The sequence below is a fragment of the Diadema setosum genome, chromosome 10 (genome assembly GCF_964275005.1).
Source record: "Diadema setosum chromosome 10, eeDiaSeto1, whole genome shotgun sequence".
NCBI lineage: Eukaryota > Metazoa > Echinodermata > Echinoidea > Diadematoida > Diadematidae > Diadema > Diadema setosum.
Window position 1 is genome coordinate 13,551,456 of NC_092694.1, and position 72,089 is coordinate 13,623,544.

General features: G+C 36.6%; 1 protein-coding gene and 1 long non-coding RNA gene across 2 annotated transcripts; both read left to right on the forward strand.

Moving 5' to 3' along the window:
- The first annotated feature begins 21,407 nt into the window (after window positions 1-21,407).
- On the forward strand, window positions 21,408-36,953 carry LOC140234084 (uncharacterized). The gene is made up of 5 exons (XM_072314164.1): window positions 21,408-21,519; window positions 27,439-27,528; window positions 33,422-33,520; window positions 34,332-34,443; window positions 36,614-36,953. Exons 1-5 carry the CDS (start codon window positions 21,408-21,410, stop codon window positions 36,951-36,953), a joined length of 753 nt encoding a protein of 250 aa, XP_072170265.1.
- A 6,009-nt stretch (window positions 36,954-42,962) lies between these two features.
- LOC140234086 (uncharacterized) lies at window positions 42,963-46,519 on the forward strand. The gene is made up of 3 exons (XR_011901572.1): window positions 42,963-43,034; window positions 45,278-45,470; window positions 46,454-46,519. It is a non-coding gene; the product is annotated as an uncharacterized lncRNA (long non-coding RNA).
- The last annotated feature ends 25,570 nt before the right edge of the window (window positions 46,520-72,089 follow it).

A 72,089-nucleotide genomic window follows, 5' to 3' on the forward strand; every position in this document is an offset into this window, starting at 1 on the left:
CTGAAGGTTTCATATATGAATGTAACCTCTTTCCATTCCCCATCTTCTATTATCTGTTTCATTGTAATAACATCTTCCTTTATCTAACTCTGATAACATTTCCTTTATCCAACTCTGAAAACATAACATTCCATTAGTATATTTAATATTACTATTATTCCAAACAACTTCTTTTTTTATACCATTGACGTTAAACATATTTATGTACCTTAACTCAGACCATGAACAGAATAGGTCAATGCAAATTCTGCATATTCCTACTTCTGCTTCTGTGACTATTACTACTACTGCTAGTACTTCTTCTATGCTACTACAACTACTACTACATGATAGCGAGGTCTTATCTTTCATAACATCTAATTTTAGGTAAGGTTATAGATGTATCTGTGTACCAGGATTGATCTTCTTTGAATATCTATTTTGCTTTTTATCGAGTTGTAGAGTAGACTGGTTATATTTCACACCTGTGCCGGCAGCGCTGGAAACAAAGTAAATTATAAAAAAACAAACGAACCAGAAACATAATATTTTGCAGTTTAAACCTGCCGATATCAGCTCTGGCCACAATGCGTAATTATTATGATCGACAATCATGGATTGACAAAGACAGTGGCAAGCAATTGCCACTGTTTTTAATTGTCAAAATACAGATTAGGTGAAACGTTGAAGATGAGAAGAGGAGGATCCCCCTTTGTTTGAGATTAGGAGCCTGCTCCTCTTCTTCAAAAAAAAAAAAAAAAATTCGCGTACCTGCGCGCTCATTTCCCTGCATGCATTTGCGGAGAACGGGGTGGGGATGTGGGCACAGATTGATATTTCTGACTTATTGGATGATATCACACGCTACCTGACTAGAAATAGGGTGATTGATTAAGGCATGTTTCGATATTTGAAGTGACATCTGGTGAATTTTACTCTTTGTGCTTCCTTCTTATACAAAGTGCCAGAGGGCGGTGAGTTGGCTCAGTCGGTAGCGCGTCTGCCTCACGATCACGCGTCCCGGGTTCGAACCCGAGTCTGGACGGAGCAATGTTGTGTGTAAGCATACCGTCCCCTCTAGCAAGAGGCAAAACACTCTGTCCCTCGGATAGGACATAAAATGGAGGTCCCGAGTGTGAGAAAGTAACAACACATGCACGTAAAAAATCCCGCTTCATTCATTCATCGCAAAGAGCAGGTTGTTTAACCCGGTGAAGTGGTCCCAACTCACATCCAACTGGACCCCATGGAAGACCAGCTAAACGTAGCTGAATATGGGTTTATATCCAGCCATCTTCTCAGATGGAAATGAACAAACAAACAAACAAAATAAAAAGGATTGACTGCACCTCAGGTCAGACTACTCCGATTTCACATTTCGTGTACATGTTGCTTGGTAAAAAAAGGTAAATTGTACTAAAATAATTATGATAAGTCAATGCTGCTCTCTGATTGGTCAATTTCCCGATGATGTCATTGGAGTGGATATAGTACCTTTTGAAACCCAACTAAAATGGATGCAGTACCTTTTGAAACCGAATTGATTTTCAAATGTAATTTTTAAACAGTTTCTGGTTGGAAATTCAGCTCTTCGTTAGTATAGGTGTGAGAGGTCCTAAGAATGAGTACATCAAGACCAAAAAGTGGATTTTGATGGAAAAAATGGATGTAGACCTTTTGCGTCTGAGCTCTTCATAATCATATGCCAGTGTTATCTGATATAATCACTTATGTTTTTATTTTAACTATTAAAGATCAAAAGTTTTTTGTAACACGTACTCTTACTACTAGGTAGACAGTCCCATGGTAACGTGTGAAGGAATATACCTATTCTAGTGGTTCGTAACTTTTAACTTGAAGAGCAAATGACTGAATGAGAATGATGTTCCAATGAAAGCATTTTGAGAGTTGATTTACAGCCAGGACGCGTGCACTCGTTGTGCTTTTGTTAATCGAGTTAGTAGTGAAGCGATGGGGAATGATGGTGATAGTGTTAGGACTAATAATCATCACAAGGCAACTTACATGTACATTTTCCTTGGCCCCTCAAGAAAAAAAAAACACACTTGATGAATCTTGTCGTCAAGATTGGGGCAATATTTTGAGAGGCCAAATGTTGAAGATTACTGAAAAAATATACCTGAAAATTATCGTTCTCTCTCTCTATCTCTCTTTGATGTGATTTTATCCAAGCTTGTTATGTGGTGATATTGGTTGGTTGGGGCAGACTGAGCATATATATATATATATATATTATTTATCTGCATAAACGTGATTCTTGAGGAAGGCCCAAGGACAAAATCAAATATAAAATGGGATCATGAATGTTTTTGTTCAGCTTTATCGATCTCTATATCATCAGTCCTGCTAGGAAATAGGCCTTTTCGTGTGCACCACCAATTGACAACTTTGATAGCATATAAATATATTCATATATACCATGAATACTGGAAGAAGGTTTTAATCGAGCATCACATACTACCAGTATTTGATCCCTCGAACCCTTTTAACCTTTCAACAAAAAGATACTATAACTTTCCTTCTTCAGCTAAACATTAATGACGTCATCATCGTCCTTGATGAAAACAAAAATTAATTATCTTTACAGTTTTAAAACTGAGTTACAGTCTCCATAACATACGTTGGTTTGTATTGTGTGTTTGAAATTTGGTATCTTCTGCTGTATTTTTACCGATTGCTAGTGGGAACCTGCAGTGTCATGAACAATGATACTGGAAATCATAGCAATTATTAAGCTTCATAATATTTCACCTTTTCACCTTTGTGTACAAATCGATTGTGTAATATTTTGCAATTATTTGTATCATGTGGATATGGAAACTAATAAATGACATGAATTGAAATGGAAGATGTAGTCATTCACTCCTCTCTCTGTTTTTTTTTTTTCATCTTGAAGTTAAATGATTAATAATTCTATTGCGCATTCAACATTTTGTATTTCGCTCATCAATTTCCCCGAGCATTTAACTTCGAATATTCTGAGTAGAAGCTCAACGAGGAAAATCAAGCACGCCGCACGGTTTCATTTTACCTTAATGATACAGCTTCCTATTTTTTTTTTTTTGCCGAAAATTAGTAGTATCTCGGTATGCGATGCTGATTTGTTTTGAAGTTAAGTAGGCTCTCCTTTGCTTTATGTCGTTACCCTAATGATATTTTCCGAATTTTTTTATTCATTTGATACTCTCGTAAAGTAGCGCTGGACTAGATTAGAGCCATGATACTCTGTTTATGTTCAAGTATTTCCTCTTAAAAAGGGATATTATTCCAACATGAAAGCAGATTTACAGCAACAGTATCTCTGAAAGAGATTGGCATTAGCAGGAGTGATCAAACAGTTGATTATTGAGAGGCAAAACGAGAGTATAATGCATTGCAGATGAATCAAAAGGATGTGAGGAGCCTGGTGGCTTGAAGATGAACAGTTCATGTATAGGCCTATCAAAATGATATCTTGGGAAAGATACAGACGACACACACACACACACACACACACACACACACACACACACACACACACACAGGATCGATATGATATAGGCCTACGAAATAGGATTTTTAAAGTCCCTGGTCGAAAGAACAATCACATGTGTAAGTGAGACTTTCAAAGATGAGAGAGAAGCGAGTAAAACGTATTTTTTGGGCATTGCTATTCGAATACGTCATCTTGTGCGCAACTAATTCACACCAAGTTTGTGAAAAATCATGCCGAAAGGCATTCAGTTGGCCCGGGGCCCGTTTCATAAAACTTGTCATCAGTGACAACTGCCACATTTCTATGACAAATTTGCTCTCAGCCGATTAGATGCAGGATTTCAGTAGCTTGTCACATCTATGACAACTTGTCACTGATGAAGTGTACATCAGGATAGTTCTCACACCGGAAAGTCTATGCTGCCTGGATAAAACATAGCATCTTCACTATGAATTTTGCTTTTTCTGTGTAGTTCAGTTTGAGTCAGACATCACCCCAACACATAAACATACATCATACATGTACACAAACTCGTCACCCTTCAATTCCGCAATCAGGTATATCATAATACTTTCAGGGTTATTTCCTGCTTTTGCATTTCCTCTTTCTCTTGATTCATTGCTGTCTTCCATTTTGCTTGTCATATTTTCCAAACGAAGGCCTACTGCGGTATCTTACCAAGGGTCAATCAATACAAACAAATAAACATTTTAATGTGTATGAGGAAAGAGTCACAGGATTAGAGCTGGCTCTCACTTTCAAAAATGCGATCGTCATGACGGTCTGTGGATAAGCAATTTTATTGAACCCCTATATATTTTTTTTTCTATTTATTAATTTTTTTTTTTTTTTTTTAGCAGCCATTGCTGGGGATTATCAGGACGTGCCGCAGCTGATTATGTTTGTGATTTTTTTTTTGGTCTTTTCCTATGATTTTAATGTCCTCTTTTAGTTTTGGCTCATTTATTGTAACCACAGTGCTGACCTCAAGAAACTACCAGTGCGTAAAAAAAAATGCTCAATGATATTCTCTCTGAGAAGAAACTTTCACGTTTTACCAACTGTGAAGACGATATCCCCACAGTGAACCAGTCGTACAGTGTCTGATGATTGGCACGTAGATCAATGTGCATACTGAAAGTTGGGCGTGAATGATCTCCTCTCTAATACCATCAATTGCTACGATGAATTACTTTAAAGACAGTGGACACCCCCTTTCTGCATTTACTGTTCAAGTAGCCGTAATATTTGTTTTCATCACGTTTCTTTCTGGTGTGAGGAATGTGCCAGTAGACGTTGCCAGTAAGTATAAATAGTCTGTTAAATGTTGTTAGTAAGTTATTTCATTTATTTCCATCCAACAAAGAGTACAACAAAATACAAAAGCATACACTATCAAACAGTAATGTACTCACTCCCACCTGATAGTTCGGGACATACTATATTTCACGTTTTAGTGTCTTCTTTCTAAACTCCCAAGTATACGTATTGTATATATCGGAAATTCTTATAGCTCCTCCTCGAGACCCGATGGATTTAGGCACTTAGAACAGTGGCATGCTTATAACTGATATCAATGGAATAAGTTAATCTGTTATTTCAATCCCAGCGTTATTTATTTCTTTTTTTTTTCAATTAATTTGCTTTTTATTTCAATCTTACATACACACAAATACACACACACACACACACTCACTCATATACGCACACTCAAATATATGCATTATGTACATAGTGAATATTGAATATACCTTAATCTATGTGCATTGTCACCGAAAAAAAAAAAAACAGCTTCAGATCATTCTGCTTTTGCATTTCTTCTTTCTCTATACAATGTATATCGTCGTTCTACTTCAATCTGTTGTCAGTGGTTGTATAGCTGTCAAGGCCACAACTTGGTCAGCGTTGCGTTGTAATGCTAAATTAAGATCATTCCCAATAATATGTCATTCTCAACGCTTCCGATCTTTATCAAAAGCAAAGCACTGCCAGCAGCAGTTTTAGTTGTATTTCATTGACATCCTGAGAAGGTTGCAGTTTGGATTCACAATACTACGTCACAATTAATAGACTCATTTCAGTCCATTAATTTCATTGTTATTTAGGAAAAGGTCACAACTTTATCACGTGCCCATCACAGTAGTGGGCTCTACAAGCCTTCCTTTTTTTTTCCAGATAGTGGTTACTTAGGCTGTTTCGAGCACCAGTCAGACGGCAACCCGCTGAAAGATCCGCGAAAGTATACCCCTGATATGACTATTGACCTCTGTAAAAGCTATTGCCTGACGAAACAATGCAGATACTATGGACTTTTTGCCGGAGACAGATGCAATTGTCAAAATGCCAGCGTCGAACGACGTCAGGTGGACGACAGTTTCTGCCAGGTCAAATGTGGCGGAGATTCTTACTCGAGTTGTGGAGGAACAACTTCTATTGCATTTTTTGAAGGTACCTGTCCAATAAGCTTTTTTTGCGTTCTTAATTTGAGAATGAAAATGCCAACCCCTCCTTCTTAGCAAATTTAAAACAAACTGATCTTATTCGTTTAAATGTTTACTGAAGGTTTTTATACATCTATTCCACTGTCTTGATAGATACTAAATCGTTTCAAAATCTTTGGTCATTTTGGAGTTGATAGGGGAAAAAAGACGATGTACGCTAAACAAGCAAAAATTTTAATCACGTGAGGAGGATCGATGGGTCACTGCATGCTTCAATGTCGACCATTTTCTGCTCTACAGACGGATTAAAAAAAAAAGGTTCTCGGTGCCCAACTGATGTTTGTTAAAAAACGTTCATATATATAAAACTTAATCGCACCTCCGAATTCATACAAACAAAGGATCTGTGGCACAGACGTTTCCACCCGTGTAACGGCCATAGAAATATCAAGAGGTTTCATGATCAGATTAAATAGAATGTTTTGTTTGTAGGCTTTTGGGTATGACTATACTATGATGCAGATTCCATACAGTCAATACTTTCATTTCTTGATGTTTCCAGTGACACAGGAAATTTCATCTCAAAGTTTGATAGTGGGAACGGCATGGGAGGCAACCACTGTGACTACACTCCGCTCGGTAACTTTGACGTCTGAAGGTATGTTTTTTTTTTGCGCTTGTGTTTTCGTGTACATTAGAAGCATATAAAAAAAAAGTAATGCTCTTATAACAATTGCTCTTGCATACAATACCAACGCCATTAACACTTCGTAAGTGCCATTCTCTGTAGGGAGTGAACCAACCCCTAGAGCTGACATGAATGGCATGCCATTAACGGTTGCTGAAGCATCCACCAAGCTTGACCTTGAAGTTACGCCATTCATGACCTCAGTGAATCATACAACGTGGATGCGGCATTTTTCTTTTCTAAGCATGTTTCAAATTTAACTCTGGTTTCCTAATTCACGTGTTCTAGTCGCACAAAAATTAATCATTTTTTACACGTTTTATGTGTTATTCGGTTGAAAGAAAATGGCATAATTCGAGAGGAGAGTTGCCAGAGATTTGATCTACGGTCAGAAGATGACATAATACAAGAATTAAATTCCTTGGCTGAGTATTCAAGAAAAGTTTGCCATCAGATTTATTGATATTACTTTAGTATCATCTTTAAATTCATTTGGGTTTACCTCATTGGCCCTACTCATCCTATGTGCCAATGCTACAAACAGACATGTGATAAGATCAGACAATTCTAGCTACTCTGTCTCTTGTCCTGTGCAGTATGAATAATTCACATAACTGTCCTTTGTCGCATCTTCTTTCCTACCCAATTCGCAGATCTAACATTCATCAAGACTCCAATTATAGTTGGAACTGTAATTTTTGGATTAGTCCTATGCCTTGGAGTAGTTTTGCTTCTTCGACAACGAAGGTAAGTTTTTTTTCTTTTTTTTTTAGCCGTTTGCAGCTAATGGGATTAAATAGATGAAGAGTTCCAATATATTGTATTTATTCCAGCAAGTTCGACACAGATTAAAAAAGTAGAGGGATGTGTACAAAATAATACATAATAGGAGTAAAGGAAAGGAATGCTACTGCTTGTGATAACAATAACCATAACATAGAACGAACATTTCATATAAATCATACGGACATCTCCTGTCTCTAACCTGTCTGCGGAAATGGATAAGAGTTACCGCTGAACGAGAAAACTGCGCTTTCATTTGTATTCTTTTCGTGACATTTTTCTTTAAATGGGGCTTTTACTATATAACTGACTGTTCCTCTTCCCATTCCTTCGTCTCTTTCAGAAAAAGAGAAAGGAATGGCCATACTTGCGACACTGAAGATGTTGCAAGCACATATATCGTGTTGCAAACTTTGTCTGATCCCTCTCCCGTCTACCAGGAACTGAACATAAAATCTGAGTCAAGTTCCGGTGACAATTCAGATGGAATTTACCAGAATCTGGATGTTGTTCCGCATCGAGAGACGAAAGCTGCCCTGAATTTATATCAGAATCAGAGCGTAATGGAGAAAAGAGGAAGAAAGGCGCACCTTCAATCATTAAACACGATGGACTGCGATGATCACGAGTACGAAATTTGTACATAGGTGAATAAGGGAGCGATGGGTATTACTTTAGAAGGATTTTATACCTGGGGCCCGTTTCATAAACTTGTCATTAGTGACAAGTTGTCATAGATGTGACAAGCTACTGAAATCCTTGTATCTGATTGCTTGAGAGCAACCAATAGAAATGTTGCAGTTGTCACTGATGACAAGTTTTATGAAACGGGCCCCTGATCACTGGTGATGAGTATAACATGTCTCCCTGGAGTCCCCGATATTAAAGCAGCAAGATGTTGAACAGAAAGTAGGTTTGGTTGAAGCCCAGATAACCAAAATATCACGTCCTGTTCAGAAAGCTTAATCAAACTGTTGGTGCAATTTTCATGTATTCTTTCTTGAGTCAGTGAGTTGCCCGAATTCCTCTTCTATCATTTTTTAAATCAAATAAACGAGCAGCTGTGATATAAGAAGTACCCAAAACAGACTAAATTAAGACATATTTTAACCATAAATCCGTTGAAATGTAATTGATTTTCTATTTGGCTCTAAGTATAATTACTAGACCGTTTTCTTTGTTACAGTTTCTCCCGCAATAAGTGTGGAAATTCCATGACGATAATACATGAACTTGTAAATGTGTAAAGTCTGTTCTCAGCATTTCTTACTGCAATATATATATATATATATATATATATATATATATATATATATATATACATATATACTGTTTAAAAGCAGTGACCAATCATGACATTGTATAACATATGACAAAATGAAAGGGAAAAAAGAGGAGAGACATTGCATTGTTGTGGACAAAGCATGCTTTCTGAAACAAAACATGAATTCATGGAGCCTGGTTACCTATTCCAAACAGGCACTGATTCTTATTGTAACTAAAACTGTTTTGTTCCACTTTATCCATGATCCACCATCACAATCCTTTTCTTTTATTATGCGGGGTATTTACTGAACTGCTTTATCCTTCAAATTTCCTATTTGCTTTTCATGTGGTTCTTCGTCTTTATTTTGTTGTGCACTAATTAAATGTATTATAATACTTCGTAGTATGTATGTTACGCTTACTGAGAAATGTAGAAGGGCAAAAGTTATTGAAAATGAAATCAATAAAGTTGAAAAGATCGTCAGGTTTGATCTTATAATAAGACAGTCATTGACAGTAGGGATTTGTTTCGTGAATACTGTCAACTAGTGATTTCCTATAGATTTGAAAAACAAACAAACAAATAAACAAACAGGAAAAGTCTCTATACATAGACTCGTGTTAGTAAGATACTGCTAACGAGGACAGCCACGCTGTTCTATGTAGAGTAGTATGTCATTTTTATGTATTATTTCTGTACAGCCCTGGTGAAGGTCTTCAGAAGTTAAAGACCGAAAGCTTGGAAATAAACTACATGTACGTTGAACTAGCTACCACCGTGAATGCCTCATCTTCTCGCACTTTATATATATGAAGACTTTGTTCGCAAAAACCGATAAGTCCATATTTGCCAAATGGCGATATTTGCGATTACAGGCCAAGAAAAATAAAGAGAATAATAAGAAGATTTTTGCTTCTTTTGATCATAACTTCAAAAATGTACCGTTATATGCACTGACCAATATATCATTTAAAAGGTATTATTTTGTACTTTATGACAGAGACCGTACTTCAAAATCTTTAAAAACCGATAAGTCCATTTTTGAAGATTTTGAAGTACGGTCTCTATCATAAAGTACAAAATAATACCTTTTAAATGATATATTGGTCACTACATATAAAGGTACATTTTTGAAGTTATAGTCAAAAGAAGCAAAGATTTTCTTATCATTCTTTTTATTTTTCTTGACCTTTAATCGCAAATATCTTCATTTGGCAAATATGGGCTTATCGGTTTTTGCGAACAAACTCTTCATATATATATATATATATATATGCACATGTATTTAAGTATGTAAATATACTATTCAATCTCTAATAAAGGGTATTTGCTGCATTTCAAATTTGCAGGTATGAAGCTCTTATTTGCATACTTTTTCTTTCGACTGATCTACATTATACAATATCTGCTTCTCCTTATATAACTCTTTTCCACTGCTTATTTATATTTTTATGTTTTGTTCTCAAAAATTGGATATTTTATATTAGGTATATTGTGCCATACTTCATGGGCTTATTTTTTTCAGTTGCTCAAGAACATGAACTGGCGAATGAATATTTTGTACCATGTATATTGTGTTATATTTCTTAACCTGTATTACTTTTGTTTATGGAAATTTATGAAATTGAATTTGATTTAATTGAGTTTCCTATTTATGCCTTCTTCGTCTTCTGATGTGATATTGACATTCAGGTCAAATCTAAAATTCTGTGATGAAGGGCGAAAACTATTAAAGAGCCTTTCACTCAAAACAGTTTTCCAGGCAAAGAGTATGTTGGGACTTCCTTCCACATTTGGTCTGTAGGTCTCCTCCTCCTCCCCCCCCCCCCCCATCACGAACATAAATACACAGAGAAGCCTATTATACACATATTCAAATATTATTGGCAAGCACATACTCGATATTCAAGATATTTAACACACATACAAACAAACACGCAGCCATTGACCTATACATACACATCGTGAAAACGATAGTACAGTTTGCTTGAAATGGGGCTTCAGGGCTTTTTTTCTATTTTTTTTTAAGATAATGAGAACCACTTATGAAATATGAAAAACACCTAATTATAGTTCTACATGGAATTCCAAACTTATTCGATAAAAATTGGTGTTGAAATGGCTGAGATATCCGAAACAAAACAATCCTAATAAAAGGTACGACCCACCTTTTGTTAGGATAGCTTGGTTTTACTTTGTTTTTGAATATCTCAGCCATTTCGAAATCGATTTCTATCAAATAAACTTTGAATTCCTCTTAGAATTGTATGCTCCTAAACATTTCATGCACATGTATATAGTGGTTTCTAAATATCTCGCCAAATGTCAACTGAATCCTCACCGCAACCAATATTATATCATCCCCTTTCAAGGCACATTGTACCAACAGCAGTACTCTTCCTTAATACTTAATTGTTCATCTCCTTGTAGTCTTTTTTAGCCCCGAGTCCCACTTATCGAACGTTATCACACATCAGTAATAGGCTATATTGAAACTTTAAAGGAAAACCCTACGTATACATGCATGCAATGTCGAGATACGTTACCAGTCATTCCGCCAGCTCGACACCCACAAGTCATACATCAGCCGATGAGCTCGATACTATAGGCAAATAAGACCCACGAGACCGACACTAGGTAAATAAGGCCTATACAAGCCCGACGCTATAGGTAACAACAACGACAACAACAAAACAACAACAAAAAAGGCCCAAGAGACTTACACTGCTTATATTAAGTCCCTTTTTCATTTCATTTCATTTCATTTCATTTCATTTCATTTATTTCCATCATTCCACAAGGATAAAAACACACATGACATACAAATCAAAACAACGGTAACACAAGCATTGTTACATTCATATGCTATACAAATCAGCACAAAGTACACAACTGTAATGATGAAAATGGAATGCACACGAGAAAGCCTTTAAATGGCTTGTAAGACTGTGCATACCTAATAATGTATAGAAACAGATATGAATTGAGAAAACAAACAAACAAACAATACAGAAACAAACAAACAAACAAACAAACAATACAGAAACAAACAAACAAATTGGCATGGTCAAAATACATAAGGATATCACCCAAAATCTAAAACCGATACTTTCACATGAAACTTTAGTATAAACTCAGAAGAATCTTTTTATACTGTTTTTTAAAGATTTTATTAAATTCTACATTAAAAACATGGTTCATGTTCAAATCGTTCCACAATACAGGTCCAGTATACCGTAATGAATATTTGGACTTATCGTTTGAGAAAGACCATCGGTGAAACTGATAACATGATCTAATATGATGAGTGTGAACATCATCATTAATCATGAACATATTCATAAAATACGGAGGAAGAGTTTGTGAATGATAACGTTGCGTCAAGGAGGCAATTTGCACCTTATTTATATCTATTAACTTCAGAGTTTTCAATGATTTGAATAATTCTGATGTGGGCGCTTGATATGTAGAGCCAGTGCAGATACGTAGAGCCTTCTTTTGTAAAACTATCAACTTTTGCAAGTGGGAAGAATATGTATTCCCCCAGATAGAATTACACTATGTCAAATGTGATAAAACATAAAAATTATATGAAATAAATAGTATAGGCTTTGGCAATTCATATTTCAACCGGTTTAGAATTCCAACAAACGAGACACTTTTGGGCAAAACGAATTGATATGTTCCTTCCAACTTAGGTGCTAGTCTTGAAAAAAAAAATCCAAAAAAAAAAACGAGACACTTTTTGGCAAACAGAATTAATATGTTCCTTCCAACTTAAGGTGCTAGTCTTGAAAAAATAATGTCCGTCTAGTGAGCCTTTGTTGCCTAGTGTCGAGAACCCGGGCTTATTTGCCCCGAGTGGAGTTCATGGGCCTATTTTGTCAAGTTGTCAAATATCTAGCATGCGGGCTGTTACTCGTTGGCTCTATGACTCATGGGTTGTGAAACTCATGGGCTGTATGACTTGTGGGTCATATTATTCATGGGTGTCAGGATCTCGACGTGAATCTGTGCAATTACAGCAAGAATTTCTTCCCCTCGCATTTTCCGCTCTAACTAACCAATCTTTCCGTATCCATTCCTACCAAGTAATCCGGTGGGCATCACTTGCTCCCCCTACACGTTTGCCAATTTATTGATTCGAGACGTAAATCGAGCAAGATGATATTTGATGGCTCGACATTATCTCACCTAACAACAACAACAACAACAACAACAACAACAACAACAACAACAACAACAACAACAACAAAAATACCAGGGTATTTATTTTATTCAGTTAAGAATATTTACAGTCTTTCCTTGCACTAGAGTTTTTGTTTTAACATTATAGCTTCTGGACCCTGTCTTGCATATGAGATGTGTCTCTATAGAGTATTGTCTGCTGGGAACGTCCTAATCTATTGCTGATGGGAACGTGTAGAGTTACTGAGTGTATAAGGATATCATATCGGATGCACCGGGTCTATCTTTAGGACTTTTCTTCCTATTTTTCATGTTAAACTTACAGGATTTCCATTCGGCGACATTGCATGGCATTACCTGGGTCTTTAATATTTTCTCGGAAAATTATTACATGCTATGAATGCAGTATCATCATATTTCTTAAAGAAATTTTGGCTCCAAGAATTAAGGCTTTTTATATCATATTAAAAGTATTCTAACTGGATATTAACGTGGTAGGCCAATAGAAGTAGAAAAAATACGCGTGAGTGAACACATTTGCCGTTTTCTTCCAAGGCACAAAAGTATAAAAAAATACAAAAATGAACAAGCAGTCATTCATGCATAAGTGCTCTTCCATTATAGCAATTGGATCAAAAGGCAAATTGAATATAATAAAAAACATGAATTAAGTTGCAAAAATAAACCTAACATCTCTATAATGTCTTTGTAGCCATACAAAGATAAGGACCAAGTAATTGTGGATAATGTAAAATCCTTCGTAAGAGCCAAATTTGATTGACATTAGGAAAGAAGCAATATAAACAATAATTGGTAAAAAATTGAATTGAATTATTGAATTATTCATGATTATTTCATTCCATTTTGCAATTATGAAAATTGAAAGCAATATTTCGTTCCTGAATTTATCTCATGAATTCTTACATTCTCATAAAGAAGAATCGTATTATGAAGTTTTGTTCATTTAATCACCTTTGTGGCTTTACTCTCTATGACGTTTGAAGTTAAAATTGACAGAAAATTTGTATTTTCCCCTTTTGTTTCCAACTTTTTCTACTTTTGGGGCTATACATATATATATATATATATATATATATATATATATATATATATGAAGAGTTTGTTTGCAAAAACCGATAAGTCCATTTTTGAAGATTTTGAAGTACAGTCTCTGTCATAAAGTATAAAAATAATACCTTTTAAATGATATATTGGTCATTACATAAAAAGGTACATTTTTGAATTTATGGTCAAAAGAAGCAAAAAATTCCTTATTATTTTCTTTATTTTTCTTGACCTTTAATCGCAAATATCTCCATTTGGCAAATATGGACTTATCGGTTTTTGCGAACAAACACTTCATATATATATATATATATATATATATATATATATGTAAAAGAATGCAAACTTGCTTTTCTATTTTATTCATGTCTCTCATTGCTGAAATTGGTCTTTTGTTACCATTGTCTTCTTTGAGGGCATTAGCAAATGCATGGCAAAATGTCAAGATTTGCATATTTTTACTCTTGAGCCTTAGAGGACAAAAAGGAATGTATTCACTCATGTGTAAATTTTCCCCTTGTATCTTTCTACTATAGTTTGATAGCCAACCAAATTACCTTTATTATACAACGTCCAAGTAGATCCTTGTAATTTGATTGGAGGATTGTTGGTGACGTGATATTCAATAAGTACTCCATTCAACGCGCCGTGCAATTTTGGTTCTATTTTTTGCGTGCAACTTGGTTCGATTTTTTCGTTCCATTCCACGGTTCGAGAAATTGTACGGTACTGCATGTACTGTGTGTTGCATATTGAGGATCGCATGCAGCTAGCGCAGTGTACGTGTGCGGTACATGCATGCGCGTATGTAGGCCTACGTAGTGCTAGTGTACGAGCTCTAGCTGTGACCGACCTGTATCTACACTGATTGCACAAGCCAGAAAGAGAATCCCACATGTAAGTATGGCCATTTTTGCATACATATATAGACTTCTATATAGACTTCTAGGCCTACTTAGACCTACCCAACAATCCTCCAACCAAATAACAAAGATCTACTTGGACGTTGTATAAAACAAATAGTGTATGGCCTTTACTCGTGCAATGGAACGAGATTTCGCACTCGGTGAAAGATGAGGCGCACTATTCAACTCGGCTTCGCCTCGTTGAATAGAGCGCCTCTATCTTTCACCTCGTGCGAAATCTCGTACCATTGCACTCGTGACCATTCACTATTTGTATAATATTGTATGAAATGCATTGATTTGTATCAAAATATTCTATGAAAAATATGAACTGCAAAAAGTGTGCGTCTTCCTTCTTTGCTTATATTTACATCAGGGTAACTTATTCGATGCTTTCTTAAAAGCATCATTTACCATTTTGAGATGAAACAAAAACTCAGTTTTAGTACTCTAAAATAGTTTTAAAATGTCAGTTAGGGATATAAACAACTAGTGTAAAAGTTTCAATCAGTATAATTAATATAAAGTCTTGTTGAATACAAAACGTGAGAAAAAATGTTTGTAATAAGTTGTTTCTAGAATAAACTCTGTACAGTACGTATAGTTTATTGAGAAATGTAGTGATATATCTTTTTATTTTAGGCTTTCTTAGTTGCGAAATTTTATATGGTAGGACGTTTTGTGATGAGAGTGACCTACACGTATGCATCAAATGTGATAATTTGTACATTTCTATCAAATCACTGCTCCCAATGGTTAACAATACCTTTCAAATACTCGGTTTCTGTTTTATTATTTTGCTCTTCAAGAGGATAAAAAAAAACCCAGTAAGGGATGAAATTTCAAAAGTGCAAGAAGGCTTTTAAATTTGGTACAACACCAGTTCTGAAGAAGAGTATCCTGTTATAATGTGTAATCATGGGACGAAATATAGTCAAAATTCAGTTTCTAGGCCAGAATAAATCTGGCCTACGCATACACACACATACACGCACGAACACGCACACACCCACATCTTTATAGGTATAAAGTCCTTGTGAAGTATTTTTCATGAGGAAGTGGCGATATCCTTCCTGACTAGTCTATGCTGCAGTAGCTCACAATGTAATATTACTCTGAAGGAAATGCTACATCATACGAGATATTGTGTCACGTCCAACTGTACATTTCTATTGTTCCTTTCAACAACAGCCGAAACAACAGCTGAAACAACAGCCTAAGATTAACTATTTGGTGTGGGTTTTTTTTCATACACGAAAGACGACGCAGTCTATGTCCCCTTCTACGCGTTTTCCTGGAAGGGAAACGTTTCATGTTTTTTTCTTCGAGGTACTCTTACCACTCAAGGAAACGAAGTAGTTGAATTACTTAACGGTACAGTTTACCATTGGGAGCAGTGATTTAAAAAAGTTAAGGTTATCACATTTGATGCATATGTTTAGGTCAGTTGTATCACAACACATCCTACCATATAAAAATGTTGCAATAAAGCCTAAGATATAAGAAGATATTATCATTTTTCTCAATAAACCATTACTGTAGCAAGCTTTTTTCTAGAAACAATTTCATTACAACCATTGTTCTTGTTTTGTATATTTCACAATGTAACATTGATTATACTTCTAATAATTTTTTACATTGGTTGTTTGTATCCCTAACTCACATTTTAGAACTATTTTTAAGCACTTAAAGCAGGGTTTTTGTTTCATCTGCAAATGGTGAATAATGCCTTTAAAGGTACATTTATATTTCCTGGTTCAAAAAGTTCACTCTCTCAAACCATGATAAGTATTCTATAGCCTGAATCATTTTATGCTTATATGTATGCATGTATATAGAATAGAATATATAGAAAGATCAAGAAATAAATTAGCAATGCATTTTTATTTGCCAATAGGGAATGAGTTTATTGAATATATATATCATTTGTATACATATTTGGTATTACCATATACCATCTAATAATTATTACTATCATCGTCATTATAATAATATGTAAATTATACTATCATAATTCCCTATAGTAAATTATACTATCATAATTCCCTCTTACGCACGATTCTTGCTAAAAATACACTTATTTATATCGGCCCAAATTATTGGAATTCTCTGAATCATGATATAAAAAACGCCCCATCCATACATTCTTTCAAGAGGAGACTGAAGTCCTTTCTATTGCAGTCGTATGACTTTCCAGGACTCAACTAGCCATTTGGCCTTCTCTCTCACATACAGACTTATACTTTTTCCTCTTTGAAGAATAAATTATAATCTTTTGGATGTCTGCTGCTATCTACGCTTTCGCCAAAAGAGTCAAAGACATGAACAATAATGATGAATGTCTGTCTTATTCCTGTTCTCACGTCCCTTCAATTCCTTGCTTTTCTCCTTTCAGACGCTACAATCACTTTTTTCCCCTCCACATCCATTTTCTGTGTCCCTTGATACACTTCTGTCGAAGATCGCTGTCTCTCTTGTGCATTTTCGTTTGCTATTTTGTCTTCTATTTGTTCATCGTTTCCATTCCGTTTTGTCCCGTACAGCCTTTTCTTCAGTAGTTGTTTTGCTGTCTAGTCTTGTTTCATGTTTTTTCGCGTCTGTTAGTCTTGTCCATCCCGTTTTGTCCCGTACAGCCTTTTCTCCAGCAGTTGTTTTGTTGCCTAGTCTTGTCCTATGTTGTTCACGTCTGTAATAGTAAGTGTATTTATCTGTGATTCTAGTTCTCAGTGGGCTTCCAGACTTCTTCCTCTTTTTTTCCCCTCTCTTATAGTATTTATAATGCTTTAATTAATTTTTCCATTGACGTTATTATTCCAGAGGGGCCCACATTCTACAAGCTCTGTCTTTTTAGTGGGTCTCTCCATTTTTCGCACTTTAAGCAAAGTTATACATGTACTATATTTCGATCAAAGTTATACATGTACTATATTTCGATCACTTCTGTTTTTTTTTTTTTTACTATAATGTATAATTACTATGTGGTCCTCCTCAATTGTTTTATATTCTTTTCGATACATAATGTTCTGTTCACCTTATTCTCTGTTGTCAAAGAAGTGTAACTTATATGTTTTGTCGAAAAATGAAATAAACTTTGAATTGAATTGAATTGAATAATTTTAATTAATACACATATATTATACATCTATATATATATATATATATATATATATACATATACATATATATATATATATATATATATATATGTGTGTGTGTGTGTGTGTGTACATACACATACATAAAGTGACTCTGCATCAAAAACGGATTCTCAGTTATAAGGGCAGATTCTGAAAAAGCAAATGTTGAGATTTAACATGATGCACACCTCAATTCAAATGGACTCTTCTAACCTAAAGTATGTATGTAGTAAAGGGGATCTGAAATATAGCTTCCATTCAAGCTCTAATCTTACCAAGTCGTGTCAGCTGTGCAATGAATGGGACAAAAGCACAACGTAAAATACCATTGTAACAAGAAAAGAGGAATTATCATTTTAAACTAAAACCGAGCACACACTATCAACTCGTTCTATCCTTGACTAATACCAACTTTCAAAGCGGTACCATTATCCTTTCAGAAGTTATTAGGACTGAAAGTGAAGAGTCGGTAAAGGATTTTTTGAAAGAGATTTTAAAACACACCTCATCACACCATTCTACAAAAGAAAAAATAAATTTTCAAGAAAACTGCTTAAAGATAATAAAAAGTTTTGGTACCTCAAAAGCTTCCCTGAATTTCATGGTCTTGGTTTGTGTTTCAGGTTAAATTACGTTGTCTGTGAGAATTACTCGCCCCAAAGTGCTCTCATGTCTTAGTAATCATGCAATAATGTTTTCGTACCAGAGCCGACGCTGTACAGCGTCGATAAATATTGTACGAAACCACTGACTGCGACCAGCAGCGTGCAGCCCATTGTACGCATAGCTAACTGCGACCAGCAGCCCCATACGCATAGCGTAATGGGGCTTCGCATTGTAGCATTCAGGATCATGACAGAATTAGTATCGCGGGTAAATGTCAACTTAAAATCCAAAAATTTCTTCGATTTGAAGACTTACCAATTAAGTTAAAGTATTGAAAACAGGCTTCGATCAACGTTTGGTTCTGCCAATAGTCCCTTTCTGTTCGAATTGATGACTGAATATGACTCGGTCGAGAGGACCTTGGGAGAGCTACATACACTGGATACCATGGCCAGCGCATGCGCACACAAACATCTTATCCGTTCATGGATTTGAAATTTGTGTGCATGTGATGTGTTCGCATGCACTGGCTGTAGTATTCGGTGTACTGTATGTAGCTCTCCTAAGGTCCTGTCGACCGAGTCACATTCAGTCATCAATTCGAACAGAAAGGGACTATAGGCAGAGCCAAACGTTGCCCGAAGCCTGTTTTCAATACTTCAACTTAATTGGTAAGTCTTCAAATTGAAGAATTTATGGGATTTTAAGTTGACATTTACCCTGCGATACTAAATCTGTCATGATCCTGAATGCTACAATGCGAAGCCCGATTACGCTATGCGTATGGGACTGCTGGTCGCTATGCGTATGGGGCTGCTGATCGCAGTTAATTGCATGATTACTAAGACATGAGAGCACTTTGGGGCGAGCAAGTCTCACAGTGTTAGTTATATGAAAGGAACTTTAACCTGAAACACAAACTAAGACAAGGAAATTCAAGGACACTTTTGAGGTACCAAAACTTTTTATTATCTTTAAAACACGATTCCATTTTATCATAATAATGAAACTTGATAATAATGTATAAAAAGAATTGCTGTCTTGGAAAATATAAATAACTCAAGATTGACTAGGTTGACCCGTTTCACCAATTTTTAGTCTTTACCTGAAATAAGGGCATGCGACTTCTTCTTTTTTTTTCCTGATGTATGGTCACATAGTATTGATCTAGTCGAACCACGATCAACAAAGTGAGAAATGATATTCCCATAATGCTGTGAACATTTAACATATTAAACCCAGGGGCGGATCCAGGAATTCTATAAAAGGAGGCGCAACTAATATTTCTGTTGCCACTTCCGGGTTTCATTTCATTCTTAACTTTTTGTTCTTTTGCTTTTTAGCGAAAAATAAAGGGGCGTGCGCCGGTTGCGCCACTCCTCCCCCCCCCCTCCCCCTCCCCCCCGTGGATCCGCCACTGAAACTCATATTTTCAGTAATGATTGACCGATCCTAAGCATTTTTTTTTTAATTCAAATTTGTTCAAATTTTGTTTAAATGTGTAGGGAGGGGATGGGGCACAGGGTTTTTGTTCATATTTTCGTATACTCTCTGCTTTCATTGGTTATCGCTGTACATTGTTTTTTATGATTTTGCTCTTTTAAGGTAATCGGTAATAGGTTTTATGCTGCTGTTAATATGGTTTTTCTGGACCGTTCAGTAGAACAGTGTCTTGTAGGCACAGCTGACCAGGGAAATCCAGACGTTTTCCACTATACTATTTCATTATATTTTGGGTATTGTTGTTACGCTGATGATCTTATGTGGAAAATCAATACAATTCAAATAAATATTTCGCACATTTCATGAATTAAAGTTTCCACTCTCGCTCTCCAAAGAAGAGAGGGAGAGAGAGAGGCTGTGAGATAGAGAGAGAGAGAGAGAGAGAGAGAGAGAGAAGTCTCGAGAACCCTCCATGCAGCCTATTCCCTTTGATGATCTCCATTCTTCATCTTTAATCCTCGTTTCAGTTCGGTTTACAATTTAACATCTGTTGCAAGTTTACGAATCCATGTCTACTGACTCAAACAGTGCCAGTGACTAAATGTTCATAACTGATGCCAGAGTGGAGTTATCAGCTGGTTAAGTGTTATATATAATCGAATAATCTACTCATTTCGGTCGCTTGCATTGCTTGCCGTACTCCTCTGGCATATTCTCTTTCTGCTTTTTCATTGTCTTCCCTATACAATTACAGCGATATACATTACCAAGGATGAGTCAAGTTAGACATAACAAGTACATGTAGTTATGTTCTTCTGTAAGGGAAGTGATGTAGAACTATCACAAAGTTTGATGAAGCTTTCACTTTCGTAAACAGGCAGCTTTCATTTCAGGCTATGCGCTGGACATGGCAAATTCACATGTAATTCTATACGCATTGGCAACCTTTGCCCATGATTTACCTAGACGTGTGTGTATGTGTCTGTGTGTGTGTGTCTGCGTGTGTGTGTGTGTGTGAGTGTGTGTGTGTGTGCTGTGTGTGGTTGGGGTATTTCCTCTTACGTTCTTCTGTGACTTCAACTCTCACGATTATGGTCATGCACTTCGGCAATGTTGTTATTTCCTTGTTAAAAGTATGGTGATCCCAAGATACCGATAGTGCATTAGAATAGAGGAGAGATTCCTCGTGAACCAAGCTCCAGCTGTGCAGATGGTATCCAGCGAACTCAGCGCAGTGAACCAATCCTCACTTCAGTGTCTGATGATTGGTGTCCTGTGTCGTTAGATATTGAATGTGTAACAAACATATTGGAAGTTCATTGTTTATAAAGTTACGACAAGACAATAGTAATAATAACTAGGAAAAGTAAGTTTTAGTGATCTCCTGTCTAACGCCATCAATTGCCGCAATGAATGACCGGAGCGAACGCCTAATTGCTACACTACATGGTCAAATCATCTTACTCTTTGTTCTCGTTGCTCTTCCTCCTGGTGTTAGAAATGAGACAGCAGACCCTTCCTGTAAGTATAAAGAGTTTGGTGAATGTTGCTGGTTACATTGTGTTCATGTTAAGTGGCAATCTCATCGGCTTGGAGATGTGGTGGCGACGTGATGGCCACTCGAGACTCTCCCTGGTCGCGGAGAGGTCCCCGCGGCGTCTCCCGGGGACTCTGGTCTCCGAGGAGCTGCGCGATTATCAAACGTGTTCGATTTTTTTCGGAGACCTTTGTTCAGTCTTTGCTCCAGCTGGTTTCGGAGACGTCTCGGAGACGTATCTCAGACAATCCGTTGAAAAGTTATGACGGTTTAAAGTTTTCGTGTTCCCACCGCAGGATGAGAAGACTACAACGGTTCGTGCTGTCACGAGAGATTATGAAGACAGTTTAGCTACATTTCATTTGTTATGAAAAGTGAACATTCCATGTACTTGCTATAATTTCTCCTGCTCTTTGAAGGAGGTAATAATGTCCACTAGTCTTTCATTATGCTAGGAAAGAGGAAATATGTTGAATTTTCTTTCTTTTATCTTTTTATCGTCAGAAATTCGCAACTTTTAATGAATTGTAAAATTTTCGTCTAACTTCGCTGATGTTTAATATCTGGATCTGGTGATCTGGTGAGATACTGCACAAACTCCACATCAGGGATATAAACGTGCAGGCGTGGTCGAGTGAGCGGAGTGTTTATATTTTGTAGTGTGCTTTTTGGATAATTTTCCCCAAGTCAAATGAATGTAACTTCCGTTTGAATGAGTTTAGATTGGGAGCTTCTCTGATATCCGGTGGAAGGAGATTCCATTCAGCACAGGTTCTCGGGAATAAAGAATACTTATAACAATCTTTTGATGTTTTTAACTTTCTGAAGAAAATAGACTATTGTTGCCTTGTCGTCCTGCTGTTTTCCAGAGGGCTTGATTGCAGATGAGACGTGTCCAGAGCATTAAAATTGTAGACCGATTTATAGAGTAATGTCAGTCTAAGGGCAGCCCTACGATGTTCAAGTGGTTTCCACTCAAGGCGTTCAAGCATGTCAGTGACACTGGAGGTTCTCTGGTGGATGTTGAGGACAAATCTGGCAGATCGTCGTTGAATGGCTTCCAGTTGAGTTATATATTCTTTCTGGTGTGGGTCCCAAACTGATGCGCAGTACTCTAGTCTGGGTCGTACGAGGGTTTTGTAGGCGATGGATTTGACTTTTGACGAGCAACTGAAAAGATTTCTTCGCAGGAGGCCAAGGATTTGGTTTCCTTTTGAAGATACACCTCGAATGTGATTTGCCCAGTTCAATTTATTGTTTAATTGGATCCCTAAGTAAGTGTGATCTGTAACAGCCTCCAAGATGGTTTCTCCGATATGATAAGTTGCCTTAATTAGGTTCTTTTTATGTGAAATGTGCATAACGAAGCATTTTGTTTTTTTGAATCTCATCTGCCGTTGTTGTTCCCACGTTCTCAGACGATGAAGATCTGTTTGAAGGGCCTGACTATCTTGTGTAGTGTGGATCTCCTTGTACATAATACAGTCGTCTGCTAATAAACGAATTGTTGAAGAAGAGTCATTAGAGATGTCATTTATGTAGAGAAGAAAGAAGAGCGGTCCGAGAACAGTACCCTGTGGAACTCCGGACAGAACTGGTACTGACGTAGATGCGACGCCTTCGATTATTACTTGTTGGGTTCGTTTTGTGAGGAAATTTCTGATCCATGTCAAGGGGGCACCCCGAATTCCAATGTTGTGGAGCTTGTAGAGGAGTTGTTCATGGGGAACTAAGTCAAATACTTTGCTGAAATCCATAATTATTAAGTCTACTTGCCCTTTGTTGTCTAAAATTTTGGTGAGGTCATCAATAAGAAGAACCAACTGTGTCTCGCAGGAATGCTTCTTCCGAAAACCGTGCTGGTTTTCGTTCAAGATGCCATGGAATTCGATGAAGGACATAATGTTCGTGTGTATTATGTGTTCAAGAACCTTGCACGTTATTGAGGTTAACGAAATGGGACGATAATTACTGACGTCTGAACGATTTCCCTTTTTATACAAGGGTGTAATGTTGGCTTGGATCCAGTCTTCTGGGACATCTCCGGTAGAAAGGGATTTCTGGAAAATTGTTGTTAGGACAGGAGCTACACTGGATGCACATTCTTTCAAAACCCTAGCTGAGATTCCGTCTGGGCCTGAAGATTTCTGGGGGTCCAAGTTTTTCAAGAGCTTTTCAACTCCTTCTACAGTGACTGTGATAGGTGCCATAGCTGGAGAGTCTCCACTATTTGTGGATATTGGAGGAGCATTCATGGTGTCTTCCTTTGTGAAGATAGACTGGAAGTGCTTGTTGAGTAACGAAGCTTTCTCTAAGGCTGTTGTTGCAAATCCATTTACCGTTTTTAAGGGTGCGATGCCTGAAACGTTTTGTCGAGAGTTCTTGATGTAACGCCAGAAAGGTTTTACATTTCCAAGTTCTAAACTATGCCCGATGTCTGACAGAAAATGAGACCTGGATTTGCGAATACTCCTATCTAATTCACTGCGAAAGTTCCTAAATTCTGTATTAGTAACAGTAGTCTGAAACTTTTTAGCTTTGTTGTACAAACGTTGTTTGCGTCTAATCCCTCTGATGTGGGAACGATGAATCCATGGTGCCTGAGAGCATTTCCTAGATAGACCAGTGGGTATATGTTTCTCTATTGAAGAAGAAATTATGTCTTTGAAACAACACCATAATTCATTCACACTGGATTGTTTGATCTTCTGTGAGAGATTCACCAAATAACCTAATATCTTCGTTAATTTTATCAAAGTTACCCTTTTTGTACAGGTATACCTTTCGACGTGGGCATTTCACTTTTTGTCTAGACAACGCGATATCAGTGAGGACGGCGTCGTGGTTACTCAAGCCAGGTATTATAGTAACGTCTTGAATGAAGGAAGGAGTGTTTGTGAATACTAAATCAAGAACATTTCCATCTCTAGTAGGGGACGTAACAACTTGAGTTAGGTTATAATCAAGGGCCATGTCCAGGAGCTTTCTGCTGACCGAGGGACATTTGCCTCCAGGTAAAAAGGTGTTCTTGGACCAGTTAATGTCTGGAAGATTTAGGTCGCCACATAACCAGATGTGACCGTTGCGAGGATTTTTGCTCAGGATTGAATCAAGTTGATCAATACAGTCCATGTCTTTTGTTTTACAACCTGTATCAGGTCTGTAAAACACACCCAGGTACATAGTTTGGTGTCCCTTTATGTGTATACTCGCCCAAACCGATTCACACTGTGCTGTAAGGTGTGGTTCTTCACATGCAATCAGTTCAGATTTAATGGCTAGCAGGACTCCGCCACCTAGTGTGCCTCTGTCTTTTCTGTAGACTTGGTATTCAGTTGAAAAAATTTCATGAGAGAAGACAGAGTCATCAAGCCATGTCTCTGTTCCAAATATTACGTCAGGGTGTTCTTTTTCAATCAGGGCTTGTAGTGTTGCTGCATTACCCCAATCCACATTTCAATTTGAGTTACAATTTCCTTAAAAGGTATAGGCGCCATTCTTTCTCCTGCCATGTCTTGAGAGGTTACAACTCAATGAAATTCTGCTCTGATGTATGCAGTATTTTTTCTTTTTCATATCTACCCCCTTTGTGGTTGTGTATATGAAACTGGACATTTTCCCAAGCCCTGAGCGATATTCATCAAAATGAAACCAAAAAATGGCATGCAGTAGATGGAAAATATCATAATCTCAGCTTTTCACACGTACCGAGTTGTTTAATTCAAAATTTGATTAGAAACTCGTCTGCAATTAAGTTTCAAATCACCGTCCGTTCACAAGCAGGAAGAAGCTTTCCGGATTCTGCAGTTTGAATATTAGAGCAAGGAGAGGAGGTGCGGCTTAGATTCTTTCAAAGTTCCCGTCAATCACTCTTGCAGCCTGTGTAGTTGCTTAGCGCAGGTTTTCCCCGGAAGTGGTTGAAGGACCACGTGAGCTCCTCTCCCAAAACTTGATTTGAGGTCAATCACGTTCACACGATAGTTTCGTTGCGTAATTCTGGCTAAACGTGACTGAATATCACTTTCCCAATTTACACGGCAAATTTGCCTAATTAAAAACTTAAAGGACAATTCCACCTTCATATACATAAGGATTGAGAGAATGCAACAATATTAGTAGAACACATCAGTGAAAGTTTGAGGAAAATTGACCGATCCGTTCAAAAGTTACGAATATTTTAAGTTTACTGCGCAGTCACTGCTGGAAGAGAAGGCTACTACAGTGTATGATGTCACATGCGTACAACTATATAACGAAAATAAAAAGAGAATTTCACAGAACTTTACTTTTTGAGTAAAGTGCACATTTCTTCGACTTGCTACTGACGTATGTTAAGGGTAATATTATTTCCCCTGCCTTCTGAAAGAGAGAAGTCAAGTGTTCTTTTGTTATGGGAGAAAAATGGAAATATGTTGCATTTTCTTTATTTTTTTTTATATCGTTGTACTCATGTGACATCACAAGCTATAGTAGTCTTTTCATCAAGCCGTGACTGAGCAGAAATTTCAAAAATTCATAACTTTTTAACGGATTGTCCGATTTTGCTCAAACTCTCACTGATGTGTTCTACTAATATTGCTGCATTCACTCAACCCACATGTCTATGAAAGTGAACTTGTCCTTTAATTTGAGTTTGCTTAATCACAAAATTCTTTCAAATTAAGCAATATCCGTACGTTTGTCTTCAGATGCATCAACAATTTCATTTTCGTAAGTATTCACTTTCCGCATTGCAATGATCACGGATGGGTCATTCTTGAAGTGTTTTAATTATATGCTATATAGCAGGCCGTTCAGAGTCCTTAATAATCCTTTTGGAAACGCTGATAAAATGCAGCAGCTCGTTTTTTGCTTTTGTCTTTTTTCAAGGAAAACGGCACAGATCTTTCCAGCCATAACTATGGGTGCGTTTACCAACTCCTTTTCTCGGCAGAAACATGTTATCCAAACAGCTTTCAAGGAATTTTTACGAGTTGATAAACGCAAAGCTGTTTTGAAAGCCCTTTAGGAAAGCCTTTACAAAAGGGTGCGTTTATCAACTCTCCTTTCTCGGCAGAAACAGGTTATCCAAACAGCTTTCAAGGAATTTTTACGAGTTGATAAATGCAAAGCTGTTTTGAAAGCCCTTTAGGAAAGCCTTTTCGAAAGCCCCAAATTTGTGGCTATCCAAACAGGTTTCCTAAACAGGTTTTCAGAAACCTGTTTGTAAAAGCCTTTTGGAAGTTGATAAACGCAGAGCTGTTTTGAAACGGCTTTGTAGTCTTGTACTTCAGTACTTGTACTTCTCCTCGGGTCGAATGGCGCAATGCAGCTGTGCAGTGACAGGCCAGTTAAAAAATCGTGTTCGCGAAGAGAGTTGATAAAAGCAACTATTTTGAAAGCCGTTTCTAAAGGGCTTTGGAAAGGGCTATCGAAAGCCGTTTAAACAGAGGAAAGTTGATAAACGCAGCCAAAGTCTCATGCCGCCACTCAGAAATATTTGAAGTATGTGCTAAACTGCCTCACAGATAGGAAGACAATTGATTCATGTGACATTGCATCATGACTCGTCACTCTCAAAGGAAGATATGTCTTTATGATGGTAATTGCTTTTCGCCGTCCCTTCTTAGAAAACAAGCGGCACATTAATAGTACAGACAGTCAGGGCTTTGGAAAGGGCTCTCGAAAGGGCTATGGAAAGGGCTTTCGAAAGGGCTATCGAAAGGGCTATCGAAAGCCGTTTAAACAGGGGAAAGTTGATAAACGCAGCCTATGACGGGTATGAAATAAAGATAATGTGTTTGCTTGATCATAAAGGGAAAAGATATTTTTTGCATTGTATGCGATCTCTTTTCAATAGTACTGTATTATATCTTTATATATATCTTCATTCAATACTTTCCTTTCTTGATATTAATTTTTAGTGCCGCCGGAAATGTCTTCTGTAAGTTCAAGCGCGGAAACAACACGACACCCAGCCAGTACTGTCAACGTGGTAACATTGGCGCCTGAAGGTATGTTGCTTAGTCTGTCCCTGTATAGATGCAAAGATAGATCGGACAAATAGCTTTTGAATACCGTCTGGTCATGTAAACATAACCAACGCCATTCAAACGATGTACGTCACCGTCTCTGCAGAAAGAGACGTATTTACCAGCAGAACTCTATAAGATTCTGAGAAAGCTCTGTCTGTTGGAAGACGGCCAGTCCACGATTGGAATGCATACATATACTATATACGTTTTTATAGGAAACTTGCTGAAAACGGATAATTGGGAAAACGTTTCGAACATTTGTGTGTCTGCTATCCTTTGTTTTCATTTCCCGACTTCAAACCTGAAATAATGTGACCAAAATCCCTAAATGCACTTAAGCATACAAACTGCTAGCTACAGTATTTGGGTATCTCTTTCACAATGTCAAGAGTACCGGTAGTCAATAAAGACGTAAATTTACTTATAAACAGAACAGGTGGAAGTGTCAACCAAATCAAACACGTCATAAGCAAACACGTCATAAGAGGGTTAAAGACATTGACAATTTCTCATTGCTCAAACTCTAAGAGCTGAAGATGCCATAACCACACAATTTACGTGTATCATTGGTTTGTACACAAAAGTATAAATAAACCAGAAACGAAGGAAAGAAAAAAGATATTTTATTGATGCAGCGTCATTGAAAACAAAGTTATTAGTTGTAATTGGGTAATACGTGGTTTCTATGTTATGTAATAACGGTTGTATTTACTATTTGAACAAAAAATCTGATCAATGAAGTATCAAACTGCACTTTTTTACAACGTAATATCTGCACAAGGTGTTACGGTAAATAGTCCAAGAGCATTAGATTAAAAAAGGCTTAAACCTGGACATTTTTGGTAACAAGCTGATTTTTCCGGATAGGTCCAGAAAAGTGTCTAGAATAACATACCAAAAGTCCTCATAAATTCTCTTTGAGCGTTTTCCGCAATCCAAGATGGCGTCCAAAATGGCCGCCATTTCCAGAAATTCTTATAACTTTTCAACTAGAGAACCCAAATACAAAATTTAACGTCTAAATGTATGTTTTGAAGCATGATTCATATCAAGATATTTTGACGCAGGCATGTACTGATTTAACGGCTCAAGCTCTTTCTAAAATGCAAAATGGCGTGTAATATGGCCGGCAGTCACAATTTTTTTCTCACAATTATGTAGATAAATGTCAGTATAGTTTATAAGAAACTTTTTATTTAACAAGATAGTTCTTATGTGTAAAGTATAGAAATAAAAACATTTCGATGTTACACTCAAGGAGTGTGTCCTTGCTACGAGAGAAACATTTCACCATCAGATATGCTGGTAAACAGAGAGCCTAGTAGAAGGCAATATCTTTTTACCACATTGTCTATTTTCGACACCTCAAGCACTATGAGATAAAAAAAAATAGTGCTACCCCTTTTTATTATCAACGCATTTGATGTCTACCATGAGGTGAGTTCCAGTTGAAACTGTCACTTATCACTTGAGATAATCACTTGATATCTGTGCTACATAAATGTTCGAAATTAGTGTGTGCATGTGCTACAAAATAATGTGTAATTCATCACATGACAGTGAATTGCTTTGGTGCAGTATATTGCTCCACCTAAACCTCTACAGGGCGTATCAAAAAAAAAAGTTACACTTTTTGAAAAAATTGCAAAAGAGCAATTTGTTTGAATGAGAACACTTATTTGGACTGCTAGCTGAATTTTCCATCTTCTTTCAATTTGGCGCAAGTCATTTTTCACACTCTGGACAAACAGCGTCAGTGTTCAGCCAAGCGTGAACAAAAAAAAAATTGTTTTGTTGATTACACTTGATAGATGAGACTATTGGGCATCCATAAATATGAAAAAAAAATCAAAATATTTTGAAATGTAATTAAGACAATTTTTTTTTCACAAGTGTAACGGTTTTTTTTATACGCCCTGTAGTGTCTAAATTATCTTATCCATTTCGTGTAGATTAGGTAAAAATTATATAATAGATAGAAATCAGAGAATATTATATGACACTCATAGCTATTGGTACATGGAGGAGAGGTACTCCTCTCCCACACGAGGGATTTTTTTTTCTCGAAAGTGAAACATATAGTGCTAACGTTTGGTAAGATATTGAATTATTCCCATCATAGAGTAGGAAATCTATAAAGTAGTATTCAGGGAAATGGGCAATATATGGGAGGGTGCGGAAGGGGGATCCCCTCCCCCTCCCCCAAACATGAGGGAGATTTTGCATTTTCAGACCTGATATTCAGACACATAATGCACCTATTGGTGGAGTATTAGATTTTTGTTTCCAACAAAAAAGGAGCAAAAAGATATATAATCATGGAAGTGCGCGGTCATAGGGTTGCCCGCTCCCACACGAGGGAAAATTTTGTTTTTTCAGACTTGAAATTCACAGAGCTGTTGCACCAATTTGGTGAAATATCCGATATTTGTGTTCTATTTGAAAACGTTAGTAAGAATATATATATATATATATATATATATATATATATATATTCAGGAAAGTGTGAATAGAGAATACTCCTTCCCATGCTGTGGACATTTTGACATTTTCCAAAAAAATTGAAATTTAGAGATTTAGCTACCATTTTGGCGAAATATCTGAGATTTGTTTTTGTCCTTAAAGAAAGAAAATATACATTTGTGGAAATATGCGGGGGATGTGTATGAGGTGATGCAACTTCTCACAAAGTGGAGATTTTTTTTCAGGTTGCGGTTTTATGGTGCGCTCTGGTGATGAAATGCTAGATTTTTGTTTGTATTAAAAAGTGTAAGTAGAATAAAGACTAGTATGTTCAAGGCAACGAGGTAGTAGAGGATGGGGGGGGGGGGGAGGGATCACTTTCGACTGGAGGGATTTTTGTATGATCGAGAGGCCTAGTGCACCCTTGGTGTTATATTGATTGTCCATTCTCAAAGAGTAGATAATTCATAGTCTCACTATCTCCACCCCCTAGAACACAAGGGAGCTTTTACACTTGAATTGAAATGAAAATAATTATATCATTTACACACATTTGATGGAATATTTGGGAATTGTTAATCAAAGGGGTATTTAATTCATATTGGAAGTGAGCGTTGGAAGGGTTAGGAAGGGCAAATTACACTCCAATATGAGGGAACTAACTTTTGCATTTTGTAAGTGAAAGATGTAGTGCACACTTTTTGATGACAGACTCGGAAATTTGTTCATCTCAGAAGTGTACAAAGTCTATGGAAAGGGGCCGAGCGAGGGACGTTTAGCATTTTTTATGATTGCAATTCAATGACAAAGTGCAAATACTTCAGGTTGAATATTTGGAAAATAATGATTGTGCAGGCCACCCCCTTCCTCAAGGAGAGGGGGGGGGGGGGGATGCATCCAACCCAACCTATACCCGTGTTGTGCACATTTCCCAAGGGAAATATTCTACTGGACCTTCTGAGTTGTTGAATCTCGAACATTATGTTGAATTTCTTTGTCTCTTGATACAGCTAAAAACAGCAATTTTTGATAAACAGTTGGCGGCCATTTGGGGCAACATTTGGTTTTCCCGAAGAATTCACATGGTTTCATTTGTACTTACGTGCTTCATGATCTCTGAATAAGTATTTTGTTGGGTTCGTTATGTCTAAAAATATGTTTTTATACATTTTAGCGTGTATCGTCGTTACCTAGTTGCAGGGTTATGAGAAAAACAAGAAATGGCAGCCACTTTGGACACCATTTTTGATTTCTGAAAGTGCTTAAGTGCTTTATTGGTGTTTCAAAATATCTGAATAAGTATTATATTTGGTTCCTTGTATTCAAACTCAAAACATATATTTCGACATTCATTCCAAGTGTGTACAGTTGAAATCTACTTGCAAAATTATGAGAAAGAAAAATCAGGATATGGCGGCCATTTAGGACGCCATCTTGGATTACGGTACTTGTGTGCTTCAACAACTCTTAATATATATTTTATTGAGTTCGTCATCCTTAAAAACATGTATCTAGACATTTAAATTTTGTATTCAGGCTACCTGGCTGAAAAGTTATAAGAATTTCAGAAAATGGCGGCCATTTTGGACGCCATCTTGGATTTCGGTACTTGCGTGCATCAACATCTCTAAATATGCGTTTAATTGAGTTCTTCATGCTTCAAAACATATATTTAGACATTAAAATTTTTTATTTGGGTTCTCTGGTTGAAAAGTTATAAGAATTTCTGGAAATGGCGGCCATTTTGGACGCCATCTTGGATTGCGGAAAACGCTCAAAAAGGATTTATGAGGACGTTTAGTATGTCATTCTAGACATTTTGCTGCACCTATCGTGAAAAAATCAGTTTGTTACCAAAAATGTCCAGGTTAAAACTAATACTCTTGGACTAAAATCTCTATTTGCGTAAGGACACCTTCATAAAAAAGTATAGTTATTATGAGCTTCCGTTTAATGCTACAGTGAAGGTAATGTAGCGGACCGTCAATAAAAGATTCCTGATCAATCTTGTTGAAAGTGTTTACATAAAACTCATCAAAGATGTTGCCAGATCTAACTATGGTGGTCATGAAAATATGCACTGCTTCCATAATCATGGCGTATTACATAATTATTGATTTTTCAGGCGATTTCTTTTGAATGAACTGTATTGTCTTAAAGGACAAGTCCACCTTCATATACATGTGAATTGAGTGAATGCATCAATATTATTCGAACACATTAGTAAAAGTTTGGTTAAAATCGGACAACCCGTTCAAAAGTTATGAATTTTTGAATAATCTGTGCAGTCACTGCTGTATGAGGAGACTACTACCGTGTATGATGTCCCATGCGTACAACGATACAAGGAAAATATAAAGAGAATTTCACAAAGTTTAATTTTTTTGACAAAAGAGCACATTTCCTCAACCTGTCACTGATGTACTCGTATGTTAAAGGTAATAATTCCTCCTGCCTTCTTAAAGAGGCAAGTCAAGCGGTCTTTTATTTTGCGAGGAAAGTGAAAATATGTTGAATTTTTCAATTCAATTCAATTCAATAAAGGTTTTATTCAGTCATGTATCGCAGCCAGTGACTGAACTGCACATGTTTACAAAGATAAAAGATACAGTCATGATTATTAATTCATATAAAACAGCAATAAAATCGAGTCTCCTACAAAATACACTTAATTAAAACTGAAAATATTAACTTAAACTTAAACATTGAAAAGCTTAAAATATACCAAAAATTATTGTTAGATTAATTATCACTGTTAATGATAAACAATAAAAAAATAATGTTAACCTAATTCAATAATCAAATTAGAAATTACTAATTACATTTCTATCTATATACTCCCTAGTTCAACAATTTAAAACTTAAAAAGACACTTATATGGCTGATTGCATACAAATTGTAATTTCACATATTTCTATAATAAACATCAATGGAATCACTATTGAAAAGGGCAATATCAATGTGCGTGTGTGTTGGGGTGGGTGGATGTGCGTGTGTGCATATCCACAATCAATGAATCAAAGTTATATGATAAACTGTATCAAAATAAGAGCAATGGAAACATTGTCATAATCACCTGAAATATGTAAAGTACACAATCTTTAAATCTTGTGCATTGTATCAAAATAAATTGCAAATCCATTAATACGCTATAATGTATGATTCTGTATGATTCCTTTATATCATTGTACACATGTGACATCACAACCTGTAGTAGTCTTCTCATCCAGCAGTGACTGAGCAGAAACTTTAAACATTCATAACTTAAGAACGGGTTGTCCAAATTTCCTCAAACTCTCACTGATGTGCTCTACTAATATTACTGCATTTACTCAATCCACACGTTTATGAAGGTGGATTTGTCCTTTAAAGATCTCTTCATTCAAGATTTCTTTCCTTAATATCTTAGTGCCGCCGGGAATTCCTTCTCAAAGTTCAAGCGCGGAAACAACACGACACCCAACTAGTACTGACACTACTCTTAACGTGTTACCATCAACATCTGCAGGTGTGTTGCTGAGATTGTCCCTGTATGACCCTGTTAGAATACAGTTTGTTTGTGCAACCATTATACCAACGCCATTCAAACGATGGAAGTCACTGTCATTGCGGTACCAGAGAAGCTGTATTTGTCCTGCAGAGATCGTTAGATTTTCACAAAACCTCTGTCGGAAAATAACGCATTCAGGACTCGACTGTATAAATACCCTCAGAGTAAAACTTATTGAGAACAAGTTTATACCACCGTGTGTCTTAGTATACCTTTTTATCGTTTCTCGACATTGAAGATGAAAATGTGACAAACATTCCTAAATGGAGGTCAGCAGGTTCAGATTAACAAAAAAGATCTGGCTGTAGTATATAGTGATCTGGTATCATGATGTGCACAATAACGGTAGTCAGTCTAAACGTTAACAAACAGAGCAAGTGGAAGTGTAAACCAAATTGAATCTCCAATAAGAAAGTTATGGAAATTGACAGATGAGAGCTGAAGATGTCATCACCTCACAATTTTTGCATCTTACGGATTTGTTCATACACAAAGGCATAACTACAACCAGAAACAGGATTTCCCAAATAATTGCACGAATTGAGTGCCAGGAATACACCTTTCTTTTATTCATATCAGGATAAAAAAAAACCCGGCATTTCGAGACAACGTTTTGTACGGTTCACTAGGAGATTTACGTGGACTACTGGTACTGACATGCACTTCATACAGCCTTGAAATTTGACGTTTGTAAATCAATTATTGTAGTGCAGTGTAAACAGTGAGTAAAGCCGTGACGCCTGACAATTCTTTCCTTTCTGATTCGCAGTTCCAACTTTAGTCAAGACGCCAATGTGTGTCGGAGCTATAACTTTGGGGGTCGCGCTCATAGCATGCATTACGGTTGTTTTGTCAATGATCATATTTCTCCTTAATCGAAGGTAAGGATTTTTTTGTTTGTTTTCATGGTTTTTTTAAAGCAATTTACAGTTAATTGAAATCCTGTCATTTCTTTTTTTTTTTCTTCCGATGTGACTTTCAGCATAAATGACCACAATAACGTATTAGATTGAAAGTCATGAAATGAAAATAGCGGGTACTGCTTAAGTGCAAACAAACACATAATTGCAGTAGCGATAAATATGATGATACTTGAATTGTCTGTAACCATTACGATGCGAATATTTCACTTTGTTTAAAGTGGGTCTGCACTGGAAAGAAACATGTCTAGCGCCATCATAAGGCTCATTTTTCTCTGTGGTGCCCAGCATTTCTCCCATAATGCCGAGCGGCGTGCAGCAATTAACCCGTTCCATACTGAATTCTGATATTCCCATAGACTTAACACACAGATCACCAGGTTCCCGTAAACGTAGGGGATGGCCTAGCAGCGCAGCGGCTCGCTTCGATCCTGCATTATCTTGCGCAGTCCAGTGCATACGTATATGTCCCACGTACCATAGTACCATGGTACGTACCATAGTACCATGGTACGTACCATAGTACCATGGTACGTACCATTATACGTTGTCACTTATCACTTCGCGATCTGTTCGGTGCTTTCAAACACTGTCTTCAACACTCAAATCGTTCATTCTGATCGTTGTGTCGAACTTCAATCTGCGATTATGTCGCGTATACGACTTGGTAAATGCTGGATCCAGTGGGAGAAGATGCGAGCTGCGCTGACGTATAGCGAGTAGGTCATTGGGCTGAGTGAGTGGATTGTCGTGATCTCTCTCTCGACAAGTAACCCGTTCCCTCGCGAGCGGCCGAAAGATCGAGGCCGCGCCGGGCGGGCCGGGCTGGGCTCTCGGTACCCCACCATATCATGCACTGCTTGTGTATGTTCTCTCGGCTCTGCGCACAGCTGCTGTGAGATCGTGCGCTGACCGGCAGGCGGCGATCGGCCACAGTATAAAATAACGATGTAACCACAGAACTAGAGTTCTGTGGATATCACCCGGCCACCGGAAGTTTTGATAGATGGCGCTCTTTACAAAAAAAAAAGTTCTGGCATCAAAATAATGGCTAGTGCAGACCGGCTTTAAATGAAAATGATACTTTTCAAAGACGTCGGTGGAATCGGGCGAGAAGTACATTTTGACAACGGTGAATCCAAGAATGAAGAGTAGATTAAGAGAACTGCCACCGACATCCCCACTTCACCCGTTCGGCCCTGATTTTACAATCATGAAGTCATGAAATCTACGTGAAATTAATTTGAAATAATGATAATGATAATAATGATAATGATAATAATGATAATAATACAATACATTTATAAGGCGCTTAATACAGATGATTCTAAGCGCACAGTTTACCGAAAAAAAAAATAATATTTGTGACCCGCTACAACAAAAGGATCATAAACTGGCAGGCGGCTGAGCCGAGCTGTTTTTGGCATAATTTTGTAATCGAATGTTTTATCTATCATCTGCCGAAATTTCGAAGCTAAATGATCAAACGAAAGGCAAGAAATTAGCGTTTTTTCTTGGCCATGATTTTCCGACTTTCAACTTTAACAGAAACGTGTCCGAAGATTTGGATTTAGCGCCGCAACTAGACTCCGCCCCTAACAGCGAGGGAGTGATCTTATTGGTCAGTTAGTGGCATCCTGACTACTGATTGGTCGTGCGTAGACCGCTGGCGCTAAGCTTGAATAAACATCGCGGAGATCGCTAGGAGCATACATTCTATTGTCAAGCGGTGAAAACTGTCTCGCCTCCCCTTGATAATATCGTCAGAAGGAAACTTTCTAGGCGTTTTTCTCGAAACTCTGATTTCCTCAACCACTTGACATGCGCTGATAAAATCATCAATATCTCCGCAACCGAGTACCTTTATGAGTTGTGTTATATACGAAATTAAAGAAGAAGAGTAAGGAAATGATTTCATGTCATTTTCAGAAAATTTTCCTTCCCCGACTTTCGGATCCATTTGTTGTAGGTGGTCACATTTAGACCAAAATAATACAAAATACCAAGTATACAAAATTAATCAAGGAACGTTTTCTTTTTCATTCATCCTTATTTTCCTTTGTTTTCTTTGAAATATATTTTTAACTCTCACTCTCTTTATTTCCTCATCTCGTTTCTTCTTCTCTCTCAGAATAAAAGAAAGACGTTTTCTCACCAAGGAAACTGCAGCTGTTGAAAGCACATACACTGAGCTGCACCCAAAGTCTGACCCTGCTCCAGTCTACAAAGAACTGGACAAGAACTCCGAGTCGAGACTCGATGACGGTTCAGATGGAAATTACCTGATTCCGGACGTTATGGCGCCCCCAGGGAAGGGAGAAGATTTAACCTTTTACCAGAATCAAAGCGTCGTGGCGCCGCGGGGGAGAATGGCGCACCTTCAAACAAAAGCACTGAACTGCGATAATGAGTACGAAACTTGCGACTATGTGAATGAAGGTGTGAAAACCATCCCTTTAAAAGGGATCTGAATCCTCACGATGAGCATAAGATGAGATGAGATAAGATAAGATCAGATAAGATAAGATAAGATAAGATAAGATAAGATAAGATAAGATATAACAACATATCCTAATATTACATAACATAACATAACATGATAGTAGTGAACATAAAATAAACTCAAAATAATGTAAATATTGCACACACAAAAAAAAAAAACCCAAGCGCTTATGTTGTCTATTTGCCTGTTTGGTTTTATTTCTGCTTTTTTCACATGACACGTAATAAAAAACACATACATTTTGAAAATGAGACTACACGACGCATAAGCTTACCACCTGTCTTACAAATTAATTCAAAATACATGCGAACCTTACGAGCATAACATTATTTGATGTATAAGACGCATAGCAAATTATCACAAAGCTCAGGAAAAAAAAATCATGAAATTAACAATTGTAAATGAACTAGGTGATGATTGATCATTCATTCAGAATACGTTATGTTGTTACAATAAGCACAAAAAATAGAGGAAAAGGAGATTGAGGGGATGTAAATGAATTGATTTGGGAATTGTGTACTAGTATCTCTAGACATTGTTATAAGAGAAAAGCAGGAGACTGCGATCATTAGAAGCTGATACGACGTGGATAGAGACCTCGGGGAAAATTCGAAAGTAAGGTAGACGTACATAACTGTAAGGGATGTCTCTACAAAATACAATCAGTAATCAACTCCAAAATATCGTAATTCATTTGTGAGGTAAAAGAGAATAGACTGGGAAAATGAAAACATTTTGCGTTTTACTTGTTTTGAGAAGTTTTTTTTCTTTAAAGATTATTTTATATCAAACGAACTTTTACCGTCACACTGTATTGAGGTGAGTGCTAGGATGTGCTGCGCTGTGCAGGGCATGAAATACAATAATTGCGTTATTTCAACGTTTGGGCTTATTATAATTTGATTAGTTTTAAGTGTATTTGTGTGTCATGTGTGTGTATGTAACATACTTCTGTTTGCAATACAGTGTATTAGTTTTCATGTGATTGTGAATATGATTTGAAAAAAAAAGCAAGTTACTGGACTCTTATTACACCAGTGTAAACTGTCTATAAATAAGTTTTACGTAAAGAAAAAAAAAATTCTGTGATATTATACGCTGGGATATTTCGCTAAAAGATAATTTTTCATAGTGCCTGAAAAGAATTAAACTTATAGTGGTGGCCTGTATTTGCTCAGTTGTTGTTGTAAATTGGCACGTATTTGTTGCGTTCCGATGAGTTGTCAAATCGTTTCAGATTTTGAATGTTCTTTTCTGTAATTAGTAGATTTTATTGTTGATCTGCTGGCACGAGTGTCCGTGAGGCTATGAAAATTAATTTGAAAATCATTTTTGTTGATCATTGTGGTTCTCGGCAAAAAAACAAAAAACAAATATATATACTTCTCGATAAATAATTTCGTTATGGTAGCCGCGGAAAGGCATTCGAGCGATTCAGAATACAGTAAAACCTAACTAATCGCAAATTTTTTGTACATAATGTTCTTATCAATGGCTATGAGTGTATCAGTCGAAACGTCACTTGGAGGCGTTCCTCAAGGAAGGTTCCATGGACCCCTTTATTTGTTCTTTACATCAACGATATGTCGATTTATTCAGGTAGGTCTAGTCTTTCTATATTTATCTTTCATATTTTCACTCGCTGATGAAACTAATGTGGGTGTGTTTGTCTTTTACCCTAATTCCGAATCGATATATTGCTTAGAATTTAGTCGATGATGAAAAAAATAATAATGAAGACAGAAAAATCAAACGTCTGTGTGTTTTAAGGAAGTCTGTTGAAAATGTACCGCGGAATATTTTCTTGGACAACACGGTTACTGAAGAGGTCATTTGATTAAATTCCTTGGTTTAAGGCTCAATAATAAATTCACTTGGAATCTCCATATTCCGTATGTCTCACTCTCTTTAAAAAAATTATTGGTGTTGCAAATAAATTTGAATTTTGTCTTCTCATAAACACTCTCTTCATGATACATGTTTCGTTAGTACCTATGTAAACTCTGACATACTAGCTCGGGAAAAACAGATATCATAATGTATGAGAGAGAAGAAGGAGAAAAAAAAAACGCTTTCGTATTATTTTTTGAAACGAATCATCGAAACGCCATCAATAAAAGGTTTATTCTTTATTGTAATAATCTATCGTCTCTTAATACAAACCCCTTCTACGACACTATACCTTCGTATATAAGGTTATGTAGCTCTTGCCTCGCGTTCTCTGGTTTCGAGCCACCTAACTATCATCTTCCTTCTTTCTTTTCTCTGTCTACTATAGTCTCTTTTTGCCATTCCTTTCACACTTATATACATTCTTCCTTTATGTCTTTACAAGAATGCCGCCTCATGTTTATCTGTTTGTTTGTGTGTGTATGTACTTCTTGTCTGCCTTTCTTTTCCTTTCTTCCTAAAGTAATTTATGCAATTTGGTAATTTCTTGTTTCTTATGAGGGGACTGCAAATTACAAACCCCATTTTTAAGCTGTCTCATCCATTTTCAAAAGTTACAGTATTATTGTATCTCAGTTCACTCTTTGTATTTTTATCACATTTTTGCACTGATTTTATATGATTATGTGTATTACAATGTGTCATTGTAAATATATTTCAGTGGAGATATAAAAAGAAAAATGAAAAATGAAAAGAAAAGAGCCAAGATTTAATTTCTAGCAATAATGGTATCACTACAAGACAACCGTGTGTAATGAAATGAAACACGGTAAAGGAATTACAGTGTTGTACACGAAGTTATGCCCTCTTAAACAGGACGTCACGGGTTCGTGGAGTTCAGGAACCTATTTCAAACCTGGATTTTTTTTTTTTCCTTTCAAGCTGCTTTGTTTCGTTTTCCATCACTCTGTCTCTTATTATCTAGCAATTTTCATGAACTGTTATTATGCAAACATTTGCCTGTTTGGTTTTCTTCTACATATTGTTAGTATGGTTGTTTTTTTTTTCTATTATTGCTGTTCAATCTATGTATCGTACAACGTCGTAGTTTGTATATTAGAAGCAACACCAATAGATAAATATGAAAAAAAAAAATGAAATGGCAGAGATCGTCCTGTATCAAAATACATGAGGCACATTAAGGGTTTGTGTAATGAATACTGTAAATTTATTTAATAGACTTTAATTTTCTACCCTGTAGAGTGTAAAGTCTGTAGAGGACAAGACTGTTCTTGCCTTATTTTATCCCTGTAAATTTTGTACAGAAACTGTTGTCCGAATGGTTTGAATACATGCATTATATATATCTATCTATGAGTTTCATTGTAAAGTGAACTGATTAACCGTCATTTTTAAACATTTCAAAGTTATTCCGTCATGAGATAGAACAAAATTAAACCTTTCCAGTAATACCTCACTTGTGACATTAGAAGGAATATTCTAGAAGTTTTGATTAAACTATCCTGTATGTTCTTATTACTTCCATTGTCTTTTAGCAGTTTTAATCACAAATATCTAAACTTAACAATAACGGAGTTAGCTCGTTTGCGATGAAACTCTTGAGATATATATATATATATATATATATATATATATATATATGTGTGTGTGTGTGTGTGTGTGTGTGTGTATAATAAAATATACATATTTTGCATGAACGTAGTTGAGGTGGTAGATGGACAAAGGACAAAGTCAAAAGTAACTGTACTAGCTTGATAAATGTTGTTTTCCTCAGCCAGATTTGCAGGTCGCGTCTCCCAGTGGTAATTATAGATATCGAATAATCATCAGTACATAGATATCGTCCATACCGAGTATCCAAGTTGAATGAATTACACTTGTATGCATGAGATTTTCTTTGTTCTGTTCTCCCATTCGTCTTGCTTGAGACGTAAGTTTAGTGCTCGTCCCCGTATCCACGATTGGTCATCACATGAAGTTGTATTATCATCGTACAAGTAAAATAAGCGTCATCTTTATGGGTTGTGAGTTGAATTTTTGTTTACTTTTGTTGTTGTTGTTGTTATTTTTTGGATCGCCATGGACGTGACAGACATTCTGGACAGATTAAAACTTTGATGTCACATAAACTTTAATAAACCTCACGAAATTTGCGAAAGTTTAATGGACGCGAAATTTCTGCAAATTCTTCAAATAAATTTCAGCATTCATTCAACATGAAGACTTAAAAATTCCAGAGAGTCCCCGCTTTGGCATCAATGAATATTTTTTGAGGGGTCATCTCTCCAAATTTGATGCTTTTCATTTCATTTCATTTTTATTTCATTTCCGGCCAAATCATATAATATGACAATTTCATATAAACAAATTAAGTACAATGTAACTATTACATTTCCAAATGAAATTTAGTTACACGCCATTTGTTTACATGAATCAATAAACTTGATGCTTTTATCCGCCAGGTAACAGTAATTTCACTAATTGACCTGACTATTATAGGGAAATCTTAGATATATACTGGAATGAGTGAATGCATCAATATTCAATTGAACATGAGATCAGTGAAAGTTTGAGGAAAATAGGACAATCCGTTAAAAAGTTATGAATTTTTCAAAGTTTTGGTGCCGCCAACGTTGGATGTCATGTGTGGAAAATGATTTAAAGAAAATACAAAGAAAATTCCACAAAATCTAGTATTTTTTTTTAAAGAAAATTACACATTTTTTTTTTCTCCTGGAGGCGCACACAGTTATCAATTATTGTACCATTGTATCACATGTATTTTTCTTTTCTTTTCTTTTCTTTCTTCTTCTTTTGTTACTGTTAACGCTGATTTTGTTAATGTTATTGTGTTTTCTAATCTATTTGTATGAGTAGCAAAGTGCGCTTAGAAACGTCAGTATGAAGCGCCATATAAATGCAATTATTATTATTATTATTATTATTATTATTATTATTATTATTATTATTATTTCCTTTTTAGGGGTAATGTCATTCTTCCGGTTGTCAACAAAGGCAAGTCAGGTGCTTCAACAATATGCTAGAAAAGTGAAAAATACTTATTCCCCCTTAAATCTGTCATGTCTCGACGGTATACAATAGAAGTAATACTATACCAACCATTCTGTTTTATGGTAGTACAAAGTCTTGTACTCCTGTTTGGTTATCACATGCGGTTCTGTTCTTTTTGTAACTCTTAAAAAGTAAAGTAATTATATGTAGTTCTTTGATGTTGAGTAAACGGTGTAGAAGTTCTGCATATACAGTACATAGCTCGTTCGCTCGGTTTGGGTTCGGGTGCACGTCACGAGACCGACATCCACCAGTCGTAAGGCCCACGAGTTCTACAGACCACCTCCACCAGTCTTACAGCCCACTAGTTGCACAGCCCACATGTTCGACACTTAGTGACCAAAGCCCGTAAGGTCGTCATCAAGTAAAATAGGCCCACAAGTTCGACACTATGTGACCAAAGCCCATAAGGTCGACATCAAGTAAAATAAGCCCACGAGTTCGACAATAAGTGACCAAAGCCCATAAGGTCGACATCAAGTAAAATAAGCCCACGAGTTCGACACTGGGGAAAAAGAGACCATGATGAGTTTGACACTATGCGACATAAGTTCACGGGACCGACAATCGGCAAAGAAGGCTCACTAGACCTACAGGATGAACAGTTCATCTATAAACAAATTAAGACTGCGTCATTTTATAGTGTGTCCCAATAGTAGCATGAGGAAGAAATGAGTGATGGGAAAGGAAATTTGCTAGGGTGTCATCGCTTTGGTTACACTCTTAAAAACCCCGGGTCAGAATTCTAACCATTTTTCCCAGTCAAAAATATCTCACCCTTTCCGGGTCAATGTGACCCGGAAAGGAGTCGACTGGACACAAGCTCTGGAGCTCCAGCACTTGAATAAATGCTTGTGACCCCGTTCGTGGTCAACGCTTTGCAGACGTTCAGGAGATGCAATTTGATTGGAGGAATCTTAGTAAAGCGCGAGCCTGATTGGTCCTTTCGTTCATTGGCCTAAATCCCATCAACATTCATCATTGCGACGCTGCAGTACGATAATGCTGTGTGTCAGGAGGCTGCTTGAAACCTGGGGTTTGGAGAGATTTGCCTCAAATTTCGAAGGTACGTAGCTATGATCTGACAATTTGATACTCTATATTCATGTTCTGATTTGACTAATCATGGAACTAGATTGAGCTTCGGTTTTCTGCGGTAAACTTAACATGTTATTCATCATGCGAAGATCAATGCGATTGGGGTAAACAGTGTAGACTATGTGTACAATGCAGTCTGTACACCCGGGGTGGATCACCAGCGGCAGTGCACTGGATCAAATCGGGACGAACCGAAAAGTCATGGGTCTTATGGTTATTATCTTTTTGGGATTGAGCTGCCACTCTCACATATTTCACAAAATTCTCACGCTCATAAGTAGATGAAAATAACAGAGATATGCCCCCAAATGTGCCTGATGGCTCGACTTCGATTCTAATCTCTCAAGAAAGACACTATCGTATAGAACCTACCCTGCGCCTGGCTGTTGTGTTGTGTTGTAGCTGTGTAAACAGCAGTGTACGCACTGTAATGCAGCAGCTACTACTCTACTGTATACTAATTACTACTAGTTACGTCTCATTTCACGAGCGCCGACTAAACTACGCGTGTGTACGGCAGGAGATCTTCAGCCTGGATAAGTATCGAAAGCATGATTCTAGGTAGGACCTAGCGTCCTTCGTAGGCCTAGGCCTATTCAAAAGTTGTATTTTCTTACCGTAAATAGTAGGCCAAGAGGGCCTAAAGTGTTATAGGATAAGGCTAGATCTATTTCTGTTAATTATCGCCTTGGCTTGGGCTTGGCCTATAGGAATACAGTAGGATCTTAGTTAGTACCAAGTAGCCTATAGGCCTAAGTTAACTGTTAGACAATATAATTCTAACATAGAATCTATTAGCTAGGTCCCACCGGTCGGGTAGCTATAAAGACCTAGTCTCTAGCTATATAGAGCTCTAAAAAACGTTGAAATTAGATCTATCTGGTTGGTTTCAGACTATAAGAACAAAGTAGGCCCTACAGTTTTAAATATAAGTCTTCTTTTTTTAAGCTAAAGCCGTAAATTTAGAGCAATAATAGAGGTATTGGTAGGAGGGATAGCTAAGGATGAGGATGCAGGCACCCCTAATGTCAGTAGAAACTCTCGTGCAGAGACATATTGGCTATAGTTTGCTCGATCAAATTTGTTTCGTCAGTAAGGTGCAAATTAATTCCCCCAGCTTAGTCCACTCAACAGTAGAGCCTATCTAACGTGGTTGCTGTCTGTCAAGCGTACGGTAGGCCTATCTATCCATGACTGGCAGCCAGTAGGCCTATAGTTTACCTTTTACAAGTCTGTGGTCTAATATAGTACTATAGTAGTAGTAAAAGTAGTAGTAGTAGTAGTAGTAGTAATGGTAATAATAAGAATAATAATAGCAATAATGATAATGATGATGATTATAGCGCACAGGTCCAGCTTAGTTTCAGTGCTCATGGCGCTTCAATAATTAAAAGATATAGAACTAGATCTTTACATTTGTCTTGATAGATCTATGTTCAAACAAGACAACAAAGAAGACAATGACATACCCAGTACAACAAACAAACATAATAATAAAAGAATACAGCATATACCAAATAAAGAATATTTTTCCGAACATTAATGAGAGCAATTTCGGTCCTCAGTGTGATAGGAACAGTACATTGTAAGATTTGAATGTCTCTGTAGATGACAGTTGCTCTTACTGAATAGGTAACTGGTTCCACAATTTTGGTTCCATATAACGGATCGGATAAAGCACGATCACCCTGCATCAATGACTTATTCCGAGTGTAATTTCCACTTGAAAGATATGAAAAGCTCACGATTCACTTTATCTTTCTGCGTGCGAAATTTTGTACCATCGCACTCGTGTCCATTCACTTCTTGCATAATATTGGAAATGATCATTATGATGACAATGTCGATGACAACAGTTACAATAGTAATATACATTGTACTGAAATGAAATGATACCTCACATATGCCGCTTTTGTCAGTACTTTTATGCCATTAAATTATTTTATCTCTGATCTACAATCCATATATAACTGCCTGTCTGTTTTGATGCTATTGTGACTGGCTACGCTCAAATCAGTTACAATAGCGCACTTTTAGACAGACATGTGGATGGTCGTATCTTGTTTGAGGAGAGAATCACGACTAATTCTCATGATCAAACTCATAATATGGACAGGGAGAGAACATGAGATGCACGGCGGATTTGCAGCGTGAGATGAAAAATTGGCAATAATCTTTTTCTGTTTGTTTGTATTAAAAAAAAAAAAAAAGAAATAGAGTAACGAGAAGTGACCGGCGAAGATGCCCCCGCCCTGCTGACCCACAAGCTGAACTCCTGCAGTTTGCTGAGCAAGAACAGCCTGAAGCCTCTTGGGAGCTGCTGACGATTCCTCGGGCCATCCTTGATCAATAGCACTTAGCCATCTTACTGTTGTCCACTCACCAAAGGGAATGGTCATCACAGGTATAGACCTACTACTTTGTACGAGATTATATTGGCAGGCTGCGTACTGTTGTCCATTTACTCATAGTTTGTATTTGTTCTTTTATTGTAGGGCACTTAGAATCATTCCCTTACCAAGACAAAAAAAAAATGGTCACTAAAACAAAGACTAGGCCCTACACTATTATAATTGTTATTACGTTATTTCACTGTAGTTCTATATCTGATATTTGCATCATAATTTCTGTCAAGCCTATTGTGAGGTTCTCCATTCATGGTCGTGATGCGGTGTAGGCCTATTGAAACAGTGTTCAAACATGTTTCAATTTCTCTGAACCGTCAGCTGAAAATGTGTTTTTAAAGAACAAAGAAAAGAGGGGAAGAAAGTTTCTCATACTACTGGATGAGAAAGCACTGTACTTGTATTGTGTATGTCTGCAGTATTCCTATAATTTTAGCATTTGAAGAAAATGTCTCTCACGTTCTCTGGTGAGGAAATTTGTGAATGACATGCAGGAATATTTGATTATTGAATTATTAGCATTATATCTTTGAGTCAGGTGTGACCCAGCGAAGTCAAAGTAGCACCTGTTAAACCTTTGGCAATGTGAGTTTGAACATAATTTTATGGAAACATGACATGCATTATGTCGGACCAACTATGGGACTATATTTATGTGGGACCAAGCAATGCAATATTTAATAGGAATATGCAACAACAACAACAAAAACCCCACACAATTAATGACAAAATTCATTTTCTTATTACTGCATTCTTTTTGATCTCTGTTAAGCATGAATGTTATTGTAAAGATTTTGCATGATTTTGTGCAATTTGCTCAGAGATCACGAATTGCAGTAAACTTTGTAAGGAACGGCTTTGGGCAGGGTAGGGCGGGGCAGCATAAGGCAGGGCATTGGATTGGGAATTACATGTTACATGTAATGCCAGTTTGTCTTCTCTCCCCCCCCCCCCCCACCCCCTTCTCTCTCTCTCTGTACAGGTATTGCGGTCTTAAAGACATACCAGTCCATTTTACACCAGGTGTGACATCAGACTTAGCACCAGCAAGTTCACTGAGCGGATCCTCACACTCCACCCGACAGAACTCAAAGGAAGATTCATCAATGATTTGACTTCTTAATCATATAAATATCCCTATTTTAGGCTTTACGATAAGTATTTTCTTTGTTGTGAATATTAATGTGTGGTTTTTTTTTCGATGTACATGTATACAAGTCATCGTGACAACTACCGGAAAAAATTTATATAGTTACTTGAAATATGATCACAGCAGTGTTGGTATAAACTTTGAGCTTTTTAGAAATGTACTTTACTAAATAACTTCACAAACATTGACAAAATACTGCAAATAATAGTATATCAACCAAGGGCATGTCAGTTGCCTATTCATCACGTGTAATGGGAAAGTTTGTAAATCCTCACTGTTTATGAATATTGTTTTTTTAATACAAAATAGGCCGCCAGATATGTGTATAACTTAAATTAAATTAGTGAATTGTATTAGATACAATTTTATGATGAAATAATTTCAAATACTTTGCAGTGTCATGTGAAGATGTATTGAGAGTCATGCAGCATAATGTCGCGGGGGCGATTTTGACCCCAACGGATTCGAATTCTGGATCAAACTGACCCGGAAAGGGTACAAACCAGTGACACAGATTTCCGGGTCGCTGTATAGAAACGTAACCCAGAAAGGGGTTAATATATTACCAACTCTTTTCTCCGGGTCACGCTGACCCGGATGGTGTATGACCCCAACAGACCCAGTTTCCGGGTCAATTCCGGGTCAACACAATTCCGGGTCAACAGATTTCCGGGTCAATTCCGGGTCAATTCCGGGTCAATTCCGGGTCAACAAATTTCCGGGTCACTGAATAGAAAGGTGACCCGGAAAGGGGTTAATGTAGTGCCGACTCTTTTCTCCGGGTCAGGCTGACCCGGACGGTGTATGACCCCAACAGAAACAGTTTCCGGGTCAGAATTGACCCGGAAAGGGTCAATTCTGACCCGGGATTTTTAAGAGTGTACCCTCCCTCACCCCCTTAGAAGTTTCAATACGTTCATTTGCATCTGCTTGTGTGAATGTATGTGCTAAAAAGATTAAACTCACTAAAGTTGTCACCAAAGTTAATGTGTTGAGTGTAATTGAATAATAGTATGTGTTTAATGACTGGTACACATTTATTTGTGTCATGTTATTCTTACTTGTGTTTTGATCTGTCTGTTTTCCCTCATTTTTCATATTTCCTTTCGTCTCTTCCCTGTACGCTTAGAAACATTATATTAAGCGCATTATAATTAATGTAATGCATTATTATCATCATTATTTATCTTTCCACTTCAATACAAATATGCAAGAGCACCCTCGTTTTCGTATTAACTCTTCAACCTCTTTAAGTATTCTTGCCCCCCCCCCTTAAAAACAGATTGTGCTTATACGGGCATGGCTTTTATAGTGTTGTGGGATCTTTGGGGGGAAACGTGACTGCTAAAGGAGCATTTTAGAGTGAAAGTTGGAAACCGAACTTTCTTTTGGAATATTTCGAGTATGCTGAGTGTATAAAAACCGTTTTGCAGGCACAATTCAAAATATTCCAGCCAATCTGATTTGCATAAACCAAACAGCTGCAAAATTAGCGCCTTTTATTCCAGTAGGCCATTACTTCCAGAAAATTCTCCATCTGTATACAGAAACAACAAATTAACGTAGCTTTAATCCTACAATGAGAAGGTAGGGCTGCAGACAAGAAATTGATACATTATCATCTCGCAATATTCCAGTCAATCTAGCGATTTTTAGGGGGTAACCCACCACTAATTGCAACAGTAGGAATTTCACTGCAGTGCAAGTCGTTGAGGCCTCCTGAACACAATACTAAAAGTCCCCCCAAATCCAGGGGCCAAAATAGTAAAATTTACATAATATGCAAATTAGCACCTGAAATGAGAGGAAATTGACAGATCTCAACTTCCCGTTATCCAATTTTAAAGATTTAAATGTATATACTTATATTGTGTAGGTCAATGAACACGATAGATGCCTTTTCTAATTGGTCGTACAAAAATAATTTACATAAAATGCAAATTAGCGGTAACTGTAAAAGTACATTCAAAACAACAGTATTCACGTTGGCATAATGCACGTTTTGCATAATATGGGGACGCGGGGTTGAGGGGGTAACTTTGGGCGCCTCCCAAGGGGCCGCTTTAAATGTGCACCACTTTTTACTATATAAGTATTGTAAAGCAATGTCTCCTGTATTGATTGCATTGCATTTCTTGGAAACAAAAGTACCCTTGCTATAAGGCACGATCGAATTTTGACAGCATGTACGTTTGGAACATATATATTCGCGTTATATGATATTATATGTTTTCTATATTGCCAAGAGGATAAAGGGCATTTTGGGGGCACACGCCACAGGGTCGCCCTTCAATAAGCACCCTCATTATTGTGTAGATCTTTTGAAGCAAATCCTCTTCTATCATTTTCATGACTTTTCATTTATATTAGAGTGTATTTGATGTATTGCTGGACCTAATTTTAAAACCATTCACGGTAGAACAACTACATTTGCGTTGCTTATATCCGTATTTTGTCATGAAGGGCGTGAGCGTAGGTGTAAATTTAGACATCTCCCCAGGGCTTACCTTTGCATGTCCACTTTTTGACAATGTAGTTATTGTAGAGCAATGTTTCCTCTATTAATCAGTTGCATTTCTTTTTTGGAAACAAAAGTGTCTTTGCTATACGGCACGATGGAATTTCGAAAACATGTACGTTTGGAACATATATTCGCGTTTAATATATGATATTATATGTTTTCTATATTGCCGTGAGGGTGGAGTATTTTTGGCACATCCCGGCAAAACGACTTTCTACGTGCATGTACAACTGAGTTTGCTTTGGCATATAGTGCATGTTTTGTTAACCTGTTTTGGGACCACGAAGGTCAGGGTAGGGGTGATTTGGGCACTTCCCAAGGGCTTGCAGTTGAATGTCCAACTTTTTTACAATACAGATATTGTAAAGCAACGTCTCCTATATTACCTTAATTTCATTTTACGAAAATAAAAGCGTTTGTGCTAGACAGGCGGAAGAACTTTTCAGAGGCATGTACCCAGTGGAACATTTTTTCGCTGTTGTATATGACGCATGTTTTTCATTGCCTTTATAGGAGGCGTGGGGTTACTTTGAGCACCTCCCACAAGGTGGTCTCTGCAAGTGAAACCCTTTGGACTGTATAGACATTGTAGATCAATGTAGTTAGTTTATCTTTACTCCGGCAATCTTTATATATATAGAAATAAAAGTGTCTTGATATGGCAAGAATTCAATTCGATTCTTATTTCATTTTTCGACAAGAACATAATATTGACATCACTTTTTTTTGTAACAGAAAAATTGAATGAGGTGCGTAAAACTACGTAGGATGAAAAGAATGTTCAATGATTGTAGCACCTTACGATAATTATACATAGTCATAAAACTGAAGTGATAGTCATATAACTCAGGGAACGACCTTTTTTGAGACATGCACTTTTGGAACGACTGTAATTGCGTTGGTATTTGCGTTATAAGGGTCGTGTATAGAAGCAATCAAAATGGGCACTTACCATATAGGAGGCTCCCTTCGAATGATCATCACTTTAACTGTGTCAGTGTATATAAGTCGAAATTGCAGAGCAATATATCTTTTGTTAACCTCATTGAATTTCATAAAATAATAGTGTCTTTGTTGGAGGACCGGAAGGACTGTTTATAGGCATGTACCCATAGAACATGATTATGTATTTGCGTTCATACATGATTATTACATGTCTTAGACTGCCTTTGGGTGGAGTAATTTTGGGCACCCTCCACGTGTTTGCCTTCGTATGTGAACCATTTTCACATTATAGATATTGTAAAACAATAATTTGTCTATAACTTTCACTGAAATTTAATGGAAATGAAACGAAAAGGATGTTATAGAGGGTTGTTGTTTTTTTTTCGCTTCAAACAGCTGTATTCACATGTGTATACTATGTTTTGTACAGGGACGTGAGGGTATATAGGGATAAATTCGGGTATGCTTTCATGGAAATAAAAGAGTCTTTGCTAGACGGCCAAACGACTTTAAAAAAAAAATCTTGTACGCTTAGAACAACGGAAATCGCGTTGGTTGATGCATGTTTTTGCCATGGGGATATCATCGATAGGGGTAACTTTGGTCACTACCTACAGGGTTTCCTTTGACTGTGCTATCTTCAATATCTCAAGACCCTCAAGGATGCAAGAGCTGAATCATCCAGATTCGAATAAGCAACTCTCAAAATAGAGTTCATTAAATTACAAAATCGGACAAGTTATAGATGTTGACAATTGTTTAAATTCGTACTTTGATTCTACGTAATTAATGGATAAGCTATCATTATCTGTCTGATAACAAACTATTATTTGCATAAAATTATTCATGCTAGGTTTCTAATGCTGAAAAGTTTGGTGAAGAGAAACTGAAATATCATATTTGAACATTCTTGATAAATTATGCTCATATCGGGCACTTTGATGCATTTGAATATTCCGTTGGCTCGGTACCCTTTGCATATTATGCAAATGAGGCCCAGACTATGTACATGGAAATTTTTGCATCGCACTAACTGCCATTGCAAACAGAAGTTTCGACACTTTTGGTGTTCCAATCTGAAACCTAGAAGCATAGTTTTCATGGAAACACTGTATTTTTATCGTTATTGGAGCTAATTTGCATATTATGCAAATGAGGCCCAGAATATGTACATGGGAATGTTTGCATCGCACTAACTGACATTGTAAACATAAGTTTCAACACTTTCGGTGTTTCAATCTGAAACCTAGAAGCATAGTTTACATGGAAATACTGTATCTTCATCATTATGGGGAGCTAATTTGCATATTATGCAAATGAGGCCCAGAATATGTACATGGAAATGTTTGCATCGCACTAACTGACATTAAAAACATAAGTTTCAACACTTTCTGTGTTTTAATCTGAAACCAAGAAGCATAGATTTTCATGGAAACATTTTATTTTTATCATTATGGGGAGCTTATTTGCATATTATGCAAATGAGGCCCAGATTATGTACATGGAAATGTTTGAATCGCACTAGCTGACATTGTAAACATAGGTTAAAACACTTTCGGTTTTCCAATCTGAAACCTAGAAGCATAGTTTTCATGGAAACACTGTATTTTTATCAGTATGGGAGCTTATTTGCATATTATGCAAATTTAGTCATTTTAACCCACTGGATTCCTTGGGACTTTCAGTAGGAGCCCATAACAAGTTGTAACTGTTGCAATTAGTGGTGGGTGAAACCCTATTTTGACTGGACTACAAGATTCATTGACATGAAAGTTATGAATAGTCATGCATATAGCACAATAGCATATTTCCTATATTTAAGAGTATTTTTTTTTTTGTCATAGGGAACACAGATAATGGCTGTTCATCGTCACATGAAGATCAGATACAGACTCAACAATTTAGGAAATAATATGATACATAATACTAATATACATATGTTTATGCAATTGTGGATTGATAGGATGAGAGATGAGTCAATATGGTTAAGCTACCACACGGATTTCGAGATTTTATGATTTTTTTTAGCACATAGGGACATTATGAACTATGCGCTATAAGCAATGTTAATTTTTGCTTTTTATTATACTACCATGACTACTGTTATACAATATGTATCATCAATCTGTATCTTCAATCAATGGCTAAATTAATCAGATTATGAACTACAAACAAATAAACTTGCGAAATCTAATGGCAGCCGATAATGATAATAATGAATTATGACGGTATATCATGCGCATGCTAAATCAATGTATTATTTTGCCTGTGTTGCATTCATTATTTTTTCAAAGGCTTTATCATGACTTAAAACTGTGTCAGGAATTACTGAATTGCTGTGTTAGGTTAGAAGATAATTTCCTAAAATAATCTTGACTATATTCAATCATATTCATGTCGCAGCCATATGTGGGAATAAGCGACCTACGCACATGTATAAACATATATATATATATATATATATCTATATATATATATGTATGTATATATATATATATACATATATATATATATATATATATATATATATATATATATCTATATATATATATGTATGTATATATATATATATATATATATATATATATATATATATATATATATTCTTATAAGTATAGGCTGTAGTTACTTCCTTCCTTGATTCTGTTGTGATTAGAGTGAATTCTATACCACAGACACAGTCATCAAGCCTCCTCAAAGAGTGTTACTTTATCATAAAGGAAGATGTTGTATCGCAATTTTGCGATGCTGCAATACGTTCTCGTAATGGTACGTTACTGTCTTCGACAAGAATGGACATTTCTAGGAAGACGACGCAGTACATATGACGGTGCAATTTAGAAAAATAAAACACTTCATTTCTACGCATTTTCGGCAATTTCGCAGAAAGAACCTTCCGTAGTCATCCTATATCAGATGGCTTATAAAATGGGGTGTCACTTCGCAAACAAGGACATTTTCAGCGCTAAAATATTCATATTTCCTGGTTCAAGACTTGTTATCAACAACCCAATATGTAATACAATGTACAAGTACTTTATAGCTTAAATTCTATATTATGCGTTAATACCGTCATCATGCTAAAAAAAAAAAAAAAAAAAAAAATTACAATCTCCCGCTCAGGAATAGAGAGATGGAGGGGGAGGTAGGGAGAGAGAGGGAGAGAGAGTGAAGTGAATTAGAACACCAGATAATTGTCCATGAGCCAATGAATTACTCGTTTAGTCGTCGTTATACTGTCAGACGATTGACACAAAGATTTAAGTGTCCGACGTAACACAGTGCAATTACAACAACCACATTGGAGACGGTTGTACATAGACGTTACAGCGAGACTAATGCTTATCAGTGAGATTGATGTAAACTTTGTCGTCTCTGATGCCATCAATTGCTACAATGAATTACACGAATGAACCTCCCGCTGTTACTGGTCAAGTCGCCGTATTGGTTGGTTTACTCACACTCATTTCTGTTGCAAGAAATGTGGAAGCAGACCCCGTCAGTAAGTACAAAGAGTGTAGTTAACGCATTCATGTATGGAGCCTTGCACTAGCCTCTGCTCGATCGTAATGGATCAGAAGACACTCTTTTCCTCACCTTTTGAATAAGAAAACGCTATTTCACAGTAGGCAGGTATGCAAAAATCCCCCCCCCCCATCTCCCCAAGAACGTGTACAATAAATTGGCTTGTGTATGAAGATATATTGGAGGAATAAGGGAAATTTGCATTTTGATCCGAGTTTAATCAATTTTTTTTTTAGTCCTACAGGATTTTTTCTTTTCATCTTTACATGGTATACTTTCTTGTCACCCACATAAAACAATTGATGGTGTCCTTTGTAAGTGTGTATAATCAAGGAAGATGGTATTGATATACGGAAATAAGCCCTATTTTTACACATAGCAAGCAATCTACAACTAGTAACCTACAACTGAAGAAAATTTAGGAAGGGGAAAGCCCGAGAACCTCCTAGAAGTTCTATACTAGTATACGTTCATTCTGTTTTGGTTTTCAGTTTTGATATGTCATTAGGATTATTTTTAAATGAGTCTCCAATGCTGGTTTAACGAAAACAAAACGAAACAAAACAAAACAAAACAGAAAATTACCTTAATGATAATCCAAAGTTTGAGCCAGTAATGGACTAAGAAATAAAATATAATAGTGAGCACATATAATCATGTATTTTGCAATACCTCATGGTTTATGGAAGACTGGTACACAAGGTAAATCAATTATTGTAATGAATACGAATAAAGTATGAGTGAAAATGAACATTTTCACTCAAAATTCACTCCAATTTCAGTCTAAATTCACCAATGGTGTTCACTCTTTTTTTGTATTCATTCTTTAAGAGTGAATATTTTCACTGGATTTTTTTTTTTTTTGAGAGTACAATTTTATTAAGGGGCTGATGCATTAGAAGGGTCTAGGGCAATTATCCCCATGGCAATTAAACCCCACTAACTGCATTTAGCCGGAGGGGGGGGGGGGGTGGTGGGATGGAGTTGATTGTGGGGGGGGGGGTAATTGCCCTGTGTATAATACGGCATTAGACCTATACATAACCTTTCTATATCGAAAGGGCATAAAAGTATGCCTGGGCATCATAAAGTTGAAAGATGTTACTCAGTAGTACAGTACAGTGCGCAATAGAAACATAGTCATGTAATCTTTGAAAAAAAAAAAAAAAAACCGCCTATACCGCCCTGTAAAGATGTCTGCGAGTTAGATAGAATTGTAACACCTGCGTTCGTTTTTTACGTCTGTAGTACTGTCTGTTACAAGTATATTTGTCATATGTTATAGTAAGCGTTTATTTCTATGTGATTGTGCTATGATAATTGTGACTTTTGTGCATATTACTTTTATACGTGACAAAAAGCAAACTTCATTTGTTAGTATGTGAATTTGAATCACTTTGACTGAATCTTCATGTAATAATTTTGGCGTTGTACCTGCAAACTTACACGTATACCTCTTTACAGAACATATTATATTTCCGACCTGGTAGATAAAGCAAGGAAAGCCGCATATTTCTATTAGAACTAGGAATGCAAATGATTAATTATACCTAATGCTCTCACGGTATTGCGGTCATGCTTCTCGAAACTTACATAAAGGCCGATAGTCCGCAAGTTTAATATACGAACTGACGAACTCATGTATGACTGATTTCGTGTAAAATCACGAATCAAAGACAGTATTTAAGTGGATTTAGGCTAATAAATTGTCACTGAATTTGATTGAAACAAAATTAACGGTTTTTATAATACAATCAAATATTTTACTCAGCAATTAGTTGTTTGTAAACGACGTGGAATTGAAAAAAAGCTGAATATATAAGATTCCTTGTTTTTTGTATTGACTGAAAGTTATAAACATGGAAAGTTCATGTTGATTTCCTGCGTAAATTATTATCAAAAAAAATATGTAGGTGTTATGTATTAGTTAAAGCAGTATGTTTTTCCAGCATGTTCTGCATTCATTGTATTCTATATACTCTTTTATTGCCTTATTTTGGTTATGGAATCCTGGAATGGGGTAACTGCTGTACAACAATACTTAATTCTTTATTATTGATACAGAAAAGAGCCATACTAATATCAAAGAAACTTGGAAACAGTCTGGAACACACTAAAACTGATTAATGTCTTTTTTTTCCAGTGGAACACTGAAGATGCAGGATTAGTATTATTTCAATTTTGGATCATTTAAGTATCAGTTAAAATCAGGTGGTCTGCCAGACGTGTTTTCGTCGATGTTTGTTAAATACTAATGAAAGTCCTTAATCACCGTACGAGACAAAAAGTTTCTTTTCATCTTTCTCCTGTACGGACCATATCTGCTCTAAAAACAATAACTACTTCTTGCAGGACCTAAATTTTGGAATGATTTGGATGAGAAATAATCCAATCTCATTCTCTTGATTCATGTAGGCATAAACCTAAATTAGTTCTTTGAATTCATACTAATACCTACTTTTGAATCTTCCTCGACATTCTCTCTTCCTACTTCGTATTTCTGTCTTTGTATCCAACATGTGCCTTGCTTGCGATTTCTTCTATCTCCTGGATTTTCTTATTGCACAATTCGTATATCTGTCATTGTTCGCCGACTATATCTTATATTTGTACCTGGCTCGGGCAACTCTCTTGAAGTTTTGTGCAGCGGACATTGTTCAATTCAATTCAATTCAATCATTTCCAATGAACGAAAATCAAAACATAGTACAAAGTATACATGTCATGAAATAAAATTGTTCAAACATTTGCAAAAGGTTCATGTAGTATACGAGATGAATTATATAACACACACAAACACACACACACACACACATATATATATATGTATATACAATAGTTAGAAGGAACAATGCATATGCAGTTCGTGGGCGTGCGGAAAATGAATTTGATTATGGAAAATATAGTGATCCACTAAAAAGCAAAGCTTATGGGACGTGGATCGCTAGATAAATAATGAGTAAATATTATATTATTTCAAGTTTTTTTTTTATAGCTATTGTATTTAATATAGATTATTTAAGTCATTTGTAAAAATATACATGTAGTTATTTTGAGATGCGCAGGTCGGGAAAAAATAAAAACAAAAATAGAGTATCAATGCTAATGCCCGGAAACTGTTCGCTGAACCACGTGTACCGGGAAAATATGACAAGGACAACACACTCGTACACACATTCAATTACCCACACACACATATAAGACGCGAGACAGTAACGAGAGGAGAGATAACGGTAACAATACAAGTCTACGAAGAACAAAAGAGGTCTGCATACAGAACACGCCAAGTGCTGCGACATTAGGACAGGTGAAAGCTCAAGCATGAATTAAAGTAATTTAAATTATCTAGAATTATAAGTAGAGAGTAGGTGCTTTCTGAATTTTTATTTAAATGTGACGAATTTGGGGGAATCTTTTAAGCTGTTATCTAGATTATTCCAAAGTCTGGGTCCGGTATAAAGAAATGTATTTTGGGCATATGCGGTTCTCACTAATGGAAGATGGAACTCGTCGGATCGTCGCGTGGGATACTTATGTACATGACTGTTTCGATGAAATGAGTCTTGAAATATTTTGGGTAAGAAGCTGCAGTTATAATCAAACATGAACTGGCCAAGTTGAAACACATACAAATCTTTCATATGTGACCGTGCATCACAAAACGTACAAAAAGTCGCACACACTGATTTTGTGTGAGGACTGAAAATAGGTGAAATTGGTCAACCGAGCCGATTTTGACTTTTTCATATTTTCTAAAAGAGCAAGTCTTCTCTACATGATGCTAAAATTTGTGATCATAAAACGGGCAGGAAAGTGTGTTTTTTAGCAAGTTTATCTCAAACATTTCTTGGCAGAATAGTGCCAATAATTGTGTCTTTGGAGTCCCCTTTACATTTCTTAAGAATCTTGTACACACTCTTCACTTTCACCTCCTGTAACTTTTGAAACGATGACGCTACTACTTTGAAAGTTGCCATTAATTAAGGACAGAATGTATTAATAAGGCATATTCAATTTCACTTTAATTTGATAATCCCTTCATTGTTGTTACTCCGGTGGTTTACATCCTGTTTTTTGTCCCATTCATTGCACAGCCAGCACGGCTTGGTAAAGATAAAGCGCTTGAATAGACACTGTACTTCAGAGCCTCTTTTCTTAGTTCACACTTTTCCTGAGTGTGTGTTTTCTTTCCAATATTTAGATAGGTTGGGAGACTCCATTTGATTTGACTTATACATCATTTTAAAGCTTAGAATCTGCTCTTTGAAAATATGGTCTTAACTAGAATTTTATTTCTGGCGACTTTTTGTTTGTTCTGTGGTGCAGGGTCACATAATTTAGTATTTTATGGTAAAAAAACAAAGCATCTGTATGTTCTCGGATATGTAGGTGAAAAACAATTTTGAGCGCTTTCTTTTGCATTATAAAAAGTTTATCAAGTAATGTCTGATATGTATTACCCCAAGCAAGGATCCCGTAGTTTAAATAAGGTAGTATCAAGCTAGAATAAAAAGTTAATAATGCAGATGAAGGAAGATAATGTTTTACTGTGTCCATTACGCCAATGTTACGTGAAATAGTTTTACATATGTTATCAATATGATTCCTCCATGAAAGCTTGTTATCAACGCAAACACCAAGAAATTTAAAGGAAGAAACTTTTTCTAGGGGAGTAGTATCAAATGTTATATTGCCTGGGAGGCTATCTAAAGAGTTACCAAAAAGCATAAATTTCTTCTTTTTTTTTTTGAATGTTTAGTGACAATTTATCTGCATATATCCATTGTATGACCTTTTTCAATTCTTCATTTACTGTTCTTGTTAAGATATTTGGGTCAGGGTGGGAAAAGAAAAGGTTAGAGTCATCCGCGAATAATATGAATGATAGTGTCTCCGAGGATCTATGAAAATCATTGATATAAATAATGAATAACAATGGGCCTACTAACCTCCCTTGTGGAACTCCACATGCAATTGTTTTATTTTGTGAGTCAAAGCCTTTAACGTGTACAAATTGGGATCTATTTGATAGGTAACTGGTGAACCACTCCAAGACCTTTCCACGTATGCCATAATGGGATAATTTGGCGAGAAGTATTCCATGTCAAAGGCCTTGTAGAAGTCCAAGAAGATACCTATGTGTGTGAAAATGTGTCGAGTGCGTGTGTGACTTTGTCGATGAGGGCGAGTAGTGCGTGTGTTGTGCTGTCATTTTCCCTGATTCCAAATTGGAAGTTTGAAAATATGTCGCAGGTTTTAAGAAAACGTATTGTCCTGATGTAAACTATTCTTTCAAGAATCTTAGAAATAGAAGGTACATGGGTCTATAGTTATTGACATCATCCTTCTCCACTTTCTTATGAATAGGAATTACTTTCGCAATTTTCATGCTATTTGGCACATGACCAGTTGTAAGCGATGAGTAGATAGTGTGTACTAAGGGATCCACTATTTGGGGGAATTATATGTTTTATCAAATGATTGTCAATTCCGTCGTGGCCAGGACTTTTTCCTTCTTTCAAATTGGCAACGATCTTTGTTATTTCTTCTTTATATGTTGGGTCAAAAATATATAGTTTTGGAGTTAGGTGTATCTAAGAAGTCACTAAAAGATTTACTAGAAAAAGGAATATTTTGAGAAAGATTTATTCCAATTGAAGAGAAGAAGTCATTGAACATTTTCTGTCATGCCAGCGGGAGTGTTGCTGAAAGCATTGTCCCATCGAACTCTTTCATTCTTCCATGTGCTCGATTTCATAAGTCTTATGCTGTTGGTCTCGACATTTTATTAATGCCCACGTCATTGTCAACACTTTCTTCAAGTTTGGAGTGGGCAATTGGCTGTGTGATCTCATTGGTTGATTTTAGTTTGAATGCATTCACCATGTGTTAAACCCACAAATGTAAAAACGCCCACAAATGTAAAAATACACTGCCCACAAATGTAGAAAATCGACCACAAATGTAAAAATTTAACATCGCCCACAAATGTAGAAAACGCCCACTAATGTAGAAATGATTTCAAACGTCGCCCACAAATGTAAAAACGACAAGTAGGGATAGTACGTTGATATAAATAGACTCACTTCTCTAGGATAGCAGTGCACTTCTTGTAAAATAATGTGTACGTGTACGGAGACGAGTGCGTGTGTGTGGGTATAGGAGTGGAGAGTTCGGCGGGGGAGATGTGTGTGCGTGTGTCTGTCTGTGTGTTACGGTATGCTGCGTGTCACACCTTTCCGGCGGGCAGCTGCGCCTCCGGGCAAGTTACGCGGGTTTGTTGCAAGTACGAGCAGTACAATTTCTGCGGGTGGACAAAGATGTTAAAGAGTTCCGTACTTGCGTTTTACCTGCTAGACGCGTGCCACTTACCTGCTACTTGCATGCCGACCTGCCATGGCGTATCGTTGCATGTACTACTGTGATTACAGTAACATGCTTGTCTTCTCTGTGTGTGTGTGTGTGTGTGTGTGTGACTGAGTGCGTGTGTGTGTGTATATGTTTTCCTGCAAGTTTCTGTTTCTGGGCGGCGGGTGAGGACTGACTTATCTGCGAAGGAATTCCTCTGAAGAAATTTGAAATGGCAGAAAGTCATACAGAATGTCTATACTCTCAACTAACCAGCAGAGAGGCAGTAACTGACCCTCAACATGCACGCAGATGACCAGCGACACTGGCAAATCAGACTTGCGTGCGCATCTCCGGGTACTAGTGCGGGCCAACACCACTGCGGGGAGCTCCGGAGGAAAAAAAAAATCCCCGCAAGTCAACCCGCAGGCTTCCCCAGATACGATGTGACAAGGCCGTAGTTTTAGAGCTCCAGTCCCCGTATGTCGCTCGTAGCTGAAAACGGATCGGCTTCGACAGGTCACAGTACACGGAATACATGCAATTAAGTAGCGCGCGTCTAGTAGCAGGTAAGACGCACGAAATTAGGGTCTACATAAACGCCCACTATAGGAATACGTCAACCACAAATGTATTTTTTTTTTTTTACATTTGTGGTTGATGTTTGAATTTTTTACTACATTTGTGGGCGCTGTTCGTTTTTACATTTGTGGTTGAACTTTTTTACATTTGTGGGCGGTGTTTTTTACATTTGTGGGCGATTTTTACATTTGTGGGCGTTTTTACATTTGTGGGTTCAACACCATGTCATTTTCAGTAGAAAGATCAGGGGCAGGGAGATTATCAGACTCTCCTCAAGTCAATAGAGGAGTCAAGTTCACCTTCATCTTTGTTTCAGAGATTTGGTTCCAATACCTTATACAAGTGTGGGCGCATCAAGTAATCCCGATGGGATGTCTGCGATATAACAGCTCTGGACGTAAGATAGCTTTGAGCTCTGTGGGATCTTGGGTATCCACTCATTCCAGAAGCTCATCAATATTCGTTAATGGGCCTCCCCACATTTCTTTAACAGCCTCTGCACATACTCTACTGCTTGCTGTACTTAGGCCACATTTTGGAATTGGAAAATAGAACTAGAAATGACACCCAAATGGTATCAAATTCTCCATCATAGCCGAGGACTCTATATTACTTGAAGGTACTAATACCATTGGAGCAGTGATGTAAAATATGCTCGAGCTATCACATTCTATCCGTATGGGTACGTCAGTTGTATCACAAATTATCCTACAATGATTTTGCAATGAAACCTTAAATATTAGGAGAAATCACTATGTTTCTCAGTAAGGCATAACTGTAGACGGTTTAATCTGTCTATAAACAATCTTAGTATGACTATTGTTCACACTTTTCTTCTTTACATTTAACAATACTTCGCATTGATATTTTTTATACAGGTTGTTTCTATCCCTTACATTTTATAACAATTTTGATGCACTGAAGCTGGGATTTTGTTTCGTCTGCAGATGGTGAATAATGTTGATAAGTAATCATAATGGTAAATAATAATTGAAGAAAAGGCTTAAATTGTTGAATGTGATGCACACGTCATTTGTATGAGTCGCTGTTGTAAGAATTCGTATTGTGAAGAAAAAAGTGGAAATTTGATACAACACTGACATAAAATCAATTTTAAGAAGAATTTAAGCAGAATACCGTAAATAGAGTGAGAGACCCCCAAAACATACATAGGGATAAACACCAAAACCACACTAAATGATTAAAAATTACTCAGTTATGAAAAAAAAAAGAGATATGTGTGGGTTTGTTTTTTTCATAGGCAAACCGGCGCCCATCTTGGATTTTGATTTTTTTTTTTTTTTTTTGGCCAGGCTAGGGCATCTCGGATTTCTTTTTTTTTTTTATTCTTCTTTGTGATTATTATGTCACTATGCATTAATTAATTCATCAAACTAAGGTATGATGAGCATGTTCTGAAAATGTCATCCTCTATAGCCCACCAGCGTCCTCTATTGACATACAATTGTCAGTCAAATTGGTTTATGTGTCTGTGATGAGTGAATGATATGAAAATGTATTTTTCTTTTCATTTCCTAAGTTAACAGTGTTAGGTTGGGTGGGCAGGAGGGAGCATTCGAAGGGCAACTACAAATACTGCTAGATGACGGCCATTGGAGGACAGTGTGTTACACCAGCTTCAACTTCAATGCCCTCATCGTCACATGCAGACAACTGGGATTTCCCGGGGCCAACAGGATAAATCAGTTGTCGCGGTCCGCTGACCCACAATACCCAACTGCAAATTTTTCTATTTCGTGCCAAAGAAGTGGTGAGGGCTGTATTTTAAAAGCTTTGTTATAGAATTTTTTTTTTAATGAATAGAGAGGAAAACAGATTTGAGGGAAAACGAAATGGTGCTCAGAACTTGTGATGAGTGAATGATATGAAAATGTGTGAATGATATGAAAATGTAAAGTTGAAGTTGGTGTCATTACGTAAATATATACATCTACATATCAGTCTGTAGAGTTTTGAAATAATTTTTATGAAATAGATTTATTCTTTCTTTTGTTATTCAACTATATAAAAATAATGATATTAAAAATGAAAGACATGTAATCATATTGTTTATTTTGTAGAGTCTTTGAATTGGCCTTTGGTAGGGCAAAAAAACAAGGAAAAGGGGAGGGGTGGAAACAATTAATTCATTATTTAGACGGATACTTGACACAAATTATCACCACACTGTTGGTAAAAATACCGTATTTGACCTGAATATTGCACCTAAAAAGAAAGTCAAGTGATAATTTCAATTTTAGGAAGGGTAGAAATAGGTTAACAATTATCTTTACGAATTATCACTGTTTTCGTGCATATGTCATTTCTTGCAGATACTCCACGGCTTAACCAGTGTGAAATAACCCCCAACCAGTGTTTTGGCAATGTCACTGTTAGCGGTACATGCTACAGCCAAGGTAAGCTTCCATTGAAAAGTGCTGGTAGATCCCGTAATAAAAAAAGCAGAGAAACAATAACAACTAAAAAAAAACTAACATTACACACACACTAACAAACAAACACACACACCATTATGATGAACTCTTAGCATGATTGTATGACATCAAAACCATGAAGACTCGTCGAACAAACCTCATCCTATATGCTTTGGCAAATCTCTGTGTTGTTCTCGGGCAGACATAGAGGTCTACTTCCCCCGAGTAGACAATCTGTATCTCGAGCCGGACTCAGACATGGACACCACTTAACCCTGCCAAAATCCAGAACAAAATGATATGCGCGGTCAAGTATTCTGGCGATTGTGAATCACTTGAATACTTTGTAACCACTAATTTATAATTTGAACAACAACAGATTTTATTGTAGCCAATTTGATTTGTGATTTCATATTATATTTCTATCAAGAGTCAGATATGCGCAATCTAGTATTTCAGCAATTCATGAAACTTTTGAATAATTTCACTTATTCGTTCACTTGCATTGGAAACCTGATCCGAGTCTGAATTTGTATGCTGTATAGTTGGGCAATCAAGTATTTCGGCAACTGTGAAACTCCTGAACGATTTATAATCACATCATTCATTAGTTATTGGAATAGATAAAGCCTTATTGAGTCCAATGCATTTTGTGATCTGATGTTCTAGTATTTATGCCACGAAATTGTAGACATAATCAATTTTTGAATAAATTGTTATTACCAACGCTCATTTTGAACTAAGATCTGATCTTTATATGACACATTATTGTCGATTTTATCATTGATATATATATATATCTAGAGTTTGTTTACAAAAACCGATAAGTCCATATTTGCCAAATGGAGATATTTGCGATTAAAGGTCAAGAAAAATAAAGAGAATAATAAGAAAATTTTTGCTTCTTTTGACCATAACTTCAAAAATATACCTTTATATGTAGTGACCAATATATCATTTAAAAGGAATTATTTTGTACTTTATGACAGAGATCGTACTTCAAAATCTTCAAAAATGGACTTATCGGTTTTTGCAAACAAACCCTTCATATAGTGCCTAAATGAATACATCTGTATATCTGTATATACGTTGGTAATATTAGAGTAAAAGGGGATTCTTGATAACTTGATTGGTTTTCCTTTCTGGATTTGTTATGATCTCATATTTGATGCATTCTACGAATAATATACAGACATGTAGGCTTAGCTCTCTTACTGTTTATAACTGTTATGCTTATTTTTATTCGGTATGCTGCATGTGAAAGTAGATTCTCTCCAAGTGCATGTATATTGTTTTTTTTTATGTAATTTCTGCATTTATAGGTATGTCTATATTGTATGTGTATAATCACACGTGTATCCAGTTTTAAAGATCATATCCCAACACAGAAAGAAGTTTTTCAGCGGAAAGGAAATAATTTCTATTATGTGAAAAGATTCATTTCATTATTTTTAGATTCCCGAATTCTTTTAAATCAAGCAAGTTGTTCTGGGAAATGGCAGCCTCGTACAGCGATTTCTCATCGATGATCGTGTTTCAATTGTCCCGCATGAAGACGTTATCGTATGAACGGAAGTACAGTTGTTAGTATAACGTTATGCAGCGTGCGCAGTTCGACTGTACAATACTGCATAGGACTACTGCACCGGTAGTTGGCGTTCTAGTTCGGAAGATTACCCTCTCAAAAACTAGAATTTTTTAAGTAAAATCACTGCAACTGTTCAAAATGACCGACAGGCGAAATGATGACAATTATGAAACGGAAAATGACGGTGTACCACACAGAAACCAACCATAAGGAATAGAGAGCCAACACGACTGGAAAATTTTGGTCACAGGCTTACCAAGTAGCAAAAAGAGGGTAAGATATTTTTACTCGAGCATTGATCAGTTGACTGAGAGGACTAGGACCTAATTACCGAGAATTAGACCTATGGAATCTATAGCTTTTCTCGTCTGTCTTCTTATCTATAGTTGGTACATAGAGGCAGCCCCCCGAAAAGACAGATCTTCTCATATCACTTTGCTATACAAAACAGCTCTAGTGGAACATCAAGGCCTTATCTATTCCTACCTAGTAGTGTTCACCTTACCGATTTTATAAATTAATTTGAAAAAGTCTGTTTCTTTTTTCTTTCTTTTTTTTCTTGCACAGGTCTCGCAGTAACCCGACCAGACGCCGTGCGCTAGCGCGACTTACACTGTGTACAGCGACAGGGCTGTGTATACAGTAGTTAGTCTCGCAGCTGCTTTCCTAAACACAGCGCCGTTCATTATCAACGGTTACAGCTCGTTATTCCGAAGGCTCTTCAGTCCGAAGATTCGTTATTCCGAAGGTTCGTTTTTCCAAATTTCATTTTCGAATGAACAAATCTTCGGAATAACGAACCTTCGGAATAACGCCACAAATGTTCGGATTAACGAACCCTTTTTCATTTTCGGATTAACGAACCTCTAGGTATAGGGAATTTGCGTGTTTCGGATTAAAGAACCTTCGGAATAACGAAGCTTCGGAATATCGAACCTTCGGAATAACGAACAGCACCCATTATGAACTACAATGTACATATACTACAATCGTACGTACGTGCGCACAATGCGCAATGCTTTATTGTCGTTGATTTGAACGGTGCTGTGTTTTAGAAGGCAGCTGCGAGACCTGTGCAAGAAAAAATACCGATTAATTCATTAAATCGGTAAGCCAAGCATCAAGTAGGAATAAATTAGGCATCTAGATGTTCCACTAGAGCTGATTCAGTGAGGTTGATATGCTCTTTAGTGTGTTTTTAGCTGAGATTTTACTGCTCTCTATTCCTTTGTTGGTTTCTGTGTGATACGCCGTCATTTTCCGTTTCATTGTCATCATTTCGCCTGACTTGATCGCTCGCCAGTGGGTCCGAATCCTGTCCACACCCATCAATTTCTCCGCCAGAATCATCATCATTGTTACCACTTTCTTTAATAAAAGGCACTTTGTTTGAAAAGATTTTATTTTCTGCATTTCATATTTTCTTTCAGAATAACAAAAATAACAAAGGCAGGTTCAATTACACAAATACAATTCTGAAAATTATTGACATATTACATAGTAAGTCATATTTTGTATGTAAAGACAAATGAAACGTTAAATAACATACAAAAATGTTTATATGGCCAATAATGACTTAATTCACAGTACAATATTATAATATATACATCAAACATGATGCAGAGGGCCGCCGTTATAAGCCGTGCTTGAACAGACGGACAGCCAGAGTTAAATTACCATTATTTATTGTAGTATTTGAACACTAATACAGATGGGCCATGTTAAAGTGCGTGTAAATCCAGTTTTATACAATTACTTGGTAAACAGGGGTGGTGCCTGTGAGTGCGTGTGCAGGTGATGAAGCGCGAAAGTGTTGATGGTCAGCACTTCTAAGAAAATGATTGGATATGTTATAATATGGGCGAAGGGTCAAGCAGCAAAGTAAAAGAAAAGGAAAAAACTTCTCCTCTGCCTCAAGATAACATTCGATATTTAAGTCGGTCATTTTGAACAGTTACAGTGATTTTACGTGAAATGTTTCTAGCTTTTGAGAAGGTAATCTTCCGAACTAGAACGCCAACTACCGGTGCAGTAGGCCTATACAGTATTGTACAGTCGAATTGCGCGCCCTGCGTTACGTTATACTAACAACTGTACTTCCGTTCATACGATGACGTCTTCATGCGGGACAATCGAAACACGATCATTGATGAAAAATCGTTGTACGAGGCTGCTATTTCCCAGAATAAATTGCTTGATTTAAAAAAAAAAACGGGAATCTAAAAATTATGAAATAAATCTTTTCACATAATAGAAATTATTTCCTTTCCGCTGTAAAACTTCTTTCTGTGTTCGGATATGATCTTTAACTGTCTGTCGGTGCGTTGTTTAATTATAGGATTGTAAGGTATATGGTATTGGTATTACAGAATATTTAGGCTTTTACATTTTTTTTTTATTTGTTTAGCTGTGAGTTTTCTGTAATCATACAATAACCATGTACTTTTTCTCTTTGTAATTGGACCGAAATTGAATTGAACTGAACTAAAACAAACACAGAGTAAGGCACGGCAGGAAGGGAGGGGAAGAGTTGATATCAAATAATTCATGCGGGGCAGATGACCTGTTGGAAAAAAAAAAAAGAATCATGATCGTAATGAACCATGCACATTTCCACATAATTTAACCCCCATAAAAAGAAAAAGCAAAGAAGATGATATTAAATTATGACGCATTAGTTTTGTTCTTTGATCTATTCCAGTTGTTCCATGCGACCACAACTAGTTCAAAGTTACATCGCAATGCCGAAGATCTTTCCTAATGATTATCGTTGCAAAGACCATGAAGACCGGCAATCATCATTTATTATGCAAATATGGTTACTAGTGGTATTTGCACAATTTCGTTAACATCTTGGAAATATTGCAATTTGGATGAGTGAATTATTGTCACAATAGTTTCATTCCAGTCGATTAATTTCATTTTATTTTTTTCCTTTTTTTGAGAGAGAGAGAGAGAAGGAGCTTAAATCTAGCACTTGCCTATAACCACAAGTCTTTGTCTCTTTTAGCAAAAAAAAAAAAAGCGTTCTCTACCATTTCTGTCTGTCATCTGCTCTTGCCTAAACACAAGAAAGTGGTTACCTAGGTTGTTTCGTGTGCCCGTCAGAAGACATCCCGTTGGAAACGGAAGCTAATGACATGACTGTTGCCCGCTGTAAAAGGTTTTGCCAGAATAGCGAATACAGATACTATGGACTTATAAAAGGAATCCGATGCCTCTGTCAAAATATAAGCACCGAACAGCCCCAGAGGGAGGACAGCTACTGTCAGACCGCGTGTGGGGGTGATCCATACTCGAGCTGTGGCGGATGGTATTGTCTGGCATTCTTTGAAGGTACCTGTACATTAAGATGACTGTTTGCTTTGGTAATAAATGTCATCCCTTCCCATTTAGATGTTCATCTGTTCATATGGAGAGACTTTTTATACGTCTACAGGAGATACTAAGATACAAACCAAATTCTGCTCTGCATGTATCCGATTGTTTATCATGTACTGGTATATTTAACATCCACTGTTTGTAACTCTTTTCAAACCTTGAGTCATGTCGCGAACGGCAAAAAAAAAAAAAAAAAAAAAATACGATCAATAACCGAGGTAGAAAAAAATAAAGAAGAAAAAAACTTTTCTAGAACCAGCGTTCTTCAAGGTGTATCAAGGACCGCAATTTCGTAAGTGTCCAATATCTACATTTTCAACCACATGAGAACGCTGCATGGATCACTGCTTCAATGCTGAACATCTTCTAACTGCTCATTCAAGGCGACCAAAATGTGGTCCTATCTGATAAAATCAATTATGTCAAACTCCACTTCATTTTTACAAACAAGGGGTCCATGTCACAAACGTTTGTGAGTGAAAATATTATTACAAATACTCGATTGATAAAATATAGGTTTTTGGTTTTTGTCTTTTCGTTGTGGATGTACACTCTGAGAAAAAAGAAGTTAAACTTTACACCTTTACCAAAGTCACACCGAGATTATCTGACTGCGACTAACGGTGTCACAATGTGAGCACCTTTAAAGGTGCAATTTTGAATCTTTCTGGTATAAAAGGTGCATAGTTGCACGCGTAAAGATGGTCCCACTGTGAGACTGTTAGGCTGTGTCATCTATTGAAAATCTCTATATCAATAAAGTAAATATTTTTTTTTCTAATGTTTCCAGTGTCGCAGGAAATTTCTCCTCAAAATTCAGCCCCGGAAACAACACGGAGCGCAACCAGTATTATTCATACTGTATCACCGACCTTTGAAGGTATGTTTCTTCGCTCGTATTTCGAAGGTGAAGAAGCAGTAATATGTACATGTATATATATTGACTAATCTTGCATACACTACCGGCGCCATACACACTTGGTTCGATCCTTTAACTGCAGGAAGTGAAGCAACCCCCGGAGATGACCCGACAGTTTTGCCATTCACGACTATTGAAGCATCCAGCAAAGCTGATCTTGAAGGTACGCCATTCACGACAGGAGTGAAATATATCTTTCTTTGTTTCGTTTGACTCAGTATCCTCCAATACACTACCTGTAACACGTGGAGTTCCCCAGGGTTCGATCTTAGGGCCGTTATTGTTTTTAATTTACATTAATGATATTTCAAACGCATCATCTATGTTACAGTATATATTATTTGCCGATGATACAAATGTGTTTTACTCACATGCTGACCTAAACCACTTAGTTGCTACTTTGAACAATGAATTACCGAAATTATCTACATGGTTTAAAAGTAATATACTGGCACTTAATTTAAGCAAAACTAATTTCATTCATTTTAAATGTAAAAAAGCTGATCTACCAGAATATGAATTGTATATTGATGGTATATCTCTTGAAAGGAAAATATTTAATAAATTTCTTGGTGTGTATATAAATGAAAACCTAAAATGGGATGATCATGTAAAACACATCATTTTGCCTATATCCCGAAACGTTGGCCTGTTAACTAAGCTTCAGTATTTTTTACCAACTCGTGTATTGTTTACCCTATATAATGCCTTAATCTTACCATATATATCATATTGCAACATTATCTGGGCAACCCACAAATGTAACACAGACCGTATACTTCTCCTACAGAAAAAAGCAATACGAGTGTGCAGTCGAGCACGATCTCGAGATCACACCGACCCATTGTTTTTCCAGCTTAAATCCCTTAAGATAAATGATATAAATTTTCTCCAAAAAGCTGTATTTATGTTTTGTCTCAAGTCAAACCTCTTGCCTCCAATATTTAACATAATGTTTCGGTCAAATTCAGAGATTCACTCTTATCCAACCAGACAATCCACAAATTTACATTTATTTAACCCCAAAACCGCACTCGCGCATCATTCTATCAGACACTCCGGCCCTGACACTTGGAATTCCCTTCCCATTGACATTAAAAACATGACCACTATGTATTCATTTAAGAAGGCTGTAAAACTTCACCTCCTTAAGCAGTATTCCCCAGGATAACATTCTGATTTCTTTATTGTATTATAATCAAATGTATATGAATATGTACGTGATACATAATGCATGGATGTGTGCATACAATGTATCGATTTATTTATCTATCCATATTATGAATATGAGTATGTATATGTATAGGATACATCATGTATATATTATGAGCATGCATGTGTACGATGTGCCTTACCATTACTGCGTACATAAAACAAGCACGATATATGTTATTCAATGTCAGATAAGAATACGTATAAGATATTTTGTATTCACATATTATTATTTTCATGTGCATATTCGGTCATTACTCCGGCAAAGGCAACTGAACGTGTTAACTTTAATATCATTATCATGTTGTATTTATCATCATTACTATTATTGTAAAGTAGTTGGAGTGGTACCCATACACTCTGTAACTTTCCCTATTCCCCCTACCCTTCCCTATTTCTCTCTTTCTCTATTCCCTATTCTATTCAGAGCAGGTAAGCATATAGTCTCCATACCGTCAAGCCTCAGCTTATTTTGGAGACCCTTCTGTTTAAGTTCCATAAGCTTGTATGTTTGTATTTGTCTTGTATAATTGTACTAAAAACTATGTGTCGATATACTGTTTGTCATAAATGACATGTACATGATCCTATCTGATGTAACGGAATTAAGCAGAAATAAATCAAATCAAATCAAATCAAATCAAATATCTTTGCAAAGAAAATGAGAGTGTGTGTTACTCAGATAACTTTCATTTCATTGTTAAATAAAGAAAAAATATTATTTCAGTTCCGAAGCAACATCGTTGCTGAGAATTCTGTAACAATGTTTCTTTTTATTGTCCTAAGTTTTATGTCGGTCTCCGATATCAAATGCGACATAATGATTGAAATACCGTAATGCAGTTGAGGTGTTACGGCTAAACAAAATGATCAAAACAAAGTCGACGTAGACGTAAATCTCAATCCCACAACATGTTTGTGATGGCCAGATGACTAGAATACAATATGTTGGGGACTTTCAAACGAACAGAATATGAGGAGAAATAAGACAATCATCGTGGACGTGAAATTAGAGAATTATGGAAATTGACAGTTTTCCACTTGTTTCCCGATAACTGATATCAGTCGCAATTAACCACACACACAAATGACAAGAGGTGATGATTGTACTTCAAAACTTGTTAATATATAAAGGCGCGATAAAAGCCGTGCTTCTGGTAAATGATTAACTACTATACGCGTTTTCCCCTAAAAGTGAAAAACACTACAATATAAGTTTCAAATCATGCCAACAAAAGAAATTTAGTTAAAATTTGTGTCCGGTTCATTGAGAGACTCGTGGTGTTTTGACATGCGTTTGATTAATGGAAGCGTGATAGCATCTTGAAATTCACAACTTTGATAATTTGATCATATTTCTGGCGAAATCTTTCTGTACCATGTCTGATACGACTTGCTTTCAAAACAAACAAAAAGTGACAATACAAATTAGAACATCATCATCTATTATTTTCTTCGTTCTGTAAACCTATCACAATTGTCCATTGTTGTCTCGACCGTCAGTCTATTAAAATTTGCAATCATTTGTAAGATATCCTTTATCACCAGGTATATCATTCTGAACGCATGTAGTACTCACCTCGAACGTGGCAGAGAAAACTGGTAGCATTTGGAATATGTTGTGTTTCCTGACATCTTAAAATGTTTTTGCAATTTCGATTCAATGTTTAGCTGAGGACGTCAGTAAATGGAGAAACAGACTTTTAATATTTTATTGTAAAGAAACTATAGCAAACATCGCTGGATTATGTTTATCCCGATGTTCTTTTTTGTGGGTAAATCTGAGCTAAATACGGACACTTTTTTATTGCTTGTTTGTTTTCAATTATTTGTGGAATGGATCATTATGGTGGGATTAAGAGTGTAAATCGGAAAACAACATTTTATTTTTGGTTAATATTTGACTTTTCTAATTCAGCAAGTGGAGCAGTTGGTTCACTTGTTGTAGTGGTTATGAAATGATTCATGGGAAGTAAAGAAGTATTATATTTTAATGTTTTTATTTAGTTTTA

Bases quoted from the DNA above. Each gene is read 5' to 3' on its own strand.
- LOC140234084 (XM_072314164.1), top strand. From the start codon at position 21,408: ATGAATGACCGGAGCGAACGCCTAATTGCTACACTACATGGTCAAATC. The intron at 27,529-33,421 runs GTATGTTGCTTA...TTAATATCTTAG, and splicing joins GGTAACATTGGCGCCTGAAG to TGCCGCCGGGAATTCCTTCT. The intron at 33,521-34,331 runs GTGTGTTGCTGA...TCTGATTCGCAG, and splicing joins GTTACCATCAACATCTGCAG to TTCCAACTTTAGTCAAGACG.